The following is a 60,948-nucleotide window of genomic DNA, read 5'->3' as shown; positions in this document are numbered from 1 at the left end:
TCAGAAAAAAATTTAAGAGAAGCTTCTGTTATCTCAAAATCTTTTAAAATATTTTTTTTTGTTTAAATTATCTCGGACATACTTATTTTGGGGGATGAATTTATTGAAAACTTGGAGCAGTTCTTGAGCACAGAGTAGGTGCTCTGTAAACATTTGATAAGTGAATGAAAGCAGTTTTCAAGAAGTTACTTTATTCAAAATAGTCTATTTTCTTTATCTTTACCAGCCTGTGGCCTTAACTAAGTTTTCTGAGGGAGTTTTACTCAGAGTTTAGGCAGAAGAGAGCAGCAGAGGAGGCCAGCTGCACATCGCTGTGCCACTGCTACTATACTACACTGGCTTACCGTTGCAGTTTCGTCTACAGAGACTTCTAGCTGCCTGTATTGAGTGCTGAGTGCCCTGAGTTACCCCATTCTACTACCTGTGTGTGTGTGTTTTTTAATATTTTATTTATTTATTAGAGAGAGAGAGAGAGAGGCAGAGACACAGGCAGAGGGAGAAGCAGGCTCCATGCAGGGAGCCTGATGTGGGACTCGATCCCAGGTCTCCAGGATCATGCCCTGGGCTGAAGGTGGCGCTAAACCTCTAAGCCACCAGGGCTGCCTTACTACCTGTGTTTGAACTAAGAACAAATCAGGTATCCTAAGGAATTGTATCACCTTTTGACCTCAACTACCCCTAAGAATTAATCTCTGGCTTACCTATTGTGATGTGCCTCTTTTACTATGATAGTTTCACAAGATTGTGTTCTCTTTTCTTCACTGTCTCAGCCCTGGGCATAAGCAACCTGTTCATCAGTGAGTTCTTTACTTCTATTTGTCAGATTTTCAGCTGTAACCCTCACTTTGTTTTTCAGTTCTGGATGCTGCCTGTTGAAGCCCTTCCCAAGTGCACAGTCACTTGTCTGTCATTTAGCACCCATAGACAGAGGGACCCAAATGCAGAGTAGTTAGTAGATATAACTTGAATTATAGCTACCAAACATTTTTTAATATATTAAGCATTTTAAGTTTTAACTTTTGAAAAGGTAATACATTTATTTGATTCAAGCAACAGAATGTTTAGAAATGCAATTTTCCTTCCACCCCATTCCCCATCTATTCAGTTCTCATCCTTTCAGGGTTTTTATTTTTTTTATTTTTATTTATTTATTTTTTTTCTTTTTTTTTAAAGATTTTATTTATTTATTCATGATAGTCACACAGAGAGAGAGAGAGGCAGAGACACAGGCAGAGGGAGAAGCAGGCTCCATGCAGGGAGCCCGACGTGGGATTCGATCCCGGGTCTCCAGGATCGCGCCCCGGGCCAAAGGCAGGCGCCAAACCGCTGCGCCACCCAGGGATCCCTTTCAGGGTTTTTAAATCCATATTTAAGCCAATACAAATATAAATTCTGTTTTTTATATAAATGGAAGCTTATATGTGTTATTCTCCCTTTTGCACTTAACAGTGTATCTTGGAGTTTTTTCCATAACAGTGGGGAAATATTCCAGATATATTTCATTTTGAGGGGAGAGGGGCCGACAGAGAAGAGAGAATCTTAAGCAGGCTCCATGCCCACCAGGGATCCTAACATGGGGTTTGTTCTCACGACCCTGAGATCATGACCTAAACCAAGATCAAAAGTCGGATACTTAGCCAAATGATCCACCCAGGTACCCCCTAGATATATTTCACTTTAATAATATATTTTGGAAATCTTTTTGACATCATTGTGTGGATATAGCATCATTTTAAAAAAAATGAGTCTCATATCGATGGGCATTTGGGAAGTTTTCAGTATTTTGCTATTAGAAACAATACTGCAATAAGTACGTTTGTTACATAGATTATTTCATACTTGTTTACATGTATTTATAGGGTAAATTCTTAAAAGTGCAATTGCTGACCAAAGAGTATATCTCATTGTAGTTTTATAGGTACTACCAAATTGCCCTCCATAGAGATGGTACAATGTACACGTCCACCAGAAATATATGGGAGTGCCTTATTATGCATATTATTGCCCACAAAATGTGTTTGCGAACTTTTGTATTTTTTCCCCGATCTGATGGGTGAAAAATGTTATTTTGGTGTAGTTTTAATTTCTATTTCTCTGATGAATGAGTTTGAATATCTTTTCATATATTTAGGAGCCATTTGTATATCCTTTCTGTGAAGTGTATATTTAATCCTTTGCCTTTTTTGGACGGGGGGTGTGTAGGGGGTTTGTTTAAAAACCACCTTGTAGATGATGTGTATAATATTTGACCTTTGTAATATGAATTGCAGCGTGCCCACCCACTTCCCCCATTTGTTATTTGTCTTTCATCTTTGCTTATGGTGTTTTTGCTAAGTAGATTTTTCCTGAAATGTAATTGAATTTGTTAGTTTTTTTTTTTTTTTAATGACTTCTGGAATTTGGATCATAGTTAGAAAATCCTGCCCCCCCACAAGGTTATGAAAGAATTCTCCCATATTATTTTCTACTGTTTTTGCGGTTTCTATTTTACACTTAAGTTTTTGCTCATTTTTCTTGGTGTATGGTGTGATGGGTGGGTCCAACTTCGTTTTTCTCCAGATGGCTGGCTACTCTGTTGCCCCAACAGCATTTGTGAATAATCCATCTCAATGTTATACTGCCTCTTACCAAAAGCAATCTGATTTATCTACCCTTTTTTCATACCTACTTTGCTGCTATTGAATATAAATGCAGTTCTCTGTTTTTGCTCTTTTGGGACACCTTTTTTAATGGCAATGATGTCTTTCACCTTCCTACCTCCCTGCTTACCTCAACACCACCAGTAGCCTGGCAGCCACTTAATATTTAAATGAATACAGGCTGTCAGAAAGCTCTCCAGGATTTTCCATTGAACAACAACTGACTAAAAAGAAATCCTAACTATAATCAGGTTCCTTTGAAGACTTCAAATCAGAGATGTCTTCTAGCTTTCTCTAGCCATATTGACCAAACATTATGGAACCTGAAGTCCACTACCCGAGTCCTTCACTCCTAAGGCAGTCCAATTGGGATTGCTCTTTCTGTGCCGATTCCTGTCATCTGCTGTCTCTACTTTGTGTGACAATATGGGATATTACCTTGCATAGTTTGGAATGGGAACCATATTGTGTCAAAACAGTGGGTTGGATCCCTCATCATGCAGTGGCTAGCTCCAGAACCTCATTTACTGAGAAGTGATTGTGGAATGCTTTGGGGAACACTTACTTTCAATTTGAACCCCAGGCAGATTAAATTTTTTCGTACGGGACGTGGGGAAAACCTTAGCATTGTCTACCCAAGGAGAGAATTCAAGCAGGCAGATGAAATTCAATTAACTTGTTATCCTTACTAGCACTTACTAAGCTACTTAGTTAGTTTTACAGTTCCTTGATAAAAAATTTCCTTTCACTTTAGAACCATTGCCTTAGGTGATTTTCCTTTTTCATACTTGTCTATGCCAACTTGCTTGTTCTTTAGCACTGAACATTTTTAGGGATCGTGTTTCTTTGCCTTTAGACTTTCCCCTGATGCTGGTAGTGTGTTTTTTGTCAAATACAAGTTTGATTTAAAACTTATTTTGGCCAAAACCAATTTTGGCTAAATACGATTTAAGTGAAAGCAAACTGCCCAACTGGCAATTTGGGTTAAAGAAAAAAAAAAAAAGAGTATCCTAAGTTATTAAAATTTTTGAGTAGTGGTAATTTTAGAGTATTATGGGGTGATTAAACTCTTTTGATTCATTTTTAAGGGATTTTCCTAATTTTTCTTTTTTATATTTCAAATTAATTTTTAGCTACAAGAATACTTGGTTGATTGTGATATCAAAAAGTTAAGCTTGCTCCCCAACCATAGGAGAATAGGAGAATAGTTGGACAAGCTTGATCCTAACTACAAGGCATTTAGAGGTTAATTGGAACAACCAAAACATTAAACGATAAGATACGAACATATTTCCTTTTTTTCTTTCCTCCTCATTAAGAAAGCAGTGTATGTGCAGTACAGGACAGTCAGAAAAATGTAGATAAGGAATAGAAAGACAAAAGGAAAAAGCCATAAGTTAATTCATTCCAGAATAACCACTCTTGCCCTTCCCTGTCTTTTCAAATGCATCTTATACACATGAACTCTGCATATTGCTTGCAATCTGCCATTATTTAAGCATCCTTCACTTAACTAATTAGTCACCTGTGCCTAAGATTAGGTTTCAGTTCCTTTCTGTTTTTTGTCTGGCCACTGTGGACTTGGAATAGATGGCCATTCTTGGTTTCTTTCTGTCCCTCAATTCTGCCTAGGCCTATATCCAGACTGGGCTCCAAAGACCCTCTGCTTCCTTTAAGCGAGACAGTTTGTAAGTAAAGCCATTCTGCCAAGCCTTTCTATGGACTTACAAAAGGGGTCAGTTTTTGGAATTCCTGTGGAACTCTATTATACATAAAATAATTTTTGGAGTTCATGCCTGATGTATATTATGTGTGTGTATATGTAAATTACATGGGGAGAGTGGAGAGAGGACAGAGATTGGGTCCCCACTAAAATAAAAATGAAGAGGCATTGCAGCAGAGAAATCTACTATCATTGGAGGAGAATTATTTAAAGAGATTTTCTCTAAATCAGGGTTGGCAGAAATACTCAGGGTATTGTGCCCAAACCCAAGTCCACGGAAGACATCACTAATGAGTCATGTCACTATTTTTCACTGGATCCAAACTCAGCTTTGGATCTGTCTTGAATGAGATTCTAGATAGCTGTTTCTACTGGAGTAGGTTTGGGACACAAACCTATTTGCCATTCTTACTCTAAAATTTTGCATTAAAGTTTAAAAAAATTAAATAAAATTTTTATATCTGATGAATAAGTTTATGATGATAAATATAAGATGTGAGCAAGGAATAATTATCTGAGACTCAGGCAAAGCACATGCCTCATAGTTATGATCATGGAAGCAGCATAATTAAATTACCGTTTTGTTCTGGAGTGAAAACAATGTCACAGTAATACTCATCATTATAAATTGCCTATGGTATGGTCATGGTGATTGACTCTCCAGCATTCATTCTACCCCAGATGATTAGTCTAAGCAATTATGGTTGATCCCATTTCCTTTGCCAGTGAAGGGTTAGGAATGGCCTGTAACCTGTTCTGGCCAATGAGATGTGAAAGGAAGTCTGGAGGAGGGCCAGAGTGCTTCTGGGAAAGAGTTTCTTGTGCCTAAAAAGATACAGAAGAAAGAGATGGTACCTCTTCCTCCTCTGATGAGGTTACATGTGAATATGATGGCTAGAACTGCTCAGGCCATCTTAGGACAGTGAGAGAAACTAGCTTTGGATGAAGCTTTTCTAGAAGGTGGTAGAATGAGAGAAGAAACCTGAGCCCTTGGTGACCTTACTGAACTGCTGATTGTACTGTACTGTACTTGGTCTGATCTACCTCTGAACTTCTAGTTCTGTTAGATAATACAGTTCCTTATTGTGTAAGCCAGCATACTCTGGGATTTTGTCACTTGCAGCCAAAAACATTCTGAATGGTATACCTACTTTGTCTCAAACAGATTCTTGTCAGATGGATTTGATTTTATTATGATAGATTTGCTTTTATCAGAGACCTCCCCTGTCTTCTGGCTTCATAAAGTACGTGTAGATTCTAACTGGCCAGTTCTTGTCTCAGTCTTCTCTAAGGGACTCTGCCTCAGACCAGGGTTCTTCACAGAAAGCAGTAAAGAACTGATCTATTTTTCTCATCTTCTGTCTTTGACTCATGACATGAATTAAGTAGCACGAGAAATGTCTAGAGGTCAGGGTACTTGAATTTTCGTGTGGCTTTACTATTTGGTACCTGTAATCTTGGGCAAGTCACTTGAAAACATGGAGTTTCTTCTTTGAAATTTGTTAGTAATTGTCTTTCTTTTTTTCATAGTATTGTGATTCAAATGAAATCATGTGACTATGGCAGGTAAAAAACCCCTGTCTTTAAAAAACAAGTACTCAGGCTTGGTTGGATTTTCTGATTATTTTCCAGTGAACTAATGTTGAAGTCTCTTAGAATCAGCTCTGTGTAGCTTGTTATTAGTCTGTAAAAAGGAAGAAAGTGTAATATGGGGCATAATAATACAAATAATTAGGGATTGAAGTTGATATTTCAGTGACTACTTACAGTCTGAAATAAAATGAAAGGACTATGTAATATGAAGGAGAAATAAAGGTCAGAAGGTTTATATTGAGGCTTATTTCTAGTTCAACCAGAAATTCTGGTAAGCCCAATTAGGGGAAAGAGAAACCAATGGAAGAAACACCCCCCTCTAGTGGCGAGGGGCCAGATTCTATACTTCGGTTGCTAAGATTGGGGCGTGGATGGCTTTTTAGGGTGTTTTTTTAAAGTTTATTTCTTTATTTTCTTTTTAAAAGATTTTATTTTTAAGTAATCTCTACACCCACCATAGGGGCTCCAATTTATAGCCCTGCGATCAAGAGTCACATGCTCTACTGACTGAGCTAGCTGGGTGCCCTAGGATGTTTTTTAAGTTTCTCAAGAAGACTCCAGAGGATCTAGAGTTAGAACTTTTGAAGAAGATCTTCCTTATCAGGGGAGTTAACACATTCCACGAAATATGTAGCATTTTGTCAGCTTCATGTGGAATTGATCAAAAAATGTAGACGCTACATTTGGAAGAGACTCCCAGTTTACTTTTTTGTAGGCCAGAGATCATGAAAATTAGACTATTGTTACTAAATTTCTTATTGGTCTCAGATGACACAGTAAGTACCTTTATAAATACATTTATGGGGGAATAAAGCCTATATTTAAAGTTATGGATAATCCCATATGGTAGTATTCACTTATATATACAAAATAATGGCTGTGGATTTCCTAAGTATAATTTTTGATTTGAAATTTTTTAGTGGCCGTCCTGAGAACTGAATGTTTAGCTTGCATCTTGGAGGTGATTTAATTGTTCCCTGGAAAGGTAGTGAAGTTAGGTATATTAAAATAACATATTACAATTCAGTAGCATGGTAGGAACACCTAAAGCATTCTTAAAGGACATTTCATTTTAAGGATGTACGTTGATGATAATAATTGCAAGTGATTATTATATTTACAAATCTCAAAATCCATTGAAGTTTTTATTCAGCTGGTTTTTGGGAAAAATTCTTTTACATTTACTTAAAAATCTCTGAAGAGGCTACATTTCAGAGAATAAAATTTTTATGGTACTCTGGGTTAGATCTAAGGAAGATTTGAATGCCATTCAATTCCAATCCAGAATAGAATGATTAAGACACAAGAAAATAAATTCTACTCTGAGACTGCATTATCAAAGTGCCATTTTTTTTTTATTTTTAATGTCAAACTGCCTTGCCCTGAAGGAAGGACATTTGCAGCTTACAGTAGAACCAACCTCTCAATAATTTAGAGTGTATTTGAAGATGTTTTATATGAAGTAAAAATGGAAAAGTTCTCTAGAAAATATAAACTTGTATATGGATAAAGTAAGATTATAGAAATGAAATTAACTTTTGTGCATAACTTGTGGAACTAATATCCTTAGTTTATGGTTATACTTCATAAATATACTTGATTTTAGGAAAGAAGAACTAGGTCTGGCAGTAGATCAGGATCTACCTATTGGGGAAAACCAGAAATAGGAGGAAGAGGTTATTAATGGTTCATTCTTTGCTGAGAAAAATTCAGTATGGGATAATGAAGGTCAGCTAGAGAAAGAATTATGGTTATGTTAAGTGAGTTCACAGATATTGTTGAAGGCAAATCAGCTAGAACTGATTTTTTAATATATATGGGGGCAATAAACCAATTAGATGGTCTCTTTACTAAATTAGTATGACAGTAGTAGAAGATATCTGGAGGGAAATAAAATAGATGATAGGGTTAGTGATAATTAGACCTTCATTAAATCCTAGCACTAAAGAGGTACCATGTATATTAGTGATAGCTTAATTCTATAAATAAAATTTGATATTAAGAATTGATAAAATGTTGGCATTGTTAAAATTGGGCATGTATTGATTTGCATAAAGATTTGTAGCAAGTGGGTTTGAATAAAGAGTCTAGGCTCGAAACCTCATTTGAAATTCAAGATAAAGTATAATAATAATAATACATCTTCACATAGAATTTTCTAGTGTTCTGAGTATTTTCACAGGCATTTCATTTTAGTCTTATCAAAACTCTGGGCATAGTAGCAGAGGTCTGATTATCCCATTTTTACTAATAAGGCAGTGGAGGCTCAGGGAGGCTAAGGGACTTGCTAGGGAGCAAATAGGGACTAACTGCTTGGTGTGGGATTTGAACCCAGGACTCCTTACCAAAATACCTTTGTTCACTTCCTCCTGGGACTGCAGTAACCAATGATCACAGACTGGGAGGGATAAACAACAGAAATATATTTTCCCACAGTTTGGGATGCCAGAAGTCTGAAAGATTCTTGGCCTCTTCCAGCTTCTGCTGGCTGCTGTCATTCCTTGACTTGGTTGCATCACTCCAGGCTCTGCCTCTGTGTTCTCATAGCTTACTTTTTTTTCCTGCTCCATGTCTTTTCCTTTTCTGTCTCAAAATTCCCTTTCACTTTTCTCTGAAAAGAACTCTATAAAGACTGACTTTAATACTCCACTTGTCATTAGATTTAGGACACACTTAGATAAGCCAGATGATTTCCTCATCTCAAGATCCTTAATTACATTTTACAGAGGCTCTTTATACAAATAAGGTAATATTCACAGGTTCTAGATATTAGGGTATGAATATATCCTTAGCAGCTACCATTCAGCCCCCTACATTCATTATATGCAGCTTAATTTTATATCTTCCTTTTGGATTGAAGAAATAATCTTCCATCTGAAGATAGGTGGTAGACTAGGGAATTTTTAGCTAGTACCTAGAGAGGAACATCTAAATTTTTTTCTGGTTGATGCTACATGATTAGTAAGTAGAATTGAACTAATTAATATAAGAGTTCCACCAAATTGTTATGCTAGCTTTTGCATTCACAGAACTATAAAAAATGGGAAAAATTAAGTTCAAGTAACATTCAACTATTCCTGATTAACTATTGAAAGCTGACTTTTAATCTTTGTTTCTTGTGTAATTAGGCTAGAGGAGGGAGTCTATGTATGTTTTGAATTTTTTTTTAATGACTTTAGTATGATCGGTTTCTCATATCACATGGACATTCTAATTTGGGTCATATAAATCAAGATTCATGTATGTAAACTCTTTGAGAGAAGGGACTTGATGTGTCTTGTTCACAGTCAGATCCCCAGTATATTTCCTGACACGTAACAGAGATGTGCTCAAACAACTTGTGGTATGAATGAAATAGTATTTTTATGACACTTAGTTCAGGCAGCCACAAATCCCATACTAGTTCACTTTTTGGAGGGTCCTGAATGGCAATAACAATAAGATCTATTCATTGTAGGAGAGTCCTCAATGACTCAGAGTCCACTGTGAGTCCATTTACTCTTGACAGAGCCTACAACTTTTTCATCTCTAATAATCTTTGAGCTCCGGGCTAAAAAAAACTGTCATCCTTGCCTTGTTCACATTAATAAAAATTAATGAATGAGATTCTTTCTGCTCAGGTAACATTAAGGCAGTATCATCCTACAGCTTTTCCAATCATTAGTGCTCAATGTTTAGCTCTGGGGAGGGTTTAGACTCTTGCCTTCTCAAAAGTCTACGAAGTTTTCACTCTCTGATACAGCTTTCAGTATTAACAGGTCAAAGTCCACTGATTATAATTAACTGTGTGCTGAATCTTCCGTGGATTATCTCAAATACTGCTTCCAGCCAACCTTAGAAGTTAAGTACTGTCATCATCCCTGTTTTACAGAAGCACAAAGTTAAGCAACTTGCTCAGGTTTAAGATTTGAAGACAGATAGTCTTACTTCAGAGCCTGCATGCTTAGTCATGTACCAATGCCTGCCTCACGCTCATTTGTTTGTAAGTAACCTGTTCTTTCTTTTTGAAAGTTTATATTTTTTCTTTATTAAACTTGAGAAATTTTTCCAGGATATATCTCTGTGTTTGCCTTTTATCATTTATCCTGGCTGGCATGCAGTGAGTGCTTTTGATCTAACAACTCTAGTCTTCTCGTGAGGGAAGTTTTCTTGCACTGTTTTGATTATTGCTTTCTCCAATGTGGTCCCTCTTGAATTTCTTTTATTTGCAGTTAGGCCTCCTAGACCTGCCCTCTAGTTGTCTTTTCTTTTCATTCAGGAATTCCATTTCTTTTATTTTTGGTCTAGATAGTGTGATAGCTCATTCACTTGCTTTTCCAGATAATAGATTTATTCTTCAAAAGGGTCTGTTCTACTCTTTAAGTTCCTCAGTTGAAAATTGAAATTTATGAATCGTTTAAAGAATTTCCCAGTCAATTATTTTTTTCTTGGTTATCCCCTTACAGTCAACAGTATATAAAAATATCACAACCAAGTAAACATTGTTTATTTGAGATGTACAAGGCCTTTTCAACATTAGGAAATATTAGTTTAATATATTGCCTTAATAGATTGAAGGAAAACAATTTTAGGATCATTTCTACAGATATTATAGCAGTATTTGTACATCAATATTCATTTGTGATAAAGCAAAGTAATAAAAACCAGTTTTTGGTAATCTAGGAGAGGATACTTTCCTAATAGCCATTGTCATATTTAGCATTGAAATACATAAGGAACATTTTCTAAGTGTGTCCTTTGAACTATGGATCTAGTTTTTTTTTTTTTAAGTTTTATTTCATTGATGTATATCATTTTACCAATACCATGTTGTCTTAATTGCTTAGTTTTGTTTTTGTTTTTTTTAGAGTGCACATGAATGTAAGGGGTGAGAAGGGGCAGAGGGAGAAGGAGAGAGAGAATCTTGAGTATGCTCCATGCTGGACATGGAGCCTGACACGGGGCTCAATCTCATGACCATGGCATCAAGACCTAAGCCAAAATCAAGAGTTGAACACTTAACTGGCTGAGCCACCCAGGTACCCTGCAATTGCTTAGTTTTATTTTAAGTATAGAAATCAAGTAATGTGAATCCTCCTTTATTTCTCTTTCTCAAACTTGTTCTACCATTCTAGGTCCTCCACTTTTCCATATAAAGTTTAGAATCAGCCTGCCAAATTCTACCAAAAACTATGCTGGAATTATTTTTGAGATTGCATTGAATATATACTTCAGTTTCGAGAAGACTTGATATTCTAACAATATTGAGTCTTTCAATCCGAGAATATTTTATATAGTGCCATTTTTACTTAGGTCTTTTTTATTTATCTCTTTTAAGTTTTATGTTTTTTAATCATACATATTTTACATATATTTTGTTAGCTCTGTCTCGTTTTTTGTTGCTATTTTATTTTATTTTTTTGTTGCTATTTTAAATGATACTTTTTAAATTAAGTTTTTAATTTTAATTCCGGTATAGTTAATGTACAGTCTTATATTAGTTTTGGGTGTACAATATAGTGATTCAACACTTACATACAATACCCTGTGCTCATCACAAGTGCACTCCTTAATCCCTATCACCTATTTAACCCATCCTCCCACCCACCTCCTCTCTATAACCATCAGTTTTTTCTCTTTAGTTAAGAATTTGTTTCTTGGTTTGTCTCCCTCTTTTTTCCTTTGCTCATTCGTTTTGTTTCTTAAATTCCACATATGAGCATTGTATGGTATTTCTTTCTCTGACTGACTTCACTTAGCATTATACTCTCTAGCCCCCTGTATATTGTTGCAAATGACAAGATTTCATTTTTTTAAAAATATTTTATTTATTTATTTGAGAGAGAAAGGGAGAGAGCCTACATACGCATGAGCAGAGAGAGGAGCAGAGACAGAGAATCTCAAGCAGACTCTGTGCCACTGAGTGTCGGGCTGGATGCCCCACTGAGTGGGGCTTGACTCCATGACCCATGAGATCATGACCTGAGCTGAAACCAAGAGTTGGACGCTTAACTGACTGAGCCACTCAGGCATCTCCCCACACCACATCTTCTTTATTCCTTCATTAGTCAATGGGCACTTGCAATGCTTCCATAATTTGGCTATTATAAACAATGCTGCTATAAACAGGGAGGTGCATGTATCCCTTTTAATTTGTGTTTTTGTATTTTTTGGGTAAATTACCCAGTAAGGCAATTATTAGATGATAGCGTAGTTCAATTTTAACTATTTTTTTTTTTTCAATTTTAACTTTTTGAGGAACCTCCATATGTTTTCCACAGTGGCTGCACCAGTTTGCATTTCCACCAACAGTGTGTTAGGGTTTCTTTTTCTCCATATCCTCACCAACACCTTTTGTTTCTTGTGTTTTTGATTTTAGCTATTCTGACAGGTGTGAGGTGATATCTCATTGTAATTTTGATTTGTATTTCCCTGATGATCAATGATGTTGAACATCTTTTCATGTGTCTGTTGGCCATCTGGATGTCTTCTCTGGAGAAATGTCTGTTTGTGTCTTCTGCCCATTTTTTAATTGGATTGTTTTTTGGGTGTTGAGGTGTATAAGTTCTTTATATATTTTGGATTCTAACCCTTTATTAGATGTGTCATTTGCAAATATCTTCTTGCATTCTAGTAGGTTGCCTTTTAGTTTTGTTGATTGTTTCCTTTACTGTGCAGAAGCTTTTTATTTTGATATAGTTTCAATAGCTTATTTTTATTTCATTTCTTTGCTTCAGGAAACATATCTAGAAAAATATTTCTATGGCTGATGTCAGAGGAATTTTTGCTTGTGTTCTTCTAGGATTTTTTTTTTTTTTTTTAAGTAGGCTCTATGTTCAATGTGGAGCTCAGTGTGGGGCTTGAACTCACATCCCTGAGATCAAGACCTGAACTGAGATCCAGAGTCAGACACTTAACTGACTGAGCAACCCAGGTACCCCTCTTCTAGAATTTTTATGATTTTAGGTCTCTCATTTAGGTCTTTGATCCATTTTGAGTTTATTTTTGTGTATGGTTTAAGAAAGTGATCTGGTTTCTTTCTTTTGCATGTAGCTGTTCAGTTTTCCTGGCACCATTTGTTGAAGAGACTGTCTTTTCCCATTGTATATTCTTTCCTGCTTTATCAAATATTAATTGACCATATAATTGTAGGTTTATATTTGAGTTTTCCATTCTGTTCCATTGATGTATGTATCTATTTTTGTGCCAGTATCAATCTGTTTTGGTTATTGCAGCTATGTAATATTTCTTGAAGTCTGGAATTGTGATACCTCCAGTTTTGTTTTTCTTTTTCAGTATTGCTTTGGCTATTTGGGGTTTTTTTGGTTTAATACAAATTTTAGGATTGTTTGTTTTAGTTCTATAAAAAATGCCATTAGCATTTAGGTAGGGATTGCATTAAATCTACAGATTGCTTTGGGTAGTCTAGACATTTTAGCAATATTTGTTCTTTCAATCCATGAGCATGGAATGTCTTTCCAGTCATTTGTGTTGTCTTCAATTTCTTTCATCAGCATTTTAAAAGTTTTCAGAGTACAGGTCTTTCTCCTTTTTGGTTAAGTTTATTCTGAAATATTTTATTATTTTTGGTGCAGTTGTAAATGGGATTGTTTTCTTAATTTCTCTTTCTGTTGCTTCACTATTAGTGCATAGGGATCTGGGATTTTGGAGATTTTATTTATTTGAGGGGGTGAGGGATAGATGGAGAGAAAGAATCTCAAGCAGGCTCCATATCTAGCGCAGAGTCTGATGAGGGGCTCAATCTCATGAACCGGAGATCATGACCTGAGCTGAAATCAAGAGTTGGATGCTTAACTGACTGAGCCATTCAGGTGCCCTGAGATCTGGGATCTTACATGAAAAAGGATATCTTGGTATATTAGTTACAATAAAGCAAGATGTTTTAACAAACACTAATGTTTCAACAGCTTAATAAAAGAGGAACTTATTTTTCACTCATGTAATAGTCTCATGTGGATGTTTTTGGTTGATAGACAGTTTTTCTCTGTATAGATTCAGGGACTCAGGTCCCTTGCATGTGGTTTTACCATTTCCTAGGGCCTTAAAATCATCTCTTTCCAGCTGGCAGAAAAACAAAGATATGTTGGAGGATGCACACTCTCGATTACTTTGGCTTTGACATGATGCCTATCATTTGTATTCACATTCTCACATTCCATTGGTTGGCCAGATAGGTAGGTGGTCTCAGCTGTCTCTAAGGTATATTTGTATGTTGGGGGTGGGGGAGCATGGGAGAATGGGAGATAGTTTCTGACTGGGCAACCACAAATAAGGGAAAGGGATAGGCATTCTCATTTGTAATTGGCAGGAGGATCACCGGAATGAGGACACTGTGGTAATATCTTTAAAATTTTTTTAAATATATATCCTTTGAGTTAAACTCCACTTCTAGCAATTTTTCCTGTAGATATATTTACATTTTAAGGATACATCTAACAATATTGTAGTAGTGAAAGATTAGAAATATTCTGAATGTCCACGGAAGGGGACTGAATGAACAAGTTATTATTATATTTCCATACAATGGAACGCTTTAGCTACCAAGAGGAATAAGGCAGTGATATATGTATTGCCTGAGGAGAGAAAAATGAGGTATAAAATTTTGTGTGTATGGCTACCACTTTTTTAAAAAGAAATATATACACAGAAGTAAAATATTTGTGGAAGAATCACAAGAAACTGGTAACAGTGGTTGTTTCTGGTTTAAACTAAAAGATAATGATGGAATGGGATGGTAGAGAGACATGTTTTTACTGTATACTCTTTTATACCTTTTGGTATGTACCCTCTTAAATATAAAAGTCAGCTGTAGAAAAATGTAAATTACATGGAAAGATGGTTGTAATATATTGTTGCCTGGAAAAGCTATTTACTGAAAGGAATGTACAGTATGGTTTCATTTTTATAATAAATAAATTTTTAAATGGTGTATATAAAATATAGTGATTTATTTGTGATCTTTTGCTTATCTGTATTTAGAAATTTTTTATAATGAACATATATCACCTTTGTAATTAAAATATATGAATAAAAATTAAAAAAGAAAGACAATGAAAAATTTTCCTAGTAGTCCCTAAAGTTAACACTGTCATGAACTCTTTCCCCATTTCAACTTATGCCTCTTATTTGCTTCCATGCTACATTTTTCATACATTCATCACACGCCGGATTGCATTATCATGTACACATTTGGCTCACCAGAATGTACTCTGTACATTCTTTAAAGGCCTGGATCTTACCAGATTCATGGAGGATTCCCTATCTGTGCCAAGAACAGTGTCTTTCTCATAACAGGTGTGCAGTAAATATTGAGTCGGTGCTTGAAGCAGGGAGCACAATGAGTAAAGTGGTTGTGCATTTTGTTGTTACCTGATGCAACCTGTATTCAATACTGTGCCAGATTCATTCTTTAGTGATGCCAGGGGCTTATTAGGTGCAGTGCAAAGCACATGGGCCAAAGGGTTTCCTTCCTAAAATGATATTGGTTGCCTCTAGAGATCTCTGTCTCTGCATCTTAGATTAGTTAATGTGGATTGATTGCAGAAATATATATAATAAAACATGACATAAAGTTAAAAATCTAAGAATAATCAAATTGCTGATGACATAGTCTCTCCTGTTTTACAGGTGAGACACGCCTATGGGCTTGGTATGTTAATTTATATCTGTTTCCTCCTATTTTTCTCTCCATACTATTTTCCTTTTCCTGTTTCTATCCTCTTGCTACAACCTATCCCTGTACATATAGCTGTAGTTCTGATATGGTTATCAGGGGTCAATTATGAATGAATGGGAAGAAATACAAATAGAAGAATTAGGAACTAATAACATTACTTACAGCAGTAAATTTTGTTTTTTTCATTGAAAATTACTTGAGAATTGCTTTGATGGTCTGGCTTCTCTCCAAGTCCCAGTTTTATTGCCATTAATCTCTTGCCACTTTATTGCCTTACTCTCTCTGTTTCTCCCCTACATTCTAGTCCTTCTAGGGCCTTTCCTCAAACCTTTTCTTACTGAGCGGTCCTCTACATATGTCCATTCATTCAAATACTGCCTTCTCACAAAGAGCCAATTCAGATGCCACTTCCTCAAAGAAGTCATCACAGACCTTCTTAGTCAATTTCACTCTGCTCATTCTTCCATTAAATCGTTATATCCTCATTAGAGCACTAATTAAAGTTTATTTGTTAATTTGTTCATTATGTACACATTCATTGAGTGTCGACTGTGCATACATTCTTGTGGGAGCTGGGTTAAGAGACCACTAAAGACAGTCTTCAGGAAGCTTACAAAATGGTGGTAGAGGCAAATGAGCAGAACCATTTCAGTGCAACGTAGTAAGTGAAGTGTGTGCAGGATTCTGTGGGAGCACAGAGAGGGAGCATCAAATATAGCAGGGGTTGGGGAATTCCAGAGAGATTCGAGTTGATTATTGAAGTTGGAGAAATGGAGGTAGGGAAAGGAATTTCCCAGATTAATGGAACAGCACAGTGTGAGTCATTGAGGTGTGAAATGTCTTGCATATATGAAGAATAAGTAGCTCAGGCTGGAGTGTGGATTGGGGAGGTGGCAGGAGATTCATTCAAGGAAGCAAGTCATGGTGGAATTGTGATGGGACTTTTGTGCCAAGCTAGGGCCATGAGCTTTCTGAAAGCAATACAGAGCCCTTGAAGGATTTTATGGTGGAAACAATGTAAGGAAGCTTTGAATTCTGTGTTTCCTGAAGGCAGGAATCAAGTAGTATACATCATGATACCACCTTAGCACCTAATACAGAGCTTAATACTGGAAGCCCAGTAAAATTGAACTGAGTTTACTGGGTACTGCTCTATTTTTTTCAAGGATTTGTTTATCTGAAATAATAACAGTAATAGTATTGAACCCTTTTGCACTCTATTAAATCTTTTTAGATTATTTTATTTGATAATTAATTTAGAATTATCTAATCCTTACTACTCTCTGAGGTAAGTACAGTGGCTTAGAGGGTTTGAGTGAGGGGAGCAGTATAATAGTTAAGTCTACTTAGGTTTAAATTTAAGCCCCTCCACTTGCTAACTTTGGACCTCAAAGTTACACATGTGCCTCAGTTTCCTTGTCTGTAAACTGATAATGATAATGATATACCTCATAGGGTATTGTGAGGAGTAATGATACATGTAAATACATGGGAAGTAGTTGGCCTTATCATTACTAAGTGATTACATGCTCAGTGAATATAATTCTTAGCTATTATTAAGAAATATTACCCAAAGTCACATTGGTGACATTAGTGGTGAAGCCCAGGATAAACAAGGCAATTTGATTTCAGAATCTTTAATTACTATTTATTCTATGTTATAACTACTTCTGTAGTTATAGTGAGATGAGTAAAGATGGGTTATAAGCAGTGAAACAAAATGAAGAATTTCAGTCAACATGGGAAATACCATTTGGGGTAGGGAATTCTTAGGGCTCTTCAAATTACCCCCACTTAAAGAACTCTTCCTTTGCTACCCTTTCTGCACATAAAGGACTTATGTGAGTAGTATATCTCTCTAATTTAAGTAGATGATATTAATTCCAGATTCCTAATGCACATGGCTAATGAACCTAGAGGATGTCTTACAAAGGTCTCCCTCTAGTTGTTTATCTGCTAGTGCTGGCACCTGGTATTACAATGTCAAGTTTTGTAGCTGTTCCTCTTCTCCATACTCCTTAGATTTTTCCAACTTTAGGACCCAAGTGGGAGTCTTATGTTGGAGGATGTTGTGCAAACCACATGCGTAAAGAAAATAATTTACATTTTTCCTTTCTTAGCTTCTGGAACATCAGTGATTCCATCCTCCCACTTCGATTGGGCAGAAATTGAGGTATTCTCCTTATGCTCCCTCATTTTCTCCAAAAGGCACCACACACACACACACACACACACACACACACACACACGCACACTCCTTGCCATACATGTCAGAGGGATCCAGCATAACTACTTTCTTTCTGATTTAAGGACCCAAGAACATACAAAGTCTTTGGTAATAGAGGATTACCAGCAATTCACTTTTTCTTCTCCATTCCTACTCTTTCCAGTCATAACCTCTTTTAGCTTTCTTTTCTCTCTCTCTTTTTTTTTTTTTTTTGTGCTCACCATTTTATCCCTTTATCCTTTGCACAATGCTTGGTATATAGTAGGCATTCAATAAATAGTTTTTGAAAGAATAAAAGAAAGGCAAGATGCATTGTATATCCAGTACCTTAATGATATTCAATTACAGAAAAGTGTGCAAAAATATTGCCTTTCTTTAAATTTTATGGGAACAGATTGTTTTTAGCAAGCAGGCCCCACCTTCAACTCCACTGCCACATTAGAGCTCACACAACTTCAAGATTTATTGCCCTGAATATAGCTCTGGTGGTAAGGAACTGAATGGATGCCTCACAAATGAGGGAGGAGATCTCCAGGTTGGAGGCAGGTCTGTCTCATGGGATATGCTATTTTTCCAAATTTTTTTGCAATTGCATGACTTCAAGTAGAAAAGTTTCCACAAATTTAAGTCCACATGGAAATTAACAAGTCATAGGAGACATATTGCTGTTAGAGAAGGGTTGGGAGAAAATAATCTGAGGAAAATAGAAGATATCCAGGGCCCATGGCTCAAAATAAATAACCTTTGTAATTCTGGTCTCTATATGAACTCAAATTTATGTAGATGGCAGTGCTGAGCCAAACCTCTTCCTGGTTTCCTAGGAAAACATTTAGAGATGTGAAAAAGAGGCTTAAACTTTAGGATCTTATCCTTGCTTGAAAGTTCAGACTCATGTTTAGTCTGGGCCATGATGACACACCAGTAGACTATCCAGACATGTTTAAGGCAGTGAACTTAGTCCTTCAGGACTTTGATTGGCCCTGGATCTCCTACTGCAATATGCAGAAACAGTGTGTCCAAGGATGAACATCTTCTGAAGCCCAAGCATATTGTGTGTGTGTGTATGTGTATGTGTATGTGTATGTGTATGTGTATGTGTATGTGTCTGCAACCTGGAAGTAATCTCTAAGACTTAAGCGAAAGTGTTATCCAGGCTTGAATTTGGTGTGCTTCACATCAAATCTTGTTTACTACTTGCTCTGTCTCCAAACCTCCTTAAAAAATATTACTTTAAGTTTACTTTTCTTACCTGTCTAAGAAATTAGAAAAAGAAGACCAAATTAAACCCAAGGTTGAAGATAAGAGCAGAAATCAACCAGATAGAAAAGAGACAGTTAAGAGAGAAAACTGACAAAGCACAAAGTTTGTCCTTAGAAAAAGGAAATTGATATACCTCTACCATGATTGATAAGGACAGAAAACAGAAATTATCAACATGAAAAAAAAATTGCAAACATGATGAATGAAATAGGAATGTCACTAGATCATACTGACATTGAAAGAATAATGAAAAAATAATATGGAAATTTTATGATATTAAATTCAACAAATTAGAGGTTTTCAAATTACTTTAAAACATTACTTACTAAAGCTAATACAAGATGGAATAGAAAATCTGAATATCCAGATATCTATCTAAAATATTGAGTTTGTGATAAAAAAGCCTTCCCATGAAGAAAATTATAGATTCACATGGTCTCTTTGATGAATACTATCAAATATTTAAAGAAAAAAACAACGTGAATGCTAAACAGATTTAGAAAAGTGAAGAAATGAGCAATCCCTAACTCATTTTTTTAAGTAAGCATTACCCAGACACCAAAGCTGAGAAAAATATTTCAAAAAAAGAAAAAAAAAAAAGAAAATTGCTGATTAGCATTCCTTGTGATTATAGCCACTGTGTTATACTGAATGTCCCTACAAAATTCATATGTTCAAATCCTAATGCCCAAGTGTGATGGAGAAGTTAACAGTCTGCAACCTGGAAGAAGGCCCTTACTAGACACCGAATCTATTGGTGCCTTAATCTTGGACTTCATAGCCTCCAGAACTGAGAGAAATAAATGTTTGTTGTTTAAAGTCACTAAGTCTATGGTATTCTGTTATAGCAATGTGAACTGAGACGGAAAGAAGAATCCTTAATGAAATATTAGGAGGTTGAATCTAGCAATATAAAAAAATTAATACCTCATAATCAAGTGGAGTCTATTCCAGGAATACAAAATTGTTTAATCCAAAAATTAGTTAATGTATTTCACATATTAGTATAATAAAGGAAAAAAGCCCATATAATCCTCTCAGTAAGTGCAGAAAAAGCATTTCACAAATTCAACAATTCTTGACTTAGCAAATCAGAAATAGAAAGAAATTTGTTTAACTTGATGAAGAGCATTTACAAAATGCCTATAGTACTATAATATTTAACATTAGAATATTGAAAGCCTTCCTCATGATTGAGAATAAAGTATGGCTATCCTCTCTCACTACTTCCATTTGATACTGCACTGGAGTTCTTGCCATTGCAATAACGCAAGAAAAAGAAGTAAAAGCTATAAAGTTTGGAAAGAAAGAAGTAAAACCCTCTATTTCTTCTGGATATGATTCTTTATATAGAAAATCTTAAGGAAGCAAAAAAAAAGCTACTAGAACTTATAAATGAATTTTAAGAGGACAAAGTAATTTAGAAAGGCCATAGGGAATTTAATAAGTGAATTTAGAAAGAACACAGAACATAGGTGAAATGAATTTTTATAGATCAGCAGCAAACAATTGGGAAACACAATTAAGAATATAATTCTGTATTAGCTCCTCCAAACATAAAATACTTAAGAGATGGATCAGAGATCCAAACATAAAATAAAAACTATGAAACTTCTAGAAGAAAACACAAACTTGGGTTAGGAAAAGCTAGAGAGAGCACAAATGGCACTGAACAGAAGGAAAAAAACCTGATAAAATGGAATGAAACATTTTTGCTGATCAAGTTACCATGGCAAGAACAGAAAGGGAAGACATGTATTGGGAAAAATATTTACAATACACATCTATAAACCAGTATTAATAGAAACCCAATACAAAATGGTCAAAAGACTTGAGCAGGTGGTTCATGAAGGAAGATGTATAAGCACCTGCAGTTGCTCAGTACCATTAGTCTTCAGGGAAAACACAAAAGTATGAAATACCATTTCATACCTAATACGATAGCTAAAATTAAAAAGACAAAACCAGTTGTTGGTGAAGATGTAGAGAAACTGCTGGTGAGAGTATAAAATTACACAGTCACTTTGGAAAAATTTCTGGTAGTTTCATATAAAATTAGTTGTACACCTGTGGCTCAGAAATTCTACTTCTAGCTATTTATCCAAAAGAAATGAAGACCTATGCTCACAGCAAGTTTATTTATTCCAGCCCCAAACTGGTAAGAACCCAAATATCCATCAACAGAAGGATAAATTATGGTAGAAGTCATTTAAATACCCAGCAAGAAAAAAGAATGACCTACTGATTTATACAGCAACATGAGCAAATCCCAAACACATCGTTTGAGTGCAAGAAACAAGACACAAAATAATATGTACTGAATGATTCGATTTATATAAAATTATAGAAGGGGAAAATTTGTGTTTATAGAAATAAGAACAGTGGTTGTCTATGGGGGTACACAGTAACTTGCTGGAATGATGGAAGTATTTGATATCTTGATTGGGACCACGGTAGTTATATGGGTATGTATATTTATCAAAACTCACTGAATTGTACACTTAAGGTTAGACATTTCATAGTATGTATATTTTACCTCTATTAAAACCAAACCAAAAGGACCCCTGGGTGGCGCAGCGGTTTGGCGCCTGCCTTTGGCCCAGGGCGCGATCCTGGAGTCCCGGGATCAAATCCCACATCGGGCTCCTGGTGCATGGAGCCTGCTTCTCCCACTGCCTGTGTCTCTGCCTTTCTCTCTCTCTCTCTGTGTGACTATCATGAATAAATAAATTAAAAAAACAAAACAAACAAACAAACAAAAAAACAAACCAAACCAAGGGCAGCCCCGGTGGCTCAGCGGTTTAGCATCGCCTTCGCCCAGGGCATGATCCTGGAGACCCAGGATCGAGTCCCACGTCGAGCACCCTGCATGGAGCCTGCTTCTCTTTCTGCCTGTGTCTCTGCCTCTCTCTCTCTCTCTCTCTCTCTCTCTCTCTCTCTGTGTCTCTCATGAATAAATGAATAAAATCTTAAAAGAAAAACCAAACCAACAGTTAATTAACTATATGCTGTTGTAACAGTGACCTAGACAGTTAAAAATAAGAAGTTGAGCAAAAATTATAGTGAAGAACAAACAAACAACATGGATGGTAACTTTATTTATTTATTTATTTATTTATTTATTTATTTATTTATTTATTTATTTAGAGAGCATGTACACTGGCATAGGAAAGGTGCTTAGGGAGAGGGAGAGAGAGAATCTCAAGCAGGATCTATGCATGCCCAGTGCAGAGCCTGACTTGGGGCTTGATCTCATGGTCCGGATTCATGACCTGAGCTGAAATCAGGAATTGGATGTTTAATTGACTGAGCCACTCATATGCCCCATCCTAGCCATTGTTTTAAAAAGAGAAAGATAAATTAAGGCTAAATATTGGAACAGAAGAGATAAATTATTATTACCTAGAAAGTACTTAGAAAACAAATGAATCAAATGAAAAACTTCTAGAGCTAAAATGAATTTTTAGTAGTCTAGTTAGAGTACGTGTGCATATACACATATATGACATATACACATGCATGTATATGCATACATATATGTACATATATGCATGCTAATTTCACATGTATATATGAACCAACATATACCAGCTAAAACATAATCGCAAAAAACGATCCCTTCCACAGTTAAAATAAAAATATACAGAGACTTAGGAATCAATTTGTCAAGAAATAGGACTGTATGAAGAAAGCAACAAAATTTCCTAAGGGATGAGAAAAGACTTGGATAAGTGGATACAGACCACATTTCTGGATGAAAAGACTCAAAATTATAAAACTAATTATAATTATAAAATTTTACAACATTATAAAAATTCCTCTAACTTATTCTTTAAATTTTAACCAAAATTAGATTAGGTTTTGGGAATGCCACAACATGATTCTAAAGTTTAAATGGAATTACAAACATTGAAAGATCTCTAAAAAACATTTTAGAAAAAATGAAGGGAGAATTGCCCTGTAAATTATTAAAGCACATTATGGAGCTGTGATGATTTGTTTTGTGTGGAATGAGTTCAGAAATAGATCATCAGATCCTAACAAGAGAATCAAAGGTCTAGAAACAGTCACAAGTATATATAACATATTAGTATATAATGAAGTTACAAATTTTAGGTCAACAGAAAAAATGCTGTATTATTAAAAAAATAGCATTGGCTGGGGTACTAGTAAGCTTATGTTAGAAAAGGCATTTTAGGGTTTTCCTGACCCACCTCTTCACAATGTCAAATTCCCCTAACTCCCAGTTTCCCCATCCTCTGCAGCTACTTCCAATTTGCTCCATTACCTCTTTGTCCAAAATTTCTCTCATATTCTTTCTTGGGCCTAGCTTTATCTTCTTCCTCCCCATTTTCCCCTTTCCTGGGTTTATTTTCCAGCTGATGATTCTTTCCCTTGCCAGTCAGTGTAAGACCTCACAAGTCTTTTTGTTTTCTTCATGCACCTATCTACCTCAAAATGGCCTTATTATTACTGGGTTGGATGAAGCCATCTTTTTTTGAGGGATGTTGAGAGAGGAGTGAGTGAATGAACTCCATGAATCGGGTCAATAGATAACTGCAGAGTTTCCTTTGTGGGTCTAAAGGAGAAGAGGCTGTGGATACTCAGGTCTTGGTACTTCTGTCACCACCAGAGTTGAACAAACTGTGGGTCATTTGCAAACTGGGATGCATTCGTCACAAAAGAAACCAAGACAGTGGTTTGAGGCTGCATGAGTACTCCTAAGAGGACTCAGGGGCTGCCAGACGTGGGCGGTGAAGGGCTGGCAGACAGGGCATGCCTACCTAAATATGCTTTTACCAGAGCAATATTTGTATGTTGAAGGTACCCATAAGAAGTTCCTGCTACAACAATGTTTGAAGATCACTCCTTAATAAAACAATTAAATTATAAATACTTTGAATAGAAAACAACTGCTTTAAAAAGCAGTATGAATTGTAAGTTAAAAAGATATGGCTACAAAAGGCACTTAAGAGTAGTCAGATCTGAGTGGTGCAAAGTGAATGATAGATTCACTTTTGCTTATCTTTATTTAAAACATTTTATAGTGATAACATGTTATTGTTATTTGTTGTAGTTTTTATACCTTTGAGGTATAATTTAGATAACAGTAAAATGACAAATTTTAAGTGCATAATTTGATGACATTTCACATATGTATACATCTATGTGACCACCACGCAGATAAAAATCTAGACTATTTCTATGACCCAAGAGAGTTTCCCTATGGCCCCTGCCAGTCAGTAGCCCCACTCCCCATGTCCCACTAGAGATAACCACTAGTTTGACCTACATTAGATTAGTTTTTGCCTTTTGTAGAGCTTCTTGTTTTTTTTTTTTTTTTTTTTTAGAGCTTCTTGTAAATGGAATCACATAGTATGTACCTGTTTGGTCTAGATTATTTGGTTTAACATAGTATTTATGAGATCCATTCATATTATATATATTAGTATGTTTTCTTTAAATTGCTTAGTGATATACCATTTAATGATTATAACACAATTTGTTTATTCTTTTGTTGGAGATTTGGATTATTTACAGTTTTTTGCTATTAAGAATAAAGTGGCTTGTGGGGGTGCCTGGTGGCTCAGTTGTAGAGCATGTGACTCTTAATCTCAGGGTTGTGAGTTCAAGCCCCATGTTGGGCATAGAACTTACTTAAAAAACAAACAGAACAAAACAAACACACAAAAAGAAAAAAGTGGCTCTGTACAACCTTGTATGTTTTATTTAGTGGGCATATCATCCCTTTCTCTTGGGTGTATGCCTAGAAGTAGGGTTACTGGATATCTGCATCTTTAACTTTTCAAGACTTTGCCAAATTTTTCATCAAAGTGGTTGCATGAATTTGCTTTTAAATCACGAATACAAAAAAAAAAAAAAAAAAAATCACGAATACTTGAGAGTTGCCCATTCTCTTTTCCCTTTACCACTGTACATTTCAAACAAGGCAGATTTTTCCCTATGGAAAGATCCAAACTAAGACTGGGGAATGTGGCAAAACCAACTCTCATGTGGACCAGCATCCAATCCGAGAGAAACATGCAGAGAACAACAGGTTTTGAGTTGACAGTTGTTTTTGGTGTCTGTGTGTGTCTGGGTTGCAAGCCCCAGAGGAGTGTGGGAGACAGAGGTGTGCGGAAAGCCAGTCTCAGGAAAGTGCTTACAGACATTAGATAAGAGGTCAGGTTCCCAGGTGAATTGGTTCCAGCTCTTCAGGGAACCAGAGGCTCTTGGGTAGAAGGGATAGATTCATGAGCTGGCCATATGCTGAATGCTTAGATGATTTAGGTTTCATCTAATGGTTACACCAGCATTAGGATCGCTGTTGCTTTGCCTTTCGGGACACACAGGGTAGGAAGCTCTTAAGACGACACTAAACTTGGGCTAACTTGAACTTGCAAGTAGAAAAACTTCCACAGATATGGTAGAGCTGATATTGACAAAGATGTCAGTACCCAAACCCAAGCATACAATTGAACCTAGTTCTGGGCCACAGTTTGGGTGTCAGTTTTCTAGGCAGGAAGCTAAGTGGTAGGAAGTGAGGTCTATAAATGTGCGAACCAAGTAGGTGTTGCTTGCCAAGACAAGTGGAACCATCTGAACTGAGTACCTGTTGGTGAGTCCTACTAGGGACAGTGGCAATGAGGCCAGGTTCTCAGGGGTAGCTTCCATATAGTTTACTCAGCTTTGGTCAATTTCATGTTTATAGTCTGGATCCTTAGGCCTCCCTGGATGAAGCAGAAAATGGCTACTGATGACCCACATGAAAGAGTTTGGCTAACTCTGACTCTCCTTCTAACATATATCTTGAATCCTTTTGCTTTCCTCTAATTTTATTGCCATCACTTACGTTGAAGCCATGGTATAGATTCCTCAATGTATTCCATCAGCCTCTTCACCAGTCTCCTGTATCAACTTCTGACCCACTCAAATTCATTCCACACAGCATTACTCATTTATTATGTTATTCCCTTTCTTGGAAATAACATGATTCTTAAATTCATGTCAAAGTTTCAGGAGCATGTATTTGAAACATATATTTGTAGATAATGTAGATACTAGAAAATGTGCCAGTTTGGGAGTTAGAAGATTCAGGTTCTAATCCTGGCACAATCACTAACCACCTATATGACTGAGCAATCTCTCCTCCACCCCTCTATGTCTCAGTTTCCTTATATGTAAGGTAAAGAATAGGACCAAACTATAAAGTCCCTGGGGACCCTGGTAGGTCTAAGATTCTGCCATAGTTTGTGGTGCTAACTCAGAGGATTTTTCTTAAGTTCTTTCCTGGAGTGGAGAGAAAGAAGAGAGACCCTGGATGGGATTTCAGTCAGCTCTCCCACCTCTTCTGAGAGATGGCTGGCATCCTTGAAGTTTTAAGACAATCCCCATATACTGAGGTAAACCATACAAAAATGCTTCAAGAACATTTCCTGTTTTCAGCAGGTTGTGTCTCAAGGACTGAGCGTTCCCTATGGTTTTGCATTGCAGATGTCAGCCCATGTCAAGTTCTCTGTGCTTCACTGCACACTTGACGTTGGGGTTGTGTGGATTCCCAGAAGCTCCCCAGTCCAGGTCTGGTGGTAGAAGGTAGGTCCATAAGCTCCATGGAGTATTACTGCCATCTTTGTAGGGTTCTGACTGAGTGGTGAATATAGACCTATATTCAATTGTCCAGTTATGATTTTTAAAATATAAGTCTTGGGACACCTGAGTGGCTCAGCGGTTGAGTGTCTGCTTTCAGCCCAGGGCATGATCCTGGAGCTCCGGGATTGAGTCCAGTGTCGGGCTCTCTGCGAGGAGCCTGCTTCACCCTCTGCCTATGTCTCTGCCTTCTTCCTGTGTCTCTCATCTCTCATGAATAAATAAATAAAATCTTTAAAAAATATATATGTCTTATGGCATAGAACCATACACATGTACTATATAAATGTCATTTCCTGGTTTTAATTTTGTACTATAGTTCCGTAAGATGCATTCATTGGGGAGAGAACTGGGTAAAGGGACATGGGATCTCTTTGTTATATATTTGCAACTTCCAGTGAATCTTTAATTGTTTCAAAATTTTTTTTTTTGAAAAATAAGTCTTTATAAGGTGGTTAACAGGACTCCATAGGGCTGATTCCATAATGTCTCCTACAGTTGAGTTGGAGCTTTTTTTTTTTTTTCCCTAAAGCACAATGTAGATTACCTCACAATGTAGTGGTTTTTCATAATTTCTAGTATGAGGTTTGGTCCCCAGAATTTCCTTTTGAAAGCTCAACCTACACATTCAGTGTCCTATGTGTTTACATTGTTTTTGATCAGCACCAAGGCCAACCCTAGCAATAGCACTGCATGTACTGCTCTTTCTGGGTTCTTGGATTCCATGCTAGTTCTCACCTTTCTCTTCTCTATTTCTAGGTTCAGCCCCACTTGGCTCTATGTAGACAGAGGAGTGTGGATTGGCCTGGTTGATGCCCTTCCCAGACCTCTGAAGAGGAGAGGTCTGGAGAGCCTTCAAAAGATCACTGGGGCATAGAGGGTGAGATGAGCCTAATAGTCATTTGGGGATTCAGTCAATCAAGAACCCATTCTTCTGTTGGGGTGGAGAGTGTCAAGGGATGAATGAGCAGCAGATGCTGAAGGGAAGAAGGATTAACGATACCCCCAAAAATGTCCATGTCCTAATACTCAGAACCTGTGAATACATCAGATCATGTAGCAAAAGCAAATTAAGGTTGCAGATGGAATTCAGGTTGCTAATCAGTTGACCTCAATGCCCTGAGATATTCTTAAGATCCTGGGATCTCCTGGTGGGCTCAATGTTATCACAAAGGTCCTTAAAAGTTGGGAGAGGGAGGCAGAAGAAGAGAGTCAGGGAAAGAGAAGTGATGAAGAAGCAGTCTCAGAGCCATGCTAGGTTGCTGGCTCTGAAGGTGCAGGAAGGGGCCATGAGTCAATATACGGGGGTGGCCTCTGCAAAGCTGGAAAAGGCAAGTCAATTAATTCTCTCCAAAACTTTTAGAAGGGAGCACATCTTGGTTTTAGTCCAGTGAGACCTATATCAAATGTCTGACCTACAGAAATATAAAATAATAAATTTATGTCATTTCAAGCCACTGACTTTGTAGCCATTTGTTTATAGCACAGTAGAATGAATTCCACAGAAAACCTACATACTACTGCAGTACATAAGCTTTCAGGCAGAGAATTAGCTGAGAGAGGCCTGGGGCTCAGGAATCAGACAGTAGTCTTGGGGCTGGGTAGAGTGAAATCTGAAACAGAAGGTAGTGATTGGGAAGCATGAGAAGCCCAAGTTTTAGGTGCATGGTGTTAAAAGTATGGTGCCATGCCAAGGAGGGATTGGGTTAAACATCAGGAAAAGAGAAGGTCAGCTCAAGCAGTCAGAGGAGGAGTTTGGGGACTTGAAGTGCATGGGTAATAGCACAGAGGTGAGACTTGGGTGGGAGGATATATGTGGGGAGAGTGGATTTGTATGAGGCTGGGACACAGAAGAAAGGAATGGAAAGAGCACAAGGCTAGGACTCGAGGAGTCTGGGTTTTAGTCAGTGTCTTTAGACGTAGCTCAATGTGGTACATGTAAATGACAGTGGTATATGGCTTCCCCCTTAGCAGAATAACTTGGCTCAACTGGTGAGTATTCATTGTATTGCTTTATTGTAGAAATAATGACTATGGCACATCCGAGTCTCCCCATGATCGAAATATTTTGCATTGACAGAGTTGTATGTATATGATGCTTTTCAGGGAACACGTTGAAAGTCTTTACAAACTGCCATCTCTGATTTCTTTTGGGGTAGGCAGGTAGTAGCCATTTTAAAGTTGGACAGACAGAAACACAGGGCTATGAATCCCCAAATCTCTCTTAATTCTTAAGCATTAAGTATTCCAGAATCCTGAAATACTGAGTTCAGTAAAAATGTCTTTGCATTCTGTTTGATTTTGTACACTTTTCAGTTTCTCACAAACCTTTTACTGACAGAGCATCGTAGCATCTGCCAGTGATAGGGCAACCAGAGGGTTTGGCAGCTTGTGGGTGGGAGTTTCAGGGTTTGGGGACTTGGCAGCAGTTAGATTGGGCTGTTGGTGTGGGAGGATGGAACTGTGTATTGATGATGGTCTTGGCTTTTCCTAAATCACAATTGCATCATATGAGATAGCTGAATTTATGTTGAGCTTTACAAAAGCCTCCTGGGAAAAGGGCAAAACTGGTTTTAGTGCGTAAGAAGTTTATTTATGGCAATTATGGTACCAAGCTGAGACTGGAGACTGTTGAGAATCTGGACCGTTTTCTGGTGGAGAAAAAAAAAAAAAACGATTTTACTTTTATAAGTAAGGATCCTATAGTAGAATCATTTTGTAGTTGTACTGATTTTTGAAAGTCTTCTTGTCCTTTCCATAGGGCAGCAAGTAGGATATTCTTGTCATACTAATTCAAATAAGGGTGGCTTCTGGAAAGAAATATGAGGGAAAAAAAAAAGAATAAGAGTGAATGGAAAGAAAATGGCCAGCTCCTAGGGAGGTGTTTTGAGGATGTCAAGTACGGTTGGCCAGGTTTCTTATGACTCATCTGCACAGCAGAACTGTATGACTGGTCCTCCTGGAAACAGAGGGTCACAGCTTTCTGTAGTATTGAGATGACTCACAGAGAGGGGCTGCAGGTTCCATCTCAGGTTTATCTGATGTGCATAAATGTGACTTATGTCTTTGATTTGATTTTTTTACTTGTGGTGCCCTGATTTCTAGTGATAGAATGCCATGGAATGGAAATTGTATTAAATGACTTTTTTTTTTCAAAAAAGATTAGAAACTAGAGCTCACCTCAGTCACTCTTGCACATTGTCCTGGAAATTGGGTTACTTTTGGTAAGGTTCTGGCAAGAGTTCTTCCAGTATAGTGTAGTATAATATAATCTACAGATTGACAACTCAGTGGTAAATACTAAGCACTTTAACTTTTTTCCAGAGACTTCTTTCTATTAAACTCTAAAGAACCTTCTTTTCCCTTCCTTTAATGGAATCTAAGTAAGTATCAAAACCTAATGGTCATTTTGGGTGAATAAAGTTCAGTCCAATACAATTTAAAACTTTCCCCCAACCCATTGCTCCAGGGACCCAAAAAGTGGGTTGGAAGCAGGGACTGGAAAAAGAGGGAGGGAGTGGGGGAGAGAGCCTGAGACCGAGAGAGGTGTTAAGAAATAGACATAGAGATAAATACATAGATGATATAGATAGAAAGATACAATGAGCTCCTAAGACACTTCCTCCCCTCTCTCTGTCCTGTAGATAATTCATGACTAGGGCAAGGTGCTCTTGGATAGAGGAGGTAACAGTAATCTTACACCCTTGACTACCTGCCAGTTGTGGAAAGGTACCCATACATACTCTGGTCACTCTGGTTCTATCAGTTTCTAGCAGTCTTTGCTGATGTAATGGTCTCCATATGATGGTTTCTTATTCAACCTGGCCCACACTGTCAGTGAGGACTTTCTTAGAGAGGGGCAACTCAGCCATGGTTCATACCTCCTCCCTTCTCCCTGGTAGATTGTCACCTCATTTGTTCTGGCTGTCCAGATAGCCCTTTTTGTCTCTTTGTCCATCATCTGTTGTATAGTCCTTTCTGTGGACCAAGGGAAACCACTGGGGTTTTCTTCTATCGTGAAACTGGGGTGGAGGTGCCACACAGCTTTCCCTTCCCAGGATTATTACTCTGTATTTCCTTGTGCTTCTGCAAGGCTACTCCAGTAAGCCTCTTGCCTTCAGAAATCTAGGGAAAAGTGGGCACAAGTCCCTGTGTACAGGTGCATGTCCCCATCTTCAGGCCAAACCCACCCTACAATTCACATGCCAGGCTCTTCTGTGCTCCACTCACAGCATGGTGAGATGCATAGTGGGTCTCCTTTCCTGTAGTTGCCCCCAAGTCTGCCAGGAGTTTTTAGGGCAGCACATCTCTCTCTCCAACAAACTTGGCTTTGTAAGAGAGGGAAAAGAAAATTTCCTTATAATAAACAAGGCTGGGGGATTCCATTCACTCTCCTCTTCCTGCCCAAGCTGGGAAGAAGTGTGAGGGTTGGGTTGATGGCTCCTAGTCATAGTCTTAGTTTTGACTACTTATTAAGCCTTGAGGAAAGGCATCTGTCCCTTTAGATATGGGAGGCTAGGCTAGATTTCATCTGCAGACTCTAGGGCCAGTACTGGGGCCATAGGAAAAGTTCCATTCAACATCCTGGCATACTAATATCTGGTTTTATATATGACTATGTTCTCCTGTCATTTAGTGGCCTTTTATTGTTATGGGATGGTATAATGGTTTTATTTTAGTTTTGTTTTGTATCTATCAAGTTCATATTTCTAGAAAAATCATAGAAAATAATGATTTATGATAAGTAATATAAGGCTCTGTTTACTTCAGTACTCACTTGTTTCCCAGAAAATATTTTATTTCCCTGGCTAGATGCTGTAAATGCAGTAGGATGTTATATATACATTGTTTATTATAATAGGAACTTCTTTCTGTAAGTCAAACCATCGTCTTCAAGAAGTGTTCCATGTAATAAAAGCCGAGGGAGGCAGTATAGTACATGTAGGGATCAAGCTGACTTGACCAGAGTCAGCAGCTATATGAGGCTGGTGAGTCACTTAACATCTTCCTCAAAGCAAAATAAAAATACTACTACTTATCCATTTCAGAGGGTTATGAAGTCTCCATTGAAGAATGTATGTAAAGCATTCAACATAATGCCTGGATCATAGGAAGTATATCATAAAGTTAGCTCCTTTTATTATCTTTGGTATAGATAGTGATTATCAATATGATTATATGATTCCACTTCAGTGTGAATAAAAAGATATTAGATTGGTCAGGGGAGGCAAAGGCTGGGAATTCTACTAGATATGAGGAGGTTTAGCATCTATCATGTTAGCAGGAAAAGGAGTCAAGTTCAGGACAACAGACAGCAGAAGTTAGGGACTCCATCTAAAAGACTGGGAGATACAAGATCAGGAGTGAAAGTAAGAATGTAAATAACTGAAAATTAGGCATATCTCAGCAAGAAGAAAGCTTGGTAGTTATGGATTTGAAAGATAAAGTCTAGAACACATCTCAGAAGATGGGCAACATGGGATTGTGGATTGGAACATTCCAGGGCCTCTGACAGCAGTGCTGCTTGGGGTATGAGATGAGGTAATTCCCTGTGGCACTTTTCTTTTTGCCAGAAGGATCTTTAAATATTTTTTCTTTGTGATCAGCAGATCTCATTTCCTTCTTTTCTACTAACTCTGGTGAGGTGAAGTAGAATCAAACATTAAAAAAATTATTGCTAATTGGATAGGCCAAAAATAATCTTGTTCAAATTTTTGATCATACGTGTTTAACATACACCACCATATATATTAGCTGTTTGTATTTATAATTTTGTGAATCTACTTATGCCATTTGTAATTGGTTTATTACAATTTTAGGATTTTTCTTAATCTTTGTATGCTCTTGCTATATTGACTCTTGGTCCATCATATTTCTGTATTTCTCTCCATTTCTTTTTACTTTTTGATTTTGTGCTTTTGGCATATATGGAACCAACAAAATGAAAAGGCAACCTATGAAATGTGAGAAAATATTTGCAAACCCATATATCTGATAAGGAGCAAATATCCAAAATATATAAGGGACACTTAGATACAAGAGTATCTTACAACTCAATAGTAAAAAAAACAAGTAACCTGATTCTTTTTTTTTTTTTTAAAGATTTTATTTATTTATTCATGAGAATACACAGGAGGAGAGAGAGAAGCAGAGACACAGGCAGAGGGAGAAGCAGGCTCCATGCAGGGAGCCTGATGTGGGACTCAATCTCGGGTCTCCAGGATCACGCCCTGGGCTGCAGGCAGCACTAGACCACTGAGCCACCGGCGCTGCCCAAGTAACCTGATTCTAAAATTGGCCAAGGACTTGAATAGACATACAAATGGCCACAGGTACATGAAGAGGTGATCAACATCATTCATCATCAGGGAAATGCAAATCAAAATCACAATGACATATCACCTCATACCTGTTAGGATAGTTATTTTCAAAAAGTCAAAAGATAACAAGTGTTTGTGGGGATGTGGAGAAAAATCCTTATGCACTGTTGATGGGAATGTAAATTGGTGCAGCCACTATGGAAAAAAGTATGGAAGTTCCCCAACAAATTAAAAAAAAACTACCGTATGGCCTAGTAATTACACTACTGGGTATATAACCAAAGGAAATGAAATTAGTATCTCTAAAAGATATATGCATTCCCATGTTCATTGCAGTATTATTCACAATAGTCAGGATATGGAAATAATCTAAATGTTTGTTGACTGATGAATGGATAAACAAAATGTGATATTTAGAGTGGAATATTATTCAGCTTTCAGAGAGAAGGAAATTCTGTCATTTGTGACAATATGGATGAAACTGGAGGACATTATTCTAAGTGAAAAAGAACAAAAAACAAATAAAAAAGCTGACCTTATAGTAACAGAGAGTAGAATGGTGGTTACCAATGATTGGAGCATGCAGGGAGGGTGAGGCTTTAAAAAAATTAAATAGTAAAATGGTGATTGCCAGGGGTTGGGGAGAGGGGCTCATGGAAAGATATTGTTTAATGAGAACAAAACTTCAGTTTTGCAAGATGAAAGGAGTTCTGGAGATGGATGGTAGTAATGGTTGCACAACAGTGTAATGTACTTAATTAATACCCCTGAACTGTATACTTAAAAATCATTAAGAAAATAAATTTTATGTTATTTGTATTTTGCAAGAAAAAATTAAAAAATAAAAATATTGGAAAAATATTAACACATTAAAAAAGAAAAAATAACAAAATAGGGGATGTATGTTCAGATGATGCAAAGGTTAAACAATAAGATATTACAATAGAAAACAGTTTGGTAGTTCCTCAAAAATTAAACAGAATTATTATATGATCCAGCAATTCCAATACCAGCTACGTACTAGAAATAATAAAAAAACAGGTATGTGTGCCCTGATGTTCATAGCAGCATTATTCACCATAGCCAAAAGGTGGAAACAATTCAGGTGTCTATCAACAGGTGAATGGATTAACACTGTATGTATGATATTTATATAACATGGACATTATTTAGCCACTAAAAATAGGAAAACCCTGAAATGCTACAACATGGATGAACCTTGAAAACATTATTCTAAGTGAAATAAGCCAGACAAAAAATATTACATGATTCTATATATGTAAAGTAGACAGAAATAGGCAAATCCACAGAGATAATAAGTAGAATAGAGGTTACCAGGGGCTGAGAGGCAGGGGGGAGAGAAAAGAAGGTTAATGCTTAATGGGTAGAGTTTCTGTTTGGGATGATGAAAAGGTTCTGAAAATAGTGTGATGGTTTATAACAGTATAAATTTATTTAATTCTCTTGAGTTATACACTTAAAAATGGTTAAAATGGAAAATTTTATGTATATTTTGCCACAATTAAATTTTTTAAAAAGGAAAGAAAAAAGATGTATCAATCTTTCACTTTAAAAACTTTTACAACTTTTAAGATGACTCCCATTACTTTTTTCCAATGTACATTTTTTTACATAAAATTCTTTATATTTTCCTTTAGGCATTATAAAGTTAAATTTTTGCATTTAAATCTGTTATCCATCTGAAATTTATTTATGAGATACAGCTACAAATTTATCACAGCATCATTTATTGTGTATTCTTTTCTGCACTAATTAGTGATCTTTATCATACATTAAACTTATATACATAATAAGTATAATCATGTGTAAATTCTGTTGTTGATTTGAAGGATGTCAAAGGGATTTTTGCTTCGTAGTGCTTTTGGGTATGGAAACATGGATACTGAGCCTCTTGTATATTTACCTAAGGCATTTCTTTTTGTGTATCATGATTATTCCATGGTAGAATAAACTCAGTGTTTCAGAATGTAATTATCAAGTAGTGCTATAGTTCATTCAAATTTATTTATAAATATTATTCTTTCCACATATGGCCAAAGCTCAACACCACTGGTTTTGAGAAGATACAATGCCTATTATGTGCAGTTTCATTGGCAGGGAGAGGTGAGTTAAAAAAGAAAATCTGCATCTATATCATTCATAGGGCCATTAGTTGTTATTATGTCATATTTGTTATTTTAAGTAATGCCCTTCTACACTATCATTCCAACTGGGCTGGTGGGCTGTTAATTCAGCAAATTTAATTTTCCAAGTGAGCAAAGTTGCCCTTGTATCAAGCTCATGGGTATAATGCCTGGTTGTGGATATAATTCTTCCATTATCAGCTTCGTTCATCACAAGGCAAGTGGCCAGAAATGTGAGACTGAACATGGCAAAGACTTAATGATTTCTCTTGCTTAGTTTCACCAATGTGGTTTATGTCTTCATTTTAACAGTGATATGTCTATCTACATATAGAACTGTATTTAGAGCATATTTAGATTTTGGGGGGAATATTTTAATTGGAATCATTTTCCAGATATTATTTATCAAGTGACCTTACCCATTTGAATATGTTGGTCTCTGGCAAAGGTCCTGCCTGCCCAGTCTGCTCCATTTGAGTTTTGTAAATATTAGATCATGCTGGGCGGGGAGAGGGGCGGGGGGCTCAGGCTCAAAGATGAGGGCTCTAGGGCTATCATGTCTTTCTTGGGATTTGTCTATCCTGGCTGATTTCTGCCTCCATTTAGAGTTTTGTTCTTTTACATCTGAAGGACCCAAAGAAACATAATCAATCTATTACTACTATTATTATTAAGTAGAGCATCACAAATAGTTGATTATGTCTTAAATTTTCTGAGCTTAGGTTCCTGGCATGGTGTACACCTATTTTTCTGGACTTGACCAATTCATCAAAGCATTCTACCTCCTGTTTCATACCAGCAGGGTTACAGGAAAAGCAACAGAAGGTTCCTGTGGAAAAAAAGCAGATTTTTATGGAGTTTAGGAACCAGTGAGAATTGATAGTTGAGATAGAGTTGTTTGAGAGTTTGAGGATTTAAGGAGAAATAGGCACATATTCTGGAGCTTTGCTATCTAGGATTCATGAAGAAGAGAGGCTTTTATAGTTTCATCTATAAATGAGAGGTCTTTCTTTTGTAGGTTCAGGACAGATGAGGAAACAGAACTTGTTACACAGCTGAATGACATGAGGATGAGAAGTAGCAACCTAGCAACCCAGGAGAATGGTCCCCAGGTCTTAGCAATGTAACTGTGATTAGGCTCTCAGGGCTGGTAGAGAAAGCCTGAAGGGAGGGGAAGTATGAGGGCTGGAGGCAGCTGAAGGATCACTTTGTAAGTTCAAATCTTATAATCATGTTTGATATGGTAAAGGAAAGGTTTTTGTTTTGTTTGGTTCTTCCTCCTTTGTTAAGGGCTTAGTCAGCACTCTTCTGTTGGAAGTGTGATCCGTTGAAGCTGAGATCAGGCCTTAATAGTGTCACATCCTAGGAGAGAAGCATTGGGATGAGAGTCCTGGGTTACAGACTAAAAAATAAAGGGTTTGAAGTAGTAAGGATTGCAGTATTTAGGTGGAGGAGGGACAACCAGATAGCAGAATACCCTAATGAAGATAGGGTACTTGTAATAAGAAGGCAGGACCTTGGAAGACAACAATCTTATTCAAGATTTTAATTTTTAGAAGAAAAGCATAATATATATTAAATGACTAAAACCACAAAGATTCCTCTCCTGGATAATTTTCTTTCTTCTGGATAATTTAAAATAAAATTTGGTCTCTAAAAGTTTTAAGTGTTAGTAATGCAGATTAAAAGCTTAAAAACTACAATATCACAACATATTTGTGAGTATTCCTCCCCCAGATTACTCAAATTACAAGCATGTGTGTATTATACACTTAAGACACAATATCTATCTATCTATCTATCTATCTATCTATCTATCTATCTATCACACAAAATTAGCTTGACTCCTTTCCTGATTGTGTGCTTTATTTTTGTCTTGCTTTTTGCAATAAGTGACTCAGAAACGGAAGTGAAAAATCATTTTACAGTTTGACCAGGGATTTTTATTTTCTGTTAAGGTTGTTGTAAGTCTTACATAATTCAAATACAAAGTCTGAATGTTTATTAGATGTCTGGTGCTAGGTTTCTGTGTAAAACAACAATACCAGCTCCCTAACTTCCATGCCTCTCTAATTATATGTAAACTTGTTTAAGATCATCAAGTACAATGATTCATCACTCTAAGGTGCTCTGCGAAAGGCTACATTGTTATAAGACTATTGTTCCCTACTGAATATATTTATTTTGAGCTTTGGTTAATTTTTTTTTTTATTTTTAACATAAGCTCCGGATCTCTATCTGTACTTATTATGTAAGAAATAATAAACACTTGAATGTAGTTATCTACTTTTAACAATTTACTTATGATAAAAACAGAAGGCTACTACATTCATAAAAATGTCTGTTTAGATTTATTGCTAACATTATCAACAGCGTTATGATTATCATCATCATTATTTGTTAATATTTGTCGCTAACCCTTTAGTTCAGGGATTATTATAAGTTCCAGTAGCATTTACAAATAGTAGTTATCAAATAACAGAGCTCGTAACCTTAGAAAAAAGAGAGAAAAATGAGTAATGGCCAAAATTCTAAGCAATTCCTAACTTTCAAATGGGTTGGTTGCCAAATTTCCTTTGTAAGATGGTTTGTTTGAACCTGGAACTCTTTTTATTGATTGTTAGGTAAACACTGTTATATATGGGATAAAAGTACCCAGTTTTGCTCCCCCAAACCCACTCAAGATTGAAAATCTATGTGTTAAGCATATGATAGACTGTTTGAATATGGATCTACTGGTAAACATTTCTCATGACTCAACACAGAGCCTTCCACTAAAGTTGGTGAAGAGTAATTCTCTTTCTGCCATCTTCACCTATACTTCCAAGGAAGACATGACAACACTTTTATGACTTCTGTTGTGCATTGAATTGTATCCTCCAGGCAAAACATGTTGAAATTCTGACCCCAGATCCCTTGAATATAACCTTATTTGGAAGTAAGTTCTTTGCAGATGTAATCAATTTAAGATGAGGACATAGTACATTAGAATGGGCTCTACTCCAGGGACTGGTGTCCTTATAAAAAGAAATTCAGACACATATAGAAGAATGCTATGTGATGATGGAGGCACATATTGGGGTGATGCATCTATGTGCTATGGAATGACAAGGAGTGCCAACCAGCAAGCACCAAACAAAGGAATAAGCAAGGAGAGTCTTCCCTAGAGCCTTCGGAGAGAGCACGGCCCTGCTGACTTCTTGATTTTAGACTTCTAACCTCCAGAACTGGGAGACAATAAATTTTGTTTTAAACCATCCAAGTTTGTGGTAATTTGTTATGGTGGCCCTGGGCATCTAATACACCTTCTAAGTACATAAAACTTGACCAATAGAAATTTCTCATGTGTCTTTCTGCTCTATAGTAAGTCTAGGAATGGACTTATTACTAAAACAGAACTTAGTGTGTGTTATGGACTGAATGTTTGTGTTCCCCCCAAAATTATTGTTGAAATCATAACCTCCAATGTGATAGCATTAGGAGGTAGGGCCTTTGGGAGGCTCCACCTTCATGACTGGGATTAATGCTCTTATAGAGGGAGCCCAGAGAACTCCCTCACTCCTTCCATCATGTGAGGTCCCATGCAAAGAGGACTGCTTATAAACCAGGCAGGAAGAAGGTCTAACCATATATCACACCTACCAGCACTTTGATCTTGGACTTCCCAGTCTCCAGAACTGTGAGAAATAAATGTTTTTTGTTTTAGCTACCCAGTCTATGGTATATTTGTTTTAGCATCCTGAGCAGGCTAAGACAGCATGCTTAAGTTTGATATGTGGTTTAGTTTTAAGACACAGTTGTGGTGGTAATATTAATTAATTAATTAATTAATTTATTTATTTATTTATTGGTGGTAATATTTAAATGATTATATTGATAGTGCCTTTTAAATATAAACCTTTCAGTTCATTAAGAATTTTAACATACATGATTATATATAGCAAGTCCCTCAATTTTTAGAATTTTTATGATAAGACATAAATGTATGAAGAATACAAAAAACTATGTACAACAGAAATCTGTACATATCAATCCTTGCTTTAAGGAGAGAACACACATTAAGTAAAGATAGATTAGATATAGTTAAATTTTTAAAGAAGACTCTTATGTTTATAACTCTTCTGTTTTTTTTTTCCCTTTTTCTTCCCCTGCTTCTGCCCTGCCTGTGTTCTTTGTGGCATCTCATCAGGGCTGCCAGCTTTCCTTTTTTTTTCTTTTTTTTTTTTTAATTAAAATCTGATAAACTCCAAATTGCCAGAGTAGTGGAGTCCACTGTATCTTTATTATTCCCCCTCCCTCATAAATGGTTTAAGAATCCAGGGACCTTGATGAATTCAAAGAAATCAGTAATTTTTCCAAATACCTCACAGAGAAAGGAAGAAAACTAGAAAATTTGACCAGTATCCTATTGGGTCCCATTTTTCATCTGTCATTGTTCTATTGTCCACATTACCGGTAACAACAAATCCTTATGGTCTCACGCACCCTTTTCCACTTCTGTGATGATCTGCCTCCTGGTCAATAGCCTAGCACAGCAGTGCTGTGTTTCAAACTTGAACTGTAGCTCAGCCCTTTAGTTCACACTCATTGGTTAAGAGCATGGGCTATGAAGTCTGACAGTCCTATATATGCCTCAGATCTACCCCTTACTGGCTCTGTGGCTTGGAAAATTTACTTCAACTCACTAGGCCTCTATTTGCAGAACTGTAAAGTAGATGTACTATTAGACTTCCCTCATAAACTACTTACAAGAATTAGATGACAATATCTGCATAAAGTACTTAGGAAAATTACCTCACATAGCAATGTTTATAATAGTTTTTAAAAAGTTTTTATTTAATTTTCAGTTAGTTAACATACAGTGTAATATTAGTGTCAGGTGTATAATATAGTGATTCAACACTTCCATACAACACTCAATGCTTATTACAAGAAGTGCACTCACTAATCCCCATCACCTATTTTACCCAACCCCCGCCTATCTCCCCTCTGGTAACCATCAGTTTGTTCTCTATAGTTAAGAGTCTGTCTCTTGGTTTGCCTCTTTCTCCTTTTCCCCCTTTGCTTGTTTGTTTTATTTTCTAAATTCTACAAATCAGTGAAATCAGATGGTATTTGTCTTTCTCTGACTTATTTTGCTTAGTATAATACTCTCTAGTTCCATCCATGTCATTGCAAATGGCAAGATTTCATTTTTTTTATGACTAACATTCCATTGTGTATATATACCACTTTTTCTTTATCCATTCATTAATTGATGAACACTTGGACTGCTTCTATAATTTGGCTATTGTAGATAATGCTGTTTATAGCAAAGGTGCATGCATCCCTTTGAATTAGTATTTTTGTATTCTTTGGGTCAATACTTTGGGTAAATACTATTTTCTTGCATTCTCACCAACAGTACAAGACGATTCCCCTTTCTCCACAACCTGGCCAACACCTGTTATTTCTTATGTTTTTAATTTTAGCCATTGTGACCGGTGTGGGGTGATATATCATTGTAGTTTTTATTTGATTTGTATTTCCCTGATGATCAGTGATATTGAGTGTCTTTTTATGTGTCTGTTGGCCATCTGAATGTCTTCTTTGGAAAAATGTCTATTAATGTCTTCTGCCCATTTTAAATTGGATTATTCATTTTTTGGGTGTTGAGTTTTTGTTTTTGTTTTTAGAGATATGAGGAGGGACAGAGGGAGAGGGAGAGAGAGAATCTTAAGTAGGCTCCATGCCCCATGTAGAGCCCTACATGGGGCTTGATCTCACAACCCTTAGATCATGACCTAAGCTGAAATCAAGAGTTGGAAGCTTAACTGACTGAGCCACTCAGGTGTCCCTGGGTATGGAGTTGTTTAAGTTCTTTATATATTTTGGGTATTTCATCAGATATGTCACTTGCAAATATCTTCTCCCATTCTGTAGGTTGCCTTTTAGTTTTGTTGATTGTTTCCTTTGCTGTGCAGAAGCTATGATAGTAAAACTGACTGAGTAATGAAGGATTATATCTATATGTTTATGAAGAGATTTAATGATGTGGGGAAAAAGCTTATGATATAATTTTAAGGGCAAAGAAGGGAATAAAATTTTATATATATCTGTAATGTGATTTTTAATGTGACAAGGACAATGGTGGCCATCAAACATTTCACTTTATGTCCTTGACATTTCTATCTTTCCACCTATAGTTACATGACTAGTTGTAGAACATGGGCTGTGAGTGAAAGTGGTGTGTCACTTCTGGGCTGAAGCATAGCAGAGCTGGTGTGAGATCTTCCAGCTATATTGTTTTGTTTCCCAAGGTGACTGAAGAGGTCATATGTTCCAGGTGTAGCTACAGGATTGTGAAATTTCCTAATCAGTCTGTGTCCTTGATGGACTAAGGACTCTGCTGATCCATGATAGACAGGTAACATGAGTGAAAAATAAGCCTTAATTGAGTTAGGCCACTGGGACTTAGGGGTTAATTTGTCACCACAGCATATTCATGCCTGTCCTGCTCAATACTCTTATCTTTATTAAAATATGTTTAGGAAAGACTTGAAGACAATTCACCAAAATTATAATAGTGATAATTGTGGAATAGTGTCATTATGGGTGCTTTCAATTTTCTTTAAATTTTTTTCTGCATTATAAAACATTAAAAATAAGTTTTTTAGTTCATTTTAGGAAAATTGTGATCAAAACTGGTTATATTATTACCATTGGCTCTTCAAGGTAAGCTATAGCTATTTACAGATAATTTATTAATGAGAATTGCTTGACTACTAAATGAGAATTTAGTGTAGATTAGGGGTTGGCAATCTACAGTCTGTGGGACAAATATGTCCTGCAGCGTGTTTTTGTAAATAAATTTTTATTGGAACAAAACACATTTTTAAATTTACATATCATTGGTGGTGTTTTAGCTCTATAATAGCACAGTTGAATAGTTCTAACAAAGACGACATGGCCCATAGAGCCTGAAATACTTACTATCTGGTCCTTTATAGAAAAGTTTTCCAACCCCTTGCATGGATTGTAAACTCTAGGTAGGACCAGGATTAGGATGAGGAGTGTGAGACACTTGCCCAGGGTGCAAAATTTAAAGGGTCACTGAAAAACTCAGTAATCAAGATTAAATAACATTTTAATGCAATATTAAAAAATAATGCAAAAAATCCATGATGAATGAAATGCCAACATATTGAATAAAAATAGGATCAGTAATAGTACTGTGCCTACTCCTATTGGAGCCCAAGGTGATACTAATCCTGGCTTTACTTAGAATTTTAATATTTTGTCCGATCATTTATGGCAGAGAAATGCCCTAAATTCTCTAGCATGATGCTTAGCATATAGTGGACTTGTAATAAGTTTTTTTCATAAATTGTGAATTCATTAGCCCATAATACTGAAAAAGAATTAGAAAAACCAAGTGGGAGCAGTTTGTCCCGGTCATTCTGGTACTTATGCTCTTATGTACTACGTCTATTCAACAGTTTGGAGTATCAACAAATATTGGCTATGGGTTTTGCCTTAGTCCTAGACCCATGGGCGCCATCCTATTTTATAGGACTGTTTCAAGGTGGTATTTTTGGGATTTGTTATACTTCAAATATAATTTTGAACATACTTTTTTGAAATTTAGATTATCTGTAAAGACTAGCTTGTACAATATAAATGCTTGATGTATTACTTTTTAGCCAACTATTTCTGGCATCTTCTCCCATTTATTAGTTGATGTATTCATCAGATAGACTAATCTCATCCTCTCCTTCCAGGCTCTTCTTGTAATATCTCCATTCTGTCTGGAAGATGGAATGTTCATTCCAAAAGTCATATTTGTTGGGATGCGAAGCCACATTTTTCAGAGTTTAAAGGTTCATGTAGTATGTGAACTTGAACTTTACTCAGTATGATATTTGGAAGTGGCTACTCCCAAGAAATGAACATTATATAATTTACTCTTTGGCACAGAGATCCATGTTGACCAGTATAGAGGCTTGGATGAAGATAGGAAACAGTCACTTTTTTCCCTTCCAAATACCCACTATTTGGGGGAGAGGGGTAGATTTTGGTAAAAGTTGGGGAAGGAAGCAATATGTAAGTGGATGCTGATGTTGTATAATGGTCATTAGACAAAACATTTTGAAGGGAGCATATTAACTATAGGCATAGAGAATGCAGCTACACATTTAGTTTGCCATTGTAAATAAAAATAAATATGCCAAAATGGTAGTCATTCAATTGCAAAGAGAAAATTGTTCATGCAGTTCTGATAAACCTACAAATAATTTAGTCTGAATTATACTTAAAATATTAGCTGGATTTTGTTGGATGTCTTTGTTACTGGACTTCTATCACCTATAAATAAAATTTATGGTTCTACTTCATTTAGGGAGATAGAGGAAGAAAAAGAAAGGTTCTCCTTCTTCATTTCAGTTGTTTGGAGTGGATAAGGTAAGGGTGGGAGAGTGGTAGGAGAGAGAGAGGGAAAACCCAGAAATGAGGCTTGAGGAAGAGAAGTGGAGACAGAAAGTGAGTTAAGGAGAAATGAAGAGTGAAGAGGGGAAGGGGCAGAGAAAGGTTTTAGGGAGGGAGCAAGGGACAGGACTCTTGGTCTACTAGCTCCACTTTATGTACTAGTAGGAGATAATATGAGGGAGGGAGATACTCAATAACCATTGACAGTGGAGACTCATCCGATTCCTTATGTACTGCACACATGCTCTTCAAATCAGCTGAATCAAGAAGGGGAACTGGTGTGGTGACACTATGATGATTTCTTCTGAAGGTACTAATATTCTGAGGAAATTTCTGGCCCTACAATGAAATGAACTAAGAAGAACCAAACATTTACCAAGTATACATGACAAGATCTGTGAGGAAGTTGCCGGAGAATGAAGATTTCTAACACTTTATTTATTACCACTATCCTAATTTTCCTTTTTATTTTTCCAATTTTTCTGACACATTTTAGTGAGGGATGCCTATTGTGTTTGGGATATGGAAAAATGGAAGTATTTTTCCTGAAGAAAAATATATAGCTTTCTTAAACTTTACCTCGAGGAATTGGAATCTTAGTTTTTCTCTATATTTAAAATTTTGGGGGAGAACACTTGATCTTTTCTGTATGGGCAGTTTCCTGACATTCCATAGCTGAGTCATATGGAGAGAATATTTCTAGTGTTGACAATAATTGTCTTCTCTCTGGAGAGAATGGAAAGATGGAGTATTTCTTAGGACCTCCCACAGCACCTAGTCAACATGCTTTGTTTACAGAGGGTTCTGAATAAGAATTCACAAAATTGTAACTTTTACGGTTTTTATAGACAATATATACATAAAAGGATTTTTTCAAAAAAAAAAAAAAGGATTTTTTCTACCTAATGATGAGAATCATGAGGTCTGAAGCTGAAGTGTGTATCTGTTGTCTTTTACATCTTTTACAGCTGAATTATACTGTTGGTTTTATGTTTTTGATTTAATTTGTATTTTTATCAAACCAATACAAATGAACGGTTAAAAGGTCAGAACAAAACTTATAATGAAAACAATGTTCTGTGTCATATTTTCTTACATCTGATTCCTATCCACTATTCTGCATTATTAGCTGTTTTACCTCCTTGTTTCTAAATCATACCCTTACACTAGTTAAATTTTTTTCCCCCATTTTATGTAGCAGTGGTTATTGCTGTGGATGATGGAGCTTTAGCTCTCTTATACCATCCTTCCCTTCCCTTCTCATCCCCCATTCCTTGTTGTCATATTACAGTTTTGGTTAAATTGATACTTGGAAGTTCTTTTATTAAAACTTTTTTTAAAAAGATTTTATTTTTTTGACAGAGAGCACGCACAAGTAGGGAGAGTAGCAGAGGGGGAGGAAGAAGCAGACTCCCCACCGAGCAGGGAGCCTGATACAGGGCTCCATCCCAGAACCCTGGGATTATGACCTCAGCTGAAAGCAGATGTTTAACCCACTGAGCCACTCAGGCACCCCTTATTAAAACCTTTTTAATGGTTATATTCTTTGCCTTATCAAGTATATCTCTGGGAACTTATTTTAAGAAAATATCAGAGATAATGTACAAGACATTTATATGTAAGGATATTCATTTCAGTCTATTAGTAATTATGAAAAAGGAGACAAAATCTGAATTCTAGCATTAAGGAATTTTTATGTTAAAAATCTATTTTTATCTATTCATATGATGGACTACTATGCAACCATTAAAAATAATGTGTGTGTGTGTGTATGTGTGTGTGTTTTAAAGATTTATTTATTTATTCATGAGAGACACAGACTGAAAGAGAGAGGCAGAGACAGGCAGAGGGAGAAGCTGATTCCATGCAGGGAGCCCAATGCAGGACCTCATCCCAGATCCCAGGATCATGACCTGAGCCAAAGGGAGGTGCCCAATTGCTGAGCCACCTAGGAGTTCCTAAAAATAATGTTTTTGAAGACTGTTAATAGCATAGACAGAGGCTCATGATATAAGAAAAAACAAAGTGAATATCTAACAGTATATCTAGTTTGACCCAAAGCTTTTTCAAAAAAGAAAAATATATACATATTAAGGTATGGAAGGATATGTACCCAAACCAAAATATTAAAAATATTTTTCTCTAGTTGACAGTAATGAAAAGTAATTTAGTTTTCCTGTATATTCCAGAGTGAATCAAGTTGGTCAATTGTTTCCTAAGAGGGTCCTAGTATTTTTGCAATATCATCAGCTATTTTTAAGGCCAACAGCTTTATTGTGTTCTTAACATTACTTCATCTAGCGCTATTATTTTTAAAATTCTTGATATTAGGTGTGCTTTTCTTCTTTTTATTTATAGTTGGACATCTTTGTGAAATTTTGACAGGAATTAAATGTGTTTCCTTTTAGCTATATTCTATTGGAAGACAAGAAACTGTCATCATAAGGTACATTAAGCATTCAATATTTATTTTTGCTCATTTGACAAAAAATGCACCTATTTTGAGTATTTTTTTGTGTGCTCAAATAATTTTTCATAGCTTCTTTTTCTTGTTGTGTATTGACTTGTGAATTTATTTTATGTCTGTTGTGTCCTTTGGATGGTAGATTTCAAGATGGTAAGGTGATAGCAGAGATTATTCTAAGTGGAGGTAACAACTTGAGCAAAGAGATACAATTATACAATTATGGATTGAGTGTGAAATGGTAAATCCTGTGATAGGATCAGGGTGTGTATGTAGAACAGAGCAGGGAAAGGTAATGTCTTAGAGATGTTGATCATTGCCTGCCCTGCAGAAAAGGATTCCTTTTAAAGGAATTTCTGCCCACAGGTCTGCTTCCAAAGGGTCCACTCTCTGAACCTGTTATCCTGCCCTTCCCCCATGTCATTGGTTCACAGCTGATGGGAAGAGGATGGGCATCTGATCCAAGGATAGACAGTCCATAGGCTGTTCTGTGGCATAGCTGTGGTCAACATGAAAAGATGGACTAGGCCTTTTGGCCTCTTTAAAATTTAGAACTGGGAAATCAAAGACTGAACCAATTAGCAGTATGGGCAGAAACTACAAGGAAGTGTTGAGAATGGCCAAGGTAGAAAAGGTCTGGGAGTGGTCATATTGTGCTGTGTGCTAGCTGAAACCATGAGGGAATGGAAACTGAATAAGCAGAGGGAGCAGGGCGATAGAGAGAAGAGAAACTGAAAGGAGAAGCAGTGACATGGGTAGGGAGAGAGAGAGAGAGTGGCTCAGTTTTAGATCTTTCTCGTTTTCTGACAGCTATCAGTTGATAGACAAATTTTTTTTTTTTAATGTTTTCTTCTCTTAAAGTAGCTTGAGTAGATCTCTGGTGCTTCCAAACATACAGGTATTTTGGGATCATATTAGGAAGAACTTTCCATGCTAGAGCAAGACATTTGTAGTTTGCTGGGCAAAGGATCAATCCTAACCATTTCTGAGATGCAGACTAGTATTAGAAGTGTATTAAATGAAGAGTAATCTAGAATTGGTATGCAGAAGAAATGAAGAAACTGATTTGGGAATCTGTTAAAATAAGATAGGTAGGGTGTAATTAAGGCCTTGAATTGAAGGTATGACAGAAAGAAGGTAAAGGAGTAAACAGATGTAAAAACATCATAAAGGAAGAATCAATGACATATGATAATTTATTGGATATAGGAGACAAGGAAAAGGAACATGTCAGAGTTGGAGCTGAGGTTTTAAGGCCTGGATGTTAGAAGTTAAGAGAAATAGGGAAGTTAAGAGGCTGGGTGTTTTGGGTTATAGAGGGCCGGACAGCTGTTTTGTCAGTGTCTGTTCAGTTTCAGGTGCAGGTGGGAAAACTATTTTGTTCAGCTTAAGTAGCTTTTATTGAGTTCCTACTCCCCTATTTCTGCCTTTCTATGGTGGAGGTGAGAGATTGAAGTACAAAAATAAATAAAACCTGGTTTGTGCCTTTGAGGAGTCCCTGGTGTTATGGATGACGTTGTCTTCCCGGTAGAGGTATGTGTGGAACAGCTTGAGAGAGAACTTGTAGACTGGAGATCCAGATGTCAAAAGAACCCCCCAAAGAACTAGATTATTAAAGGATAGAGTGAGAGAGTATAAAGAGGAGGACTGAGGGTCAAACTATGGGGAAATACTTGGTGTTATAGGGCAGGAGAAGGAAGGACAAGAAGAGGCATGGCCAGGACATGCTTAGGAGAAACAGTGTACTATAAGGTCATAAAACCAAGGGAACCAAGGTTCATCTGCAGTGTTAAATAATGTAAGAGCTTGAGAGAATGAAGTTGGATTTCACATGGAGCTCATTGTGATTCTAGAGGCATATGTGAGTAAAGGGCTAATGAAGACATATAGGAAACAAATGTAAATTCCTCTTCTAATTATTTGTGTGTTGAAGGGCTGATAAGAAAAGAAAAAAAAATCGAGGGACGTCTGGGTGGCTCAGTGGTTGAGTGTCTGCCTTCGGCTCAGGGCGTGATCCCGGTCCAGGGATTGAGTCCTGCATTAGGCTCCCTGAGATGAGGCTGCTTCTCCCTCTGCCTATGTCTCTGCCTCTCTCTCTATGTCTTTCATTAATTTTTTAATTTTAAAAGATTAAAAGTAAGATAAAAAAATCACGGAAGAGAATTGAAGAAGCAAGGATGTAAGGAGAGGAGGGTTTATGATTAAGTGTAAAGCCAAAGAGCATAATGTTAACCAGAATGAAAGACATTTCATGCTGGAGCCAAAGATTGGAAGGAAGAATACAATTTACAATACAGAGGAATTCAGAGGGGAAGAGTAAAAAGAAAAATACCTCAGATGGCTTCTATTTTCTCAGAAAAGTAACAGGCTAGAAGTGAAGTCTTGTGATTGGGGATTTTAGGAACATAGAGGAAGAGAAAGTCTTAAAAGGCCACTAAAGAGAATGGAACAGGGAATTAATAAGAGGTAAATAAGAGGATGTTTGAGTGGTAATAGAGATAAATAAGGATGGGAAGGTGAGAGATGAATCAAGAAAATGAAAACTATTTCAAGTAGTAGTACTCAAAAGAATTTCACAGAGTTCCTCCTTCCCCCACCCACGCTATTTTACAAATAAAGAGTTTAATTCCAAGCAACTTACTCATGAATCTGTTGGAGTCTCCCTCCCCCCTTCTTTCTGCATGAAATGAGATGTGACAGTTGATTGTAAGGTTAGTTTAGGGAACTGGTTAAATCTGAAATTTGACTGAATCTGGAAAATAAAAAATTGACCCAACCAAAGATCAGTGCCTATGTATGTTGAATAAATACGATAGCTGGCCAGTGAGTCATAGGAAATGATTCAGTAATAGTATAGTGTGTGTGTATAAGAATATTTTTTCAAATTTTGAGGGCATCTGGGTGGCTCAGTTGGTTAAGCGTCTGCTTTCCGCTCAGGTCGTGATCCCAGAGTGCTGACTGAGATTGAGCCCTGCATCAGGTTCCCTGTTCAGTAGGGAGTCTGCTTCTTCCTCTTCCTCTGCCCCTCCATCTGAATCTTTTAAAAAAAGAAATGCTTTTTCAAATTTTTAAGCAATTCTGGTTTTTCATGTAAATATTTAAATGTCTGACTTATACAAAATAACTGCCAATTAACTTATCTAATAGAAACTCAGTTGTCACTGTGCTCATTCTATAATGAAGGTCCAGTTTTTAGTGTGAAAGCTATTGTTGTGGAAGATAGTCTGGAAAATTATTACATTCAAAAGTAATCAATCATTTCTGGAAATGGAATGAGAACATTATTTGAAATGTTTTAAGAAATATTTAATTTATTTCCAGGTCTCAAGACAGTCCCTCAAGTTTCTATAAATCGTTTTAAAGATGAAGCTTTGCATTTCTGAGGATTCATTTTTGAGCAGAACTCTAAGAAAAGTAGTAGTGAAATAATATTCTTATGTATCTTTGTGAATGGGATCAAATATGCACTTTATATTGAATTTCAGCTGTGACCTTTAGGGGCCAAATAAAATGATCACAGCCTTTCGGTGTCATTTTCACATGCAGGTTTAGTAGTCATAGACTGCACGGACAGAATTGTCACAGACATAGGCAGAGTATCTTTTTTTGGTTGTTGAAATGGAAAGTGATTCCAGAAAAAAATGCAAGTTTTATTAGATATTTTGTGTTTTCAAAGTGCATTGTAATTGTTGGTTATTCTTTATCCTGCTGTGACAGCAGATGGGAATGCCATCAGTGATGTCCATAGGCTTCAGCGTGAGGTGAGGGTCAGTGATCATTCTGGCCTCTTGCCCAGGAGATGGAATGGAATGACTCAGTTTTCTTGGCTAAATTCCAAGGAGGCCTCAGGCGAGGCTTTCACACTGAAATGATACCGAAACCCTTATCACTTTTCTGAATTGGTAGAACTTGTCCTCTGGTTAGAGGCAATGCTACTGATACACCTGTTTCTTCTAGGGTGTGTGTATACATGTGTGTGTATGAGTGTGAGTGTGTATATATGTGTTCACTGCTGCTGGGAGTCCACACTTTTAACTCCACAAAGGGACAGCTGACTTCTGACCCTTACTACCTCTTAGGTCTCAGTTTAGGAAAAGGTGTTCTGCATTTCAGAGGTATTCCTAGCCAAAGAATCCAGTTTCCACAATGAAGTATTGGCAGCTCTGTGGATGAAGCCTGGGTTTGGCAGGCCAAGCTCTCTATGACTCAAAAGCCTGGACATTATCCATAGATGTCCTTATTTGCAAGGCAACATTCTAAAGAGAATGCCCCCCCTTAAATTGTGTCTGAAGAGTAAACCAAGAGTGCCTGGGGTTTGCTTTTCACTAGATGTCCAAACTATTTTAATTTCTCCCTAAATTTGTTCCAGACACCTTTTAGTTCACTTCAAATTTCTTCCACCAATATTTTCTTGGTACCTGGCTATATGCTATCCCATTTTCTACCTCTGCCAGGAATTCTGAAAAATTCTACCATATATGGATAAGAATTCTCCAATGGGAAGGCCGAAGAGCTTCCCTGGCCCTTTATGTTCTGTGCTATCACAAGGATGGTGTATTATGGAGCTGAAAGCTGGTGTTTCTACTGCTACAGAACCAAAGGCTCAAATTCTTTTCAAGTACAGCAATACTTATGGTGGAGGATGGATCGATTTTCCATGTCTCCCACCGGATCTATCTTGGTTTTCTTTAATAAGAAAAAGAATGGTGTTTACCTTTTTTAGCAAGATAACTGTGACTTTAGTAAGCTCATCATGTATAACCATACAAAGCTCTCAGTAGAACAGACAAGGTAGCATAAAATAAAGAACATAATCAATGGAACCAATAATATCTGGGTTTGACTTCTGGCTCTACTACTTTTTACTATGTGACTTTATAGAAGTTGTTGTAAGAGAAGTTGTTGTAAGTGTTCTTTATTTATCACAGGGCTGTTGTGAGAATTAAATGAACTAATATGTGTATAGTCCTTACCATAGAGCCTGGCACATGGTAGGTACTCAATAAATGCTAGCTATCATCATTGTTACTACTGGTCTTCCTGAACACAAGCTGAGATCTTTATGGAATTTGACACCCAGGATACTTACAACTTTGTTCTTGAAAAAGTGGCAAACAAATACTATCCTTCTAGGCATCCTTTTTTTTTTTTTTTTTTGAGATGGAGAGATTGGGACTGGGGCAGAGGGAGAGGGAGAAAGAGAATCTTAAGCAAGCCTCATGTCCAGAGAGGAGCCATAACCCTGAGATTATGACCTGAGCTAAAACTGAGTCAGATACTTAACTGACTGAACCATCCAGGTGCCCCCTTCCAGGCATCTTTTGATGAGTCTGAATATATTCTTTTTAAAAAAAATATTTTATTTATTTAGTCATGAGAGACACAGAGAGAGAAGCAGAGTCATAGGCAGAGGGAGAAGCAGGCTCCCCATAGGGAGCCTGATGCAGGACTCAATCCCAGGACCCTGGGATCACGACCTGAGCCAAAAGCAAACGGTCAACCACTGAGCCACCTATGCGCCCCTGTTTTGATAAGTCTGAATATATTCTAAGACTGTTTGGTGTCTACACTCCTTGGCCATCTTCCAGTACCTGTTGAACAACATCTTAGGTGAATGCTGAGGACTGAGGAATCAAAGTATGACATGACATATTTTGATGACTTACTGTCATATAAGTCCCTGGTTTGGATAGGTTTTATAGGTCTCCTGCAGTATCTCTAGATCAACTCTAAGAAATGTGTATTTGAGAGCCCAAGGGTGAGACTTATTTTTCTCTTCAGAGATTTGCCAAGTCAAGAAATATGTCAGTAAATGGGTCCATTCCTAAGTGTTACAGTTACGTAGTGTAAACAATTCTACATTGCCATTCAAGCTATTTTGCTACTCGTCCACAGTAAGTTTTAGGATCTTTCTTACTGTCATAGAATTCTCATGCCAAAACTTGCTGCTCTCCTATGGCATTCAGCTCCATACCAGCAGTTGTTGGCTCTGCTCCTTCCGTCGACTCACTGCATCATGGATGTCTTTCATGACCTGAGCAAAATGCAGGCTCTTCAGGACATTCTTTAGTTATCAAAGCCAGTGGTATACCAAGTGGTATACCAAGAAGTATTCAGGTTACCACTTGGCCTTCACTTGGCCCTATGTGAGTTATGCCACCTTTCTCTTCCCATACTCATTACCCACTTGAGTTGATAGCAGAGGGTTTCCACTCATGGTCCTTTGAGGGGTTTGCTCTGTCAAATGTTGGATCCTCCTCCAAGTGAATCAACCACAACTTCTATTGTATATGTATTCACACATATACAAACACACACACACACACACACACACACACATATATGCTTAGCTATTTATATTTTTCATGCAACAAATCATCCCTTTATGTCATATGTCAATTTTTTAAGCTAGTATGCATTTTTTCTTGGATTGTGACACAAACATATATTTGGCTGAGGACTTGATAGTATTTCTAGTCTCTGCCCTTTATTCTCTTTCCAAGATTCAAATCCTATTATTTCTTTTGATGAAGTTCTTTTGGAATCTCTCAATTTAGACCTTTCATCATTTACCCCATGAATTAATATAATACTTACCTCTAATTGCTCTCCTAAGCTGCTGGCCTAGATCTCTTCCATTTATCTCCTTAATGCTTTCAGTGTGATTTTTTGTAAAATGTGAAAACTGAAAATATGATTATTTTTTTCTTCTCCTTCACCCACTCCCAACTTAAAAATCTTAAGGGGCTTCCTATCACTTACTGAATGAAGATCTAATTTGTTAGCATGGCTTATAAAGCCCTTTAGGATTTGACCTCTGCCAACTTTTTGTACTGTATCTCTCTTCCTGCTCTCCTGTTTGTAGTCTTCCTTCTCAGTACAGTGAACTAATTGGCTTCTCATGCTTGTGCAGACCTCTGTGTTTGTCTATGTTATTCCTTTAACTGCCTTATCCCCTTAGTGAACTCATGAAGCTTTTCTCGACCTCCTCCCTCAAGGATGAGTTATGTTTCTCTCTCTGCCTCTGTGAATCCTGTATTACTTATTTAACAATCATTTGCTGAGGATGTGCAATACAGAGAAATAAGAGTAAAATTAAGTGACTTTTGGATTCAGCACATGAGTACATTTGTTTTGGGTATTAATAACAAAATAAAAATGAAAAAAATTTATTTTGGATATTTAACCTAGCCATGTAGAGTGGGATAAATTACTAAGCTTTAGCCAAATGCAACCGAATTCTTGTTTGTTCAACTATTCCTGAATTTTCTCTCCAAATCATCTGTGATATAATGGTGTTGTTTAAGAATAAATGCAACCCACCTTAAAGGCGATTATTTTTGTTTTAAGCAAATAATGAATCTTAATGTTGTGACTGATTTCTGTCTTTTTGTTTACTTATAATTTTGTCAGAAAGTAAGAGATTGAGCTTATTGGACAGCACAAAATCTAGTGTAGTATTTTGGCATATTAGTTGGGAAAGAACAGCACACAAATACACTGGGGATAGTTGGATTAAGTGGATTAGGATTTGGTCTGTATTACATCGGGTGTTTTTATTAGATACGGGAAGTGAGGATCTTAGACATTTTAGGATTAGTATTGCATGTCTATCTAAAAGATTGTATTTGAAAATAAGATAAAAGATTGTATCTGACAAAAGGCACTTGAAAGAAATCTGTCTCCTCACGAACTTAAAAAAAAATTTATCCATTTGAGTGAGAGAGAGTGTGTGTGTAAGTGGGGGGAAGGGCAAAGGGAGAGGGAGAGAGACTATCACACAGACTCCACACTGAGCATGGAGCCCCCTGTACCAGGACCCTGCGATCATGACCTGAGCTGATACCAAGAGCCAGATGCTCAACTGACTGTGCCACCCAGGTGCCCCCTCATAAATAGATTTTTTGCTCTCATCAACCCACATTAAGTATTTCCCTTAGACTTTCTCTTCCTTTCAGCATCTTCCTCTTCCTTCACTGAGAAGGCCTTTTGGGTCTCTGGTTATGCTATTTGTAGTGAATCTTATTTTGTCTGTCTACAGTTTTGACTTTTCTCCTGGGAACATTATTCACCCCTTTGGGAAAATGTTCCTTCTTGCCCTTTAGACAGTTGATTTGGATGTGAGCTGTCATGTTCCTTTGATAGACTTTGAACCAGGACACATTTGATGGCTGAAAAGTGGTCAGAACTCATCATTTGAAGTTTCGAATTAGGGACCAGAGAGCATAGACTGTTCTCTGGTGGTAAAGCTGAGATGAAGTATGGTAGTTGTTGGGAGCCAATTTCCTCATCATATACTTGCAACTGGTTTAAAAGAAAAAAAAATAAACCTTCAGAGAAAAAAACAACGAAGAGACAGAAAATCCTGGTGGGACCTAGATTTCTAGTTTCAAAGTTGCTTATATTCAAATCTCTATCTTTGAGGTCCATCTGTAGTCCTTCCCTTCTTGTAACACTCAAACCAATACATTTCCTCATTTGCCTAATCTAATTCAAGCTGGGTTTCTGTTACTCTGCAACCTAAGGAGTTCTAGCCATTTCACGTTTCTCATCTTTTTCTCTAGATAACTGTTTGATTCATTTTGTTACTGTTCTTTTATTAATGTCCTTAAGATATTAGATGACATGTATCTTTGCTGAGTGTGTACTGAGTATTCAAAGCAAGCAATATCATTAGGAAATCAGATAGAATAAGTAATATATAATTTAAGAATAACTAGAAGAGTAGTCTGGAAGGGCTGATTCACATCTAAGGTTGGTCAAGATTTGTTTTCTAGAAAACAAGAGACCAGAAACTTGTCTAGAAAGTTTTTTTTTACACTTTTTAAAAAAAATATTTTGTTTATTTATTCATAGAGACAGAGAGAGAGAGAGACAGAGAGAGAGAGAGAGAGAGAGAAAGGCAGAGACACAGGCAGAGGGAGAAGCAGACTTCATGCAGGGAGCCTGATGTGGGACTCAGTTTTGGGTTTCCAGAATCATGCCCTGGGCTGAAGGCAGCACTAAGCTGCTGAGCCACCGGGGCTGCCCAGTTGTCTAGAAAGTTATGCAGAGATCTAGGGTTTGAACTCAGAAGTTCAGAGAACCTAGAAAAAAAGATTATAAGCACTGATTTAGAGTGGACGGGGGAGTGGTATATATCATTTTACAGAAATGTGTGCATAGACCAGGGAGTTTAACATTTATCAAGAAGTTCAGCACTTGTATTTACTTACTGTATATATAAGGTCAATATGAGGAGGAGAAAATGTTAATTTGTTTTAAAAAGGACCTGATAAAAATTAAGTTTTAGTTTTTATCAATGGGAAATTAAAGTTTTTATACTTTGGTCATCATACAATGACCAAAACTGTGACTTGGTGCAGCATGGTTCAGATATCTTGCTTTATGGACTTAAAGGAGTTCATTTAAGTTGGATCTTACCAAAGACATAATTACAAAAAAAATAAAAGCAACCAAATAAAAATAAGCAAAATATTTGAAGAGATACTTCACAAAGGAAGATGTACAAATGGCCATTAAATAATAAAGACATGAAAATGTATTCAGCAGCAGGGAAATACAATTTAAAACCACAATGAGGTAACATTTAATACACACTAGAATGTGTAATGTTTAAAAGCCTTTTATCACCAAATGTTGAAGAGAATATGGAGCAACTAGTACAACTATTTATTGTTGGTTGGTGCATGTGTAAAATGGTATCGCCACTTTGGAAAACAGTCTGAAAGTTTTTTAAATGGTTAAGCATGCAACTTCTTTATGACCCAGAAATTCTACTTAGGTATTTACCCAAGAAAAGTGAAAAATAGACCACAAAATCACTCGTACAAGGATAATGTACAATAATTTAAAAAAACTGGAAACAACCTAGGAGTCCATCCATAAGAGAATGGATAAAGATACTATGGTATGGTAAAAAATGAATACTACTGGGCAAAAAAATGACAAAATACTCATATACACAACGTCATGAAACAAATGAAAACCTCCCAAACACCAAAAAAAGCTATACTAAGTGAAAGAAGTATACAAAAGAGCAAATATTTTGTGATTCTATTTATACAAAATTCCAGAACAAGCAAAACTAGTATATACTTAAAAAAAAAAAAAAAAAAAAGAACTATGGTTGCCTCTAGGGGAGTGTGGGCTGGGATTAACAGGGGAAGAACAAAGGGCACTCCCTGAGTTAAAGTAATATTCTACAACTTGATAGGGGTTGGGTTTCACAGGTACACATTTGTCAGATTCATCAACTATAACATTATTTTTGCATTTTATGCTACATAAATTTTATCTCACAAACAACTGTAAACAAATATTAAGCTCTAGTTAATGATGTGTATGACAAAGTATTTTGAGGGAAGTGTTCTTTGCAAGTTACTTTGAAATGCATTAAAAAAAATAAGATAGGGGAGTTAGGAAGATGGTAGCAGAGTGAGAGGACCCTAGTCCCACCTTGTTCCACAAACACAACTAGATAACTATCAAATCATCCTAAAACCCCCCAGAAATTGACCTGAAGACTGGCAGAACAACCTCCACAACTAAAAGGAGAGAAAAAGCCACATTGAAGAAGGTAGGAAGTGTGGAGATGCAGTTTGGGAGAGAAGCAGATCATGGCTGCTGCAGGAGGGAGCCCCATAGAGACAGATTAATGCATAGGGAGAGCACACAGGGAAAACAGTTCCCCATAGCAATTACTTGGAACATGAGAAGTGCCAAATTTTGTGACTTCTGGCAACCATCGGGGCTTAAAGCCTGGAGATAAGGAATAGTATAGCAGAGATAAAGGGTGCAATAAACAAAATGAGAAACATGATTGATGGAATGAACAGCAGGGTGGAAGAAGCAGAGGAACAAATTGGTGACCTAGAAGACAGAGTAATGGAAAGAAATCAAGCTGAACAAAAGAGAGAAAAAAAGAATTATTCAAAACAAAAATAGAGGGACACCTGAGTGGCTCAGCAGTTGGGTGTCTGCCTTTGGCTCAGGGCATGATCCTGGAGTCCTGGGATGGAGTCCCACATCAGGCTTCCTGCATGGAGCCTGCTTCTCTCTCTGCCTGTGTCTCTGCCTCTCTCTCTCTCTCTTTGTCTGTCTCTCATAAATAAATAAATAAAGCACACACACACACACACACACAAATAGACTTAGGGAACTCAGTGACTCCATCAAATATAGTAACATTCATATTATAGGAATCTCAGAAGAAGAAGAAGAGAGAAAACAAGGCAGAAAATTTATTTGAAGAAATAATAGCTGAGAACTTCCCCAATCTGGGAAAGGAAACAAGAATCCAGATTTAGGAGGCACAGAAAACTCCCCTCAGAATCAATAAAAGCAGATCCACACTAAGACATATTCTAATTCATTGGTAAAATATAGTGATAAAAAATTTTTAGAGGTGCCTAGGCGGCTCAGTTGGTTAGACATCCAATTCTTGATTGCAGCTCAGGTTTTGATCACAGGGTCATGAGTTCAAGCCCTGCATTGGGCTCCACACTAGGCATGTAGCCTACTTAAAAAAAGAAGAAAAAGAAAACAATTTTAAAGCAGCAAGACAAAAGAAGAGTAACTTACAAGGGAAAACCTATAAGGCTCACGGGATTTTTCAGCAGAAACTTTCCAAACCAGAAGAAAGTGGAATTTTCTGTTCAAAGTGCTGAATGGAAAAATCTGCAGCCAAAAATACTCTATCCAGCAAGGCTATCATTCAGAATAGAAGAAGAGATAAAGAGTTTCCCAGAGAAACAAACACTACAGGAGTTCATGACCACTAAACAAACTAGCTCTGAAAAAAATATTAAAGAGGATTGAGTGGAAAGGAAAAATAAAAAATTATAGTATGAAGGTAGGAAACACAAAAGCAGTAAAAATGAATATTTTTGTAAATAATCAGTCAAGGGGGCATCCCCGGTGTCCCAGCAGTTTAGCGCTGCCTTTGGCCTAGGGTGTGATCCTGGAGACCCGGGATAGAGTTCCACGTCAGGCTCCGTGCACAGAGCCTGCTTCTCCTTCTGCCTGTCTCTCTCTCTCTCTCACTCTCTTTCTCTGTGTGTCATGAATAAATAAATAAAATCTTTGAAAAAAATCAGTCAAGGAACCCATGAAATAAAAGTATTTCATATACATTTTTCATATAAAATCTAACAACATATACCTAAATATGGGGAGAAGACGGGCAAAGAATGGATTCAAGCTTAAACAACCATCAACTTGGGATCCCTGGGTGGCGCAGCGGTTTAGCGCCTGCCTTTGGCCCAGGGCGCGATCCTGGAGACCCGGGATCGAATCCCACGTCGGGCTCCGGGTGCATGGAGCCTGCTTCTCCCTCTGCCTGTGTCTCTGCCTCTCTCTCTCTCTCTGTGACTATCATAAATAAATAAAAATTAAAAAAAAAACAACCATCAACTTAATGAAGGCTACTATATGTAAAAGTGGTTATAGACAAGATATGATATATCAAAATCCATTAATATGCAAAGAATAAAGAGAAAGAAATGCAAATATATGACTAAAGAAAATCAGCAAACCATGAAAGACAAGAGAGGATCAGAGAAAAATCTTTAAAAACAACCACAAAACAAATAAAATGACAATAAATACATATCTACCAATAATTTCTTTGAATATAAGTGGACTAAAAACTCCAATCAAAAGAACAGCATGATAGAGTGGATATAAAAAAAAATGACTCCTCTATATACTGCCTACAAGAGACTCATTTTGGGCCTAAAGACATCTGCAGATTGAAGTAAGGGGATGGAGAAACATCTATCATGCAAATGGATGTCAAAAGAAGCCTGGAGAGCAATACTTAACAATATTATATTGAACAAATAGATTTTAAAACAAAGACTATATAACAAGAGACAAAGAAGGACACTATATATATATTTTTTAATAATAAATTTATTTTTTATTGGTGTTCAAGTTGCCAACATACAGAATAACACCAAGTTATTCAAAACGTCAAGTGCCCCCTCAGTGCCCGCCACCCAGTCACCCCCACCCCCCGCCCTCCTCCCCTTCCACCACCCCTAGTTCGTTTCCCAGAGTTAGAAGTCTTCCATGTTCTGTCTCCCTTTCTAACATTTCCTACCCATTTCTTCTCCCTTCCCCTCTATTCCCTTTCACTATATTCCCCAAATAAATGAGACCATATAATGTTTGTCCTACTCCGATTGACTTATTTCACTCAGCATAATACCCTTCATTTCCATCCACATCGAAGCAAATGGTGGTATTTGTCATTTCTAATGGCTGAGTAATATTCCATTGTATACATAAACAACATAGAAGGACACTATATGATAATAAAGGGGACAATCCAACAAGAGGATATGACAATTATAAATATTTATGTACCCAACATGGGAGCACTCAAATACATAAAACAATAACAAGCATAAAGAAACTAATTCATAATAATACAATAATAGTAGGGGACTTTAGCATCCCATTTACATCAATAGACAGATCATCTAAACAGAAAATCAACAAGGAAACAGTGGCTTTGATGATACACTGGGCCAGATGAATTTAACATATATTTAGAACATTCCATCCTGAAACAGCAGAATACATATTCTTTTCAAGTGCACATGGAACATTCTCCAGAATGGATTACATTTTAGCCCACAAAACAAGCCTCAGCAAAATTGAGAAGACCAAAAATCATACCATGCATGTTTTCTGATGTTTTCTGATGACAACATTATGAAACTAGAAGTCAACCATAAGAAAAAATCTGGAAAAACCACAAATACGTGGAGGTTAAATAACATGCTACTAAACAATGAATGAGTCAACCAGTAAATAAAAGAAGAAATAAAAAAGTACACGGAAACAAATGAAAATGAAAATACAATGGTCCAAAACCTTTGGGATGCAGCAAAAGCAGTTCTGAAAGGGAAGTTTATAGCAATATAGGCCTACCTCAAGAAGCAAGAAAAATATCAAACAACTTAAAACCTAACCTTAAGACCTAAAGGACATAGAAAGAGAATAATAAACAAAACCTAAAGCCAGCAGAAGGAAGGACAGAATAAATATTAGAGTAGAAATAAATGATATAGAAACCAAAACCAAAACAAAAATAACAACAAAAAAACAATGAAAAAGAGTGAAACCAAGAACTAGTTCTTTGAAAAAAAAATTAAATTGATGCATCTCTAGCCAGACTAATAAAAAAGAAAAGAGGAAGGCCCAAATAAATAAAATCACAAAATGAGAGAGGAGAAATACAACCAATACCATAGAAATACAATTATAAGAGAATATTATGAAAAACTTTATTAGACAATGTAGAAGAAATGGATAAATTCCTAGGAACATAAATTACCAAAACAGAAACAGGAAGAAATAGAAAACTTGAACAGACTGATAACCAGCAAAGAAATTTTTTTGATTTAAATTTATTTTTTATTGGTGTTCAATTTGCCAACATATAGAATAACACCCAGTGCTCATCCCATCAAGTGTCCACCTCAGTGCCCAACACCCAGTCACCCCCACACCCCACCCACCTCCCCTGCCACCACCCCTAGTTCGTTTCCCAGAGTTATGAGTCTTTCTTTTTTTTTTTATTTTGAGTTATGAGTCTTTCATGTTCTGTCTCCCTTTCTGATATTTCCCACTCATTTTTTCTCCTTTCCCCTTTATTCCCTTTCACTATTTTTTATATTCCCCAAATGAATGAGACCATCAGTAGGGGCATCTGATTGGCTCAGTTGCTTAAGCGTTTGCCATCAGGTCAAGATCCTGGGATCCTGGGATCCTGGGATTAA

The 60,948-nt window shown here is 36.8% G+C and overlaps 1 long non-coding RNA gene across 1 annotated transcript; it reads left to right on the top strand.

Annotated features, from left to right (window-relative positions):
• The first annotated feature begins 24,568 nt into the window (after positions 1-24,568).
• On the top strand, positions 24,569-28,218 carry LOC112650095 (uncharacterized). Its single transcript, XR_003129949.3, has 3 exons — positions 24,569-26,521; positions 26,613-26,711; positions 27,525-28,218. It is a non-coding gene; the product is annotated as an uncharacterized LOC112650095 (long non-coding RNA).
• Positions 28,219-60,948: the final 32,730 nt, after the last annotated feature.

Source organism: Canis lupus, chromosome 11 (assembly GCF_003254725.2).
Source record: "Canis lupus dingo isolate Sandy chromosome 11, ASM325472v2, whole genome shotgun sequence".
In the NCBI taxonomy this organism is placed as follows: Eukaryota; Metazoa; Chordata; class Mammalia; order Carnivora; family Canidae; genus Canis; species Canis lupus.
This window is presented reverse-complemented; position numbering and strand designations above follow the sequence as displayed.